This window comes from Natator depressus, chromosome 10 (genome assembly GCF_965152275.1).
Source record: "Natator depressus isolate rNatDep1 chromosome 10, rNatDep2.hap1, whole genome shotgun sequence".
Classification (NCBI taxonomy): Eukaryota; Metazoa; Chordata; order Testudines; family Cheloniidae; genus Natator; species Natator depressus.
Genome location: NC_134243.1, coordinates 37216844 through 37272500, shown reverse-complemented (window position 1 = coordinate 37272500; position 55657 = coordinate 37216844). Strand labels below are relative to the sequence as shown.

Sequence of the window (55657 nt, the reverse complement as noted above, 5' to 3'; positions counted from 1 at the left end):
TGTATAAAAACGCTTTCTACAAACCGACTTCTATAAATTCGACCTAATTTCGTACTGTAGACATAGCCTAAGTGTTATCCAGCATACCCAACAGACTGGATTTAATTCACGGTTACCTAGGAAAGCTACCCACTGGTGCCTTATATACAGTGCCCACCTGAGGGATGGATACCTCAGGAGACAGGTAAAGGGCTGTGGGACTTTTCACCTCAGGCTGGTCTGGTCTAGGGCAGTAGTTGCTGACATTCATCTTCTGAGGTGTGTCTGTGTGTCTCAGTCCAGTTCCTAATGGACAGCTGTCCACATCGCACAAACCACTGCAGTTGTCTGTCTCAACAGAGAGGCCAGTAACAGAATGGCCAGAGACTGAACCCTCCCACCTCACACACACACTCTTGGAGGGGGGCTCTCAAGGTCAGGGTTGAGGCACAGCAGTTGGGTGGTGGAGGAAGCTCTCACAACTGTTTCCTGTGTTGCAGCCTTCACATTCCAGCCTTGCTGATCTGGGACCATTCATGAGACCTAAATTCACTGACATTTTAAAGAAAAGCATAACAGAAACTATAGACTTCAGTGCAGCATTAGCAGATGGTAAGGTGTACTTTAATGATCTCTTAATACAGGACTCAGAGCAGTTGGTGCCTTCAACCTCTTTCCGTGCCATTATAAATCTAGAGACAAGGACTGGGACACAGGAGGTCTTCTGGGCTCTGTTTCTGGCTCTGTGACAATCTTGATCTTGGCCAAGTCAGCTAACCTCTCTGTTTCTCAATTTCACCATTTGCACAATGAGGATAATACCTACCAGCCAGGGATGCTACAAGGTCTAAGTCATTACATGTCTGCAAAGCGCTTGCAGACTCTCAGACACGGTTCTAGAGAAGGACAAAGTAACATCAACTTGAGCCACCTAGTCCACCCCCACTTGTTAGGTTTCTGGTCACAGTGAAAGCCTAATGGGATAAGCAGCAATAAATGGCTATCCGTTTCCAGCCTGTGCCACCACACAGATTTAGAAACCCCACACATACATTAACTTTCCCTTCCAACGAAACTATGGAGCCGTAACAGTGAGGTTATGTTTCTTAGCCAGAAATTAATTCACATACCTGCATGGTTTTGTCCTGGAGGGACAAATCTGTGTCTTCACATCCACTGGCTCCCATCTTCACCTTCTTGCTGACCTCAGCTTCCGCCATCTCCTTCTTACTATTTGATGGTTTCTTTTTCTTCTTCTTCTTCTTGAATGCTCCAGCTGCTGCTGTCTTCCCTGCCTTCACCTCATCTACAGAAGCAATCTCTGGTTTTGGGGTCTCAAAAATGAGAGCCTCTCTCCCTAATCCTCCACCCACACAGCCCACAACCTCAGGCATATTAGCCTCCAACAGGGTTGAATGCTTCATTGGTCCTGCAGATGCTAAGCCATCTGATGTCACATTTTCTGCTACACTCTCCGCTCTTTGGCCTGTAACAACAGACGGCATCATGGGGCCATCTTTATCTGGGATGACAAAATTGAAAGCAAACTTGGGCTCTTGTCCAGTGGTGGAAAAGTTCAACACTCCCCCAGAACTAGAAGATTTGAGTGAACTTACACTGATCGGCTTCTGTTCAGAGCCACCTACCCCCTGGGCCTCTTCCAAAGTTCCATTGGTTGCTTGTGGATCCATCTCAGGAAGTGCAAAGCTGAATTGGAAGCTATTATCAGATGGTGTGAACCAGTTTGTTGTTGACTCGGAGGTCTGTCCAGATCGCTTCCTATACACCATGCTCCCTGAAGCCTGCGCCTTCCCTTGCTGTATTTGCACTTTCCCAGGTTTCATGGCTAGAGAGAAGAGGAAGATTTGTGTTTCTATTACTTCTCTGATTTCTTACCAAGTTGGTGCCACATTAGAACAATTCACTTCTATAAGGGACACCCAACCCATGTGTATGCAGAATGCTATTGTATTTTGGTACCAGCAAGGGATTGTGGGCAAAATACTGTGGCAAATTGCCAGCACTACTATGATGGGACTCCCGCTCTCTCTTCTTGGGGGTGTGGGGGGGGTTCAGGGCACCGTTTCTTGCCCCTGAACTGGGGTATGAACTGCCCCACTAGCGTCCTAGAGGAGGGGAGTGGAAAGGGAGGGACCCGGGCCCGCCCCCTACTCCGGGTCCCAGCCCAGGGGCCCTAGGGATAGCGGTAAACCACTAGAACTAGCAGTTCCTTCCCCTGGGCTACTTCCCTCTCCTGCCCTTCAGCTCGTGGGGCTTCCTGCCCTCCCTCTGCACAAATCAGGTGTCCCTTTATCTAGCGTCTTGGTCTTCTTAGCCCACCACAGCACTTCTCCAAACTCTCCTCTGCTTCCCTCCAAACTGCTCTCTGCTCCAACACCAATCCACTCTGCTTCAACTCCTCCTCTTGTCTGACTGAAGCATGGAGTTTTTATCATGTGACTGGCTTCAGGTGCTTTAATTAATTTATAGCAAACTTTCTTCCCTCTACAGGGAATAAGGTTCCCTTCTAACACTCTCCTGCTGCCCTCTGGCCATGCTGTATCACATATCCCCCCTCCCCCCCCCTTTGCTCAACCATGGGGTTGGGCTACTTCAGACGAGAGGCAGTGCTGTCACGATAGGCCATCAGTATTGCCGTATTGGCTTCCGGCCCTATACTGTACCCGGAAATGGAAGGGCTGCAGGGATAGGAACAACCTAGTCACTCTTGCATTCTTCTCCTTGTTTCTGTGCATCCACTGGAGTGGGGCGTGGTCTGTTACGAGGGTAAACCGCCGCCCCAGTAGGTAGTAGCGGAGAGTCTCCATAGCCCATTTTACCGCCAGACATTCCCTTTTCAATGACGGCGTATGTTTGTTCCCTGGGGAGGAGTTTCCGGCTGAGATACAAGATCGGGTGTTCCTCTTCCCCTACCATCTGCGAAAGGACAACTCCTAGCCCTACCTCCGAGGCATCTGTTTGTAGGATGAATTCCTTCTCGAAGTCTGGGGCTATGAGTACTGGATGGCAGCAAAGGGCTGTCCTTAAATCTGCAAATGCTCCTTCTGCTGCATCAGTCCACTTTACTATCTTGGGGCCCCGAGCCTTTATGAAATCCGTCAATGCTCTTGTGGCAAAATGAGGGATGAATCTCGGATAGTATCCTACTACCCCTAGAAATGCTCTGACCTGCTTTTTGCGGACTGGTCGAGGCCAACCTTGTATTGCCTCCACTTTATTCCACTGGGGTTTCACCAAACCTCTCCCTACTACATACCCAAGGTATCTGGCCTCAGCTAGTCCTATCACGCGCTTGAGAGGGTTGGCAGTGAGGCCGGCCTTCCGCAGGGCGTCTAGCACCGCTTCTACTTTTCCTAGGTGCATTTCCCAGTCAGAGCTATGGATGACTAAGTCATCTAGATAGGCATACTTGGCATGGGGTCGCAGCAATTTGTCCATAAGTTGTTGGAATGTTGCAGGGGCCCCATGGAGTCCGAAAAGGAGGACAGTGTATTGGAACAGGTCATCGGGTGTAGAGAAGGCAGTCTTTTCCCTGGCATTCTCGGCCAGGGGAATTTGCCAATATCTTTTGGTCAGGTCCAGAGTGGTTAGGTACTGGGCCTTGCCTAACTGATCAACTAGCTCGTCAATGCGTGGTATCGGATAGGCATCGAATTGGGATACTTCATTCAACTTCCGGAAGTCATTGCAAAACCTCAGGGTGCCGTCAGGCTTGGGAACTAGGACAATAGGGCTGGACAACTCACTGTGGGATTCTTCAATAACCCTGAGTTCCAGCATCTTCTTTACTTCTGTCCTAATTTCTTCCCTTTTAGGTTCCAGTATCCAGTTCAGTCTTATCATCACCCTCACTCCGGGCCTGGGGACAATATGATGTTGGACCAGTGTCGTACGGGCTGGCTGTGTATAGAACACATCCCGGTTCCGTTGGATCATAACAATGACCTCTGTTCGTCGTTCTGGGGTTAACTCAGGAGATATCTTCACCTGCCCCTGTGGGTCGTCTGTCTGGGATGGAGCTCCCCGAATGACCAGGCACATCTCTCGGTCACGCCAGGGCTTCAGTAAGTTGATGTGGTAGATTTGCTCTGGCCTTCGGCGGTCTGGTTGTCTGACCTTATAGTCCACCTCCCCAATGGCTTCCACTATCTCATATGGTCCATGCCAGCTGGCAAGGAGTTTGCTTTCTGCTGTCGGCACTAGCACCATCACCCGTTCCCCCAACTGAAATCTCCGTAATTTCGCCCGACAGTTGTAGTATGTCTTTGGTCTGTCAGGATCTCCTTAGGGATGCCCACTCTGGCAAAAACCTGGAGTAGTTCTTTTGCTATTGCCTTGGATGTGGGGTTTCTTAAAGGAATGGCTTCTGGATACCATGTGGCGTAGTCAAGGATGACTAGTACGTTTCGGTGGCCCCATGCCGATCTTTCCAGTGGGCCCACTATGTCCATGGCTATCCTCTCGAAAGGGACTTCAATAATAGGCAAAGGTACTAATGGGGCCCGCAAGTGAGGTTGGGGGCTATGCAACTGGCATTCAGGGCAGGAGGTACAATAGCGCTGGACCTCTGCATGTAATCCTGGCCAATAAAACCTTCTTAGGACTCTATCCAGTGTCTTGTCTACTCCTAGATGTCCCCCAAATAGATGACTGTGATCTAACTCTAGTACTACCCTTGTGGGTTTCCATGCGACTAAGTTGTTCTACTTCTAACCCTCGTATTTGTGCTATCCCGTACAACAGATCGCGTTTGAGCACATAATACGGCCTTGGGCCTTTCCTTCCACAGGTACGCCATTTACTTCCACTACCTCCTCCCTCACATTTGCATATAGCGGGTCATTGACTTGGTCCTGCCCAAAATTCTCATGTGCGGTACCAATATGACCTAATTCCAGGGGGCCTGTTTCTACTCTGCCCCCTGGGTTGCCTCTACTTGGGCTAGGAACCGCCTCCAAGTCCTCACTGGCCTGAATTATCTCCTGGCCTCCTGAACAGGTTCGCCTACCAACAAGGGAGGTTTTCTGGTTCTCTGCTAGAATCCTGGTCCCCAATCTTTTATCTGCCCTCCTTTCCCGCCTAGACTTTTTGGGTTTTCCGGGGGATGAGAATAACTCTGGGACAAATTCGGCAAACATTGGGGTGAGGCTATCTGTAGGTGCCTCCGTCTCAACCCGGGGGTTGCTGCCCTCCCCTGGCTCTACTGGGGGGAGTAAGCTCTCAAACCCGGGGAAGTCCCTACCAATTAAGACAGGGTAGGGGAGCCTGGGGACCACCCCTGCAGTATTCCCCTGGATCTCAATCCGTACCAGGATTGTGGGGTAGAAATTTACGGTGCCATGAACGAACGTTACCCCTGTGTTTTTGGCCTGGGTTAGTTGGTCTTGCCCCACCAACTTCCCTGAGACCAGCATGACAACACTCCCGGAATCTATTAATGCTATGGTCTCAATACCATTCATTTTTACTGATCTTGTATACCCATGCGAGGTCATTGCGACCCCTACCAGGCCGATTAGGCCACATTGCTCCCCATGATCCTCAACATTACATTGCATAGACTCTTCCCTGTTGGGGCACTGGGCTGCTCTTTCAAAAGCCAAGAGGTATGCCTCCACATCATCCTCCTGTGTCATTTTCTGTAGGCACTGGCAGGCCCGTACGATCCGGGTCCCGTCGCAGTTGTGGTTCAGCTCCATAAGGGCCTTCATCTGGTTCACCAGCTCTTGCAGCAGGGCTCGGTCCTGGGCAGCCTGACTCATCAACAGACGATTAGTCTCCTGCTGCATTCGAGTCGCCTCCTGTTGGGCGGTTGCTTGGACCCGGGTAGCCTCCTGCTGGGTTGCGGTGGCTTGTATTAGGGCCTTGACCTTAGGGATGGCTAACCCTGGTTTAAGTCCCCAGCACATAGATCCCACTTCTCACACCACGTGCAGCAAATTGCCGGCACTACTATGATGGGTCTTGCGCTTTTCTCTTCTTGGGGGGGTGGGCCATCGGGGCACCATTTCTTACCCTTGAACTGGGGTATTAATTGCCCCACTAGCGTCCTAGAGGAGGGGAGTGGAAAGAGAGGGACCCGGGCCCGCCCTCTACTCCGGGTCCCAGCCCAGGGGCCCTAGGGATAGCAGTAAACCACTAGAACTAGCAGTTCCTTCCCCTGGGCTACTTCCCTCTCCTGCCCTTCAGCTTGTGGGGCTTCCTGCTCTCCCTCTGCACAAATCAGGTGTCCCTTTATCTAGCGTCTTGGTCTTCTTAGCCCACCGCAGCACTTCTCCAAACTCTCCTCTGCTTCCCTCCAAACTGCTCTCTGCTCCAATGCCAATCCACTCTGCTTCAACTCCTCCTCTTGTCTGACTGAAGCATGGAGTTTTATCATGTGACTGGCTTCAGGTGCTTTAATTGGCTTCAGGTGCTTTAATTAATTTATAGCAAACTTTCTTCCCTCTCCAGGGAAGAAGGCTCCCTTCTAGCCCTCTCCTGCTGCCTTCTGGCCTGGGCTTTCCTTGCTTTTTGCCCCTGCTTTAGTCCCCCCGCCCCCACGACCGGGCCAGACGCTTTTTCTTCGTTTTGTTTTGTTTTTGTTTTTTTTTTTGCTGCCGTTCGAGTGCTGGTCGGCTGCCAGCTTTCCTGCCAGCCCCCCAACGCCGCTATTGCTTCAGCTGCAACCCCCGGAGGAGAGGGGGAGGACTGCCGACCAGCTCCCCGGAGGAGGGGAGTGGACGGCCCCAGACCCAACCGTTTTGCTGTTCGTTTGTGGACCCGCGATTACTCGTCTTATCTTTGCTTGGTATTTTTGGAATGCTCCACAAAGAGCGGGAGAGAAGACAGCTGACAGAGACATCGCCCAGGGAAGCTACAAGTCATTGTGGAGGGGGCCGTAAGACTGAGTAACTTTTGAACTGTACTCTCGTGTGGGGGGAGTTTGTGTCTTAACTGCGTTTGTAGGGGCATAGGGGGTGTGGCACAGAGCTGCCCCCCGATCCATCGGTGCCCCCCCCACACTACTACAACTGTCACGGCCCCCCCCGCCGTCCGTCCCTGCTGGCACCCTGCCATCTGCCTCAACTGCTTGCTTTGAATTCCATCATCCGGACCAGACACAACAGCCGACCAAACGAGACTCTTTGGATAAACGCGCGTGGGTCCGCGTTCCCCCCCTCACCCCCGGACTGCCCACCCCACAGTTTGCCCCTACTACCTGACCCCAACTCCTGTTTCCTTCCCCTGTCCAGTCCGACCCATTTGGCCACCCCCTGCCTGCAGCCCAACAGGGAGAAGTGGTTAATCTGCTTCCCCCTCCCCCCTCCTCCTTCTGGTGTCTCCCCATCTCTCCCTACTCACGATGGCGGGGAATGAGAGGGGTGAGACCCCTCTAACAACCTCAGTTGCCCCTCCCCCACCTACCCCCCTGCCCAACCCCCAAGCCTCCCCCCCCGACCACTGCTGCCAAAACACCTGCCATCACCCCCACTGGGGCATCGGCAGCCGGAGGCACCGGGGTGACTATTGCCGCTGCTAAGCCCACCGCCCCCCCAGATTCTAGGAAAGCCCCCCCGGTTAGCCGGAAAGGCCAGGGTGCGAAGAAGGGGAAGGGCCCCACCACAACCACCAAGCCCTCCATAGCAGAGGCTGCCCCCACCGCTGTGGCCTCGTCATCGATCATGGCGTCCCTCCCCGCTGTTCCCTCCACCAGCTCTGCGAGCGTCCCTCCCCCGGACCCCAGGGTGTATGCCCGGGCGGTGGCAGCCCCCCCCCCCCCCGCCTGCCGCCTCGTCATCTCACCCACCCACCGCCCCCGCTACCATCAATAGCGGCTGAGGCCCCTTTCCCACCATGACCAGGAAGCATGGCGTCCGTTGCCTCCTGGTGCCCCCCTCGCCCCACGTGGAGACATACGTGCAGGCGTTGGCGAGGGTGGTAGGACCCACGGCCATTGTGGCGGCCTCCAAAATGTACGGGAAGGTTGTCTTTTTCTTAGCATTGGAGGCTGCCGCCCAGGAGGCGGTGGAGAAGGGCCTGGCGGTGGGGGGGGTATTTGTCCCCCTGGAGCCGCTAGAAGACCTGGGCGTCCGCCTAGTCCTGACCTCCGTCCCTCCTTTTCTACCCAATGCCGCCCTGTTACCTGCTCTCTCCACGCTGGGGAAACCTGCTTCCATCAGCAGCCCTCTCCCATTAGGCTGCAAGGACCCCACCCTCCGTCACGTCCTTTCGTTCCGCCGGCAAGTGCAGCTTTTACCGCCGCCGCCAGCGCGTGACGGAGAGGCGCTCGAGGGGTCCTTCCTAGTCCCCTACCAGGGAGCCCACTATCGGGTCTACTATTCCACATGAGAGGCCTGGTGCTACCTCTGCCGCTCAGCGGGGCATGTCCGAAGAGACTGCCCCTTGGCCCGGCGGGGAGGGGCACCCGAGACCCGGCAGGACATCGGCCCCGTCGTTGCCGACGTCCCTAGCCGCCCGACATCTGAAACCACCTCTCCTCCTGCTCGATCCACCGCTGCTCCTGCCCGGGCCCAAGAGACACCTCCCCTACAACGCTCAGACGAGCGAGGGAGCCCTGCCCTTGCTGTTAACAATCCAGCAGAGCCTATGGAGGAGGGTGCAGCAAAGATATTACCAGGCATAGGAGAGGGTCCGCCCCAAGGAGAACTGCCCCCCCCATGCTGCCTCACCGTTACCCCCCCAAGCCCCTGAACCATCGCCTCTGCCCCCCCAACATGACCCCTGCTAACCAGCCCCCCCACGATGCTACGGAGGGCTGGACCCTAGTCCAGGGAAAGCGAGGCAAGCGGAAGGCTCGAGCTCCGCTGCACCCATCCGATGCGGAAGCCCCCCGGAAGACCAGGAAGGGAGGCACTGACACTGAGCCTTCCGCTATGCCCACAAGCGAGATCCATCCGCCGGCGTCGGGAGGGGAAGACAAAATAGCACTGGAAGGTAAAATCTCCCCTCCACGAGAGACTCTGCCCTCCGAGACCCCTGAGGAAGCCCCTTCTGCCCGAATATCACCCGAACCCCCCACGAACCCTGAAGCGACCGTCGTAGCGGGCGCCAGAGGGGAGCCCCCCAAGGTGGCAGAAGACGACCTCTCCTCCATGTATGAGGAGATCGAGGCCCTAGGTTTGACCCCGGTCACCCAGGGAGAGAATGAGCTACTGCCGGCTGGCCTCGATCTGGGCAACCTTACCCCAGTCCCCCTTTCCCCATGCTCGCTCCCTCCCTCTAACCGCCTTTCCGGGCGAGCACCCTGCAGAAGGTGGTCCACCACCTGAGGCCATGGCTGCCAAATCCACCATAGAGCCTGCGCCTAGCATCACTGGGAGCCCCCTCCACACCCCCTTAACCCTCGAATCTGTTCGGAAGGCACCACCTCTCAGCTGCTTGCCTCCCGAAGCCCAGAGCCTCACCTCTGCCCCCGCCCCCACCCCCGCCCAATCCACCTCCTCCTGCAATGCTATTGCCACCCCTGGGGTTATTTCCTTCCCGTTTTTTGCGGATCCCCCCCAAGGAGCAGCCTTTGCATTTTCCTGCCGCGACCCATTAGGAGCTGCAATTTTCCCTCCGCCATCCTCTTCTACCCCAAGGCTTGAGATGGACCTAATAACTTTAGCCTGTCAGACGCCCCGTCGGTGGTCTCCACCCTGCCTGCCCGCCTCAGCGGACCACAAGGCTGCACCAAGAGCCCCACCAGGGAATAACCCGGAAATCGCAACCCCACCCCCCCATGAGCTGCGAAAAGCGTTGCGACAGTTTTTAGAAGATATCTGTGGCTCCCGCAACAGGGTACAGCTAGCTCTCCAGCTATGGGGGGACTTTGATCAAATCCTCCAGGCCACAAGGGCCCTTATAAAGGAGGGTAAAGGGAAAGGAAGGCACGGTGTCGCGGCCTACGGGTGGGCCCGCAGCTTCCGTGATGATTTACTCACTTATGGGATGGGTCACGGATTGTTGCGTGACCCGCTGGGGGCTGCGAATACCCCCACCAACAGGGAACGCCCACCCCCCCAGCCCTCCGCATGACACCCCTCATTATTGCAACCTTGAACACCAGGGGCTGTAGGATGGCTCTCCGCAGGTCCCAGGTGCTCTCTTACCTTCGGGAAGGGGGGTACTCTGTGGTTTTCCTGCAGGAGACCCATACGGATCCGACCGCCGAGGACAGCTGGCGGCTGGAGTGGGGCGACGGGGTCTACTTCAGCCACTTCACGATTTGACAAGCTGGAGCGGCGACCCTGTTCTCCCCCAACCTACGGCCCGAGGTGCTAGGGGTCACTGAGGCCATGCCGGGCCACCTGCTGCATCTCCAAGTCCGTATGGAGGGGCTCGTGGTCAACCTCGTTAACATCTATGCCCCAACGAGCCCGAAGTGGCCGCAATTCTATCAGCGGGTGTCCGACTTCCTCAGCACCCTAGATTCGCACGAGTGCTTAGTCCTGGGAGGGGACTTTAACACCACCCTCGAGGAACAGGGCTGCTCAGGGGCCGAGCTGAGCCCAGCTGCTGCGAACATTCTCCGAGAAATAGTCGAACATCACTCCCTAGCAGACGTCTGGCGTGACCACCACCCAGATGACACTTCCACGTTCACCTTTGTCCAGGTGGAAGCCCATTGGTCACACCACTCTCGGTTGGACTGTATTTATTTATCCCGTTCCCATCTTTCACAGGCCCACTCCTCCAACATTCGGCCGGCCCCATTTTCCGACCATCATCTAGCCACCATAACAGCCTCCCTCCATGCAGAGAGGCCGGGGCCGGCCTATTGGCACTTTAACAACAGCCTGTTGGAGGATGAGGGCTTTGTGACGTCCTTCTGGGAGTTTTGGCTGGCCTGGCGAGAGCAGCAGTGTGCCTTTCCCTCGGCGCGGCGATGGTGGGATCTAGGGAAGGTGCGCACCAAGCTCTTCTGCTGTGACTACACCTGGGGCACCAGCCGACGGAGAAATGCAGTGATAGAGCAGTTGGAACGGGAGGTCTTAGAGATGGAGAGGCGTTTGGCCGCCAGCCCCGAGGAGCCGTTCCTCTGCGGAGCGTGCCGGGAGAAGTGGGAGGAGCTCCGGGCCCTCGATGTCTTTGTTCGATCCCGCATCCACCTCCTTCGGGAGATGGATCGTGGCTCCCGTTTCTTCTATGCCCTGGAGAAAACGAGGGGGGCCAAGAAACACATCACCTGCCTTCTAGCAGAAGACAGCGCCCCCCTCACAGATCCGGTGGAGATGTGTGGGAGGGCCTGTGACTTCTACACAAGCCTTTTCTCCCCGGATCCGACCGATCCTGGCGCTTGCAGGGTGCTCTGGGAGGAACTCCCCACGGTCAGCGTGGGCGACCGAGACCAACTAGACCTGCCTCTCACCCTGGCCGAGTTCTCGGAAGCCCTCCGTCGCATGCCCACCAATAAATCTCCGGGCATGGACGGGCTGACCGTGGAGTTCTACCGCGCGTTCTGGGACATTCTTGGCCCAGACCTAGCCACTGTCTGGGCTGAGTCTTTGCAGGGCGGGGTCCTCCCTCTTTCGTGCAGGCGAGCGGTGCTCGCCTTGTTGCCGAAGAAGGAGGACCTCCCCGATTTACGAAATTGGCGTCCCATCTCGCTCCTTAGCACGGATTACAAAATCGTAGCGAAAGCTATCTCGCTGCGGCTAGGGTCCGTGATGGCGGACGTGATCCACCCAGACCAGACCTATACTGTCCCGGGTTGCAGCATTTTTGACAACCTATTTCTAGTCCGAGATCTCTTGGAACTCGGGCGTAGAGACGGTCTGTCGTTCGCCCTCTTGTCTCTTGATCAGGAGAAGGCGTTCGATAGAGTGGACCATGGGTACCTCCTGGGCACTCTGCAGACGTTTGGATTCAGACCTCAGTTTGTGAGTTTTCTCCAGGTGCTGTAAGCTTCCGCGGAGTGTCTGCTTAGGCTCAACTGGACCCTGACCGAACCGGTCAGCTTTGGGCGAGCAGTACGGCAGGGTGCCCCCTCTCGGGCCAGCTGTACGCTCTGGCGATCAAGCCCTTCTTCTGTCTCCTCCTCAGGAGGTTGACAGGGTTGGTGCTGCGGGAGCCAGAGCTGCGGCTGGTCCTGTCGGCGTACGCCGATGACGTGCTCCTCGTGGTCCAGGATCTGGGGGACTTGGCGCGGGTGGAGGCTTGCCAGGCCATCTATTCGGCAGCCTCCTTCACCCGAGTCAACTGGGTCAAGAGCTCTGGCTTGGCGGTGGGGGATTGGCGGCGGGTGAGCTCCCTCCCACCCGCGCTTCAGACCATCCGGTAGAGCGCAGGTCCACTGCTCTACCTAGGCGTTTACCTTTCTGCCACGCACCCTTCTCCGCCGGAGAACTGGCAAAATTTAGAAGGTGGGGTGATAGAGTGGCTCCGGAAATGGACGAGGCTACTCCGATGACTCTCCCTCCGAGGGAGAGCACTGGTGCTTAACCAACTGGTCCTGTCCACGCTCTGGTACTGGCTCAACACCCTGGTCCCGGCCCCGGGTTTCCTGACCGACCTCCGGACATCGATTCTAGAGTTCTTTTGGTCAGGAATGCACTGGGCCCCTGTTGGGGTTCTTCATCTACCCCTGAAGGAAGGAGGGCAGGGCCTGAAGTGTCTGCACACTCAGGTCCGTGTCTTCCACCTCCAGGCCCTGCAGAGGCTCCTTTATAGTACAGGTAGCTCGACGTGGAGCATATTGGCGCACGCCTTCCTGCACCGCTTCCAAGGGCTCCGATACGATCAGCAGCTTTTTTATCTTTGTCCAAGAGGTTTTCCGCGAGACCTCTCCGGGCTGCCGGTCTTCTACCAGGACCTCCTCCGGACCTGGAAACTGTTTTCAACGACCAGGTCCATGGCAGCCACCGTGGGAGCAGATCTCCTCGCGGAGCCCCTGCTACACAACCCCCAGCTCCGTGTGCAGGCAGCGGAGTCCCGCTCGGTGCGCCAGAGTTTGGTCCTGGCGGAAGTCACGAGAGTCGGAGACCTCCTGGACTACGACCGGGGAGACTGGCTGGATCCTGTGACGCTCGCTCGGCGCATGGGGCTTTCCAGACCTCGTACCCCCCAGCGCGTACTTCAGGAGATGAAGGCCACCTTGACGCCCGCTGCTCGGGCTTATCTCAACCGAGCCCTGCGCGAGGGCGCACCCCGCCCACCCTCTACCCCAGGCCCGCCAGACCTTTCAATTGGGCCCCTACCCCGTAGATCCCAACAAACCCCTCACCCTTTCACTGCGAGCCGGCTGCATGAACTGCAGCCAGTCAGCTTCCAAATCGCGCCACGGAAATATCTATACACACTCATGCTTCACACCCTTCACGCCCACACCCTGGTGTCCCGCCCTGATACAAAGTGGCGGGACCTTCTGCCACCTTTGGAGGGTGAGCAACCCTGGTGGGCCAGCCTGTATTCCACCTTGGTCCCGAGGCCTGTCGGGGACATTAGTTGGCGGCTCCTTCACGGAGCTGTGAGCATGGGCGTGTTTTTGACATGGTTCACCCCCATCCCGGATACTTGCCCTTTTTGCAACGTGAGGGAAACCCTGGAGCACGTATATTTAGAGTGTGCCACATTGCAGCCCCTTTTTCGGCTCCTCACGAATATTTTATTATGCTTTTGGCTACACTTTTCCCCTCACCTTTTTATCCACACCCTCCCCATCCATGGCCCCACAAAATCGCGAGATCTCCTGGTTAACCTCCTCCCAGCCCTAGCTAAAACAGCCATTTATAAAACCAGAGAGGGGAGGTTGGCTAATGAAGCGTCCTGCGATTGTAGGGCCGTTTTCCGATCCTCAGTACATTCACGTATCTGGGCGGAGTTCCTTTGGGCGGCGTCCACCGACTCCCCTGACACCTTCGAGGAGCGGTGGGCGCTGTCTGAGGTTCTCTGCTCGGTGACCCCGTCCGGTTCCCTCCATCTGACCCTTTGATTGAGGGGAAGAGCGAGAGACCCCAGCCCCAGCCGTTGCCGCTGTGGATACCATCATCACTGTCACCTAGGAGGGGTCCTATCACACGTGGTGTACGTCCCCCTCACCCCCAAACCGCCCACCCCGCAGCCGTGCCCATCTTGTCGGGCACTCTAAGGAGAGGAATAATTGGTGACACTGGGCGTGGCATTAGGTAACTCGAGGGGGTGGAAGACCATGAGTGTCGAGGAAGCCCCCCCGCTCTAGGCCCAGGCTAGCCTGAACACTTCTCCCTTCTGAAGGCTGCTGTGTTATACCTTGTGTTTGTTTTTGTTTTGTTGCATAGTTTTGCTTTATCCTTTTTGGTGATTCCTTGTAAGTGTTACACAAATAAAATTCTTTTCTGCTTCAAAAAAAAAAAAAAAAAAAAAAAAAAGCCACTCTCCTGCTCCCCTCTGGCCATGCTGTATCACAATACCCAGTGCAGCAGAACTAGCTGTCTCTCCATTTCCATATGGGACTGCCTGACATGCAGCGGGAATGGGGGACTCGGTCCTATTTATTCAGGCCTTGTGCACCACCACCCTCACCAATCTCACACACAGATCCACAATGGATTCTTGGAGGAATCCCATCTTCTGCTATTTCATCCTGCTCAGTGCCATGTTAGGCCTTACTCTAGCTGTCACTAATAGGGCTTCCAAAACTATGAACTTCTCCTTAACACTGGACCCCACACCATGGTGATGCCATGAAGTTCAAACAGATACAGCCTTTACTTCACCCTCAAAACCCCCTTCAGTCCTGGGATTACATGTGTTTAAAGGCCCTTCCACTTTAATGGCATCTGGCTGGCCCCTTAAAGAACAGGACGGGGGAAAGGAGGTTTATTCCTCATGGGAATGACTGGACGAGAAGCCTCAAGAAAGGCCATTTGCTAACACCTGGACACCACATCAGAGGGAACCAAATGGTTCTGTAGACTTTAGGGATGGCCCCAGCCTCACCTGCTTTCTCCGTCCTCTTCCGCTCCTCAGCCATCTTCAGTCGGTAATCCCCAAACACGCGGTTCATCACCTGCTGCTTCTTCACAAAGGCAGCCTTGTGGGAGCGCAGGATTTTGAGGATGTGCCGTGTCTCCTCTTCTGCACTCAAGAAACCGACCGACACAAAGACAAGAAACGGGATCACAGTGAGTCCTACGAATCATAGTCAGGAAGGGAAATGATGGTGATTTTTCCCTCGGCCAGGTACTCAGATAGGAGAAAAGTCTCAAAGCGGCAGTACTTACAGACGTGTCCTAATCACTATTCTTTGACTGCATGAGGACTGGAATGGCTACTGGTTAGGACACTGGGTATTTATACCACATACAGAATTAGTCCCTTATCAGTGGTCCAGAGATAACTATTTTCAGGATTTTTACAAATGGATGCAATACCATGTAATGCTTTTCCGGCGAGCACTCTTATGTGCTTATTATTATTGCATATACCTTTCTATTGTACCTGTCCCCATAGTATGTGGGCATCGACTACAGCAGGCGCTCTCAAACTTCACTGCATGGCGCCCCTCTTCTGACAACAAAAATTACTTCACAATCTCAGGAGGGGAACCAAAGCCTGAGCCTGCCCAAGCCCCACTGCCCCGGGTGGGGGGCCAAAGCTGAAGCTCAAGGGCTTCAGCCCCAGGCTGGGTGCCTGCAACCTGAGTCCTGCTGCCCAGGGCTGAAGCTCCGGGCCCCAGCAAGTCTAAGCCAGCCCTGGCAACCCCGTTCAAAGGGGGTTGTGACCCACTTTGGGGTCCCAAACCACAGTTTGAGAACTGCTGGATTACAGGATACTAGACTTGTATGACCAATAGCATATGAAGCAATGCTTTAATATATAAATGATCAAATCTCATGCTTCTGCATAAACCAATGGCTGCAGTGTTCAGGACAGAATTTTGTATCCTCATGTGCACCACAACAAAGACAGCCAAATGCCTTACAAGGGAAGTTTCACTTTCCTTTGAACCACTAAGCAGTGGTCACAGAGAGGCACGATACAGGGCCTGGTGGATCAACAGGTATGAAATCTTGAAACGTTCCGGAATACACCTGAAGCCAGTATTTCAATGTTTCTCTTTTAAGTGATTTCATCTTTTTCCAGCGACAATGCTTAAAAAAAATAAAGCTACAAGCATTTAACGGGTATGTCTATTGATACTATGCAGCAGCAGTCACTTGAGATTGTGGGATTATACCACAGATAAGTAACAGATACAGAATGTGATAGATCAACGCACCTAGGGGGATAAAACCACTGTCTGAGCTGCAAAGCAGTGTAGGAAGCCTGAAGTAGCTGAAGAATATGTAAGTGGAAGGGTACAACTAAGGGGAAGGGAGGAATGAGGCAAAGGGGCTAAAAGGAAAATGAGGAGAGAAGAAACAATGCATAAGGAAGGAGACAGTCCAGGTCACAGGAGTAAGGGCGGATAGGCAGATGGAGTTCAAAGTAGAACAGACGTAAAATAAGGCCAAAATGTTTAATTACATTTCACATTTAGAATGAATTCCAATTATAATTCAACAGACAGAGAAATCAGAAAGGCTTCTGGGTGAACTGAACCAGCATAGAGTTTTGATTTTAGCCAGAAATCTTGGGGGAGGCAGCATACCTTGTTTTGGGGTTGGGTTGAGATGAAGGAGGCCTGTTTCCAGCTGCAAAATACACCACTCCAACTCATCTTGGAATGTCCCTTGGGGAGCCTGGGATATTGGGAAGTGCACAGATGGGACAATGTTTATTTTTAATGTATGGACGTGTACATAAACCAACCCCACACCCTTGCATCTGACACCAAAAAAGGTTGTTCTAAAATTCCCTGGCTTGAGCTATGATAAGATGATCACAATGGTCCCTTCTGGCCTTAAATTCTATGAATGTTGCATATGCTGCAAAGCAATGAAGAATAAAAGTACAATGGGCCCGGTATTAATCCAGGCTCAGAGTGAGGGTGGTGGTGGTTATATGGTTAAATTGTTAAAAGCCTATTGAATGAGGCCCCTGTATCATAGAAATTAGTGACAGAAAAGATGTGTTCACTGTCTGTCATTCTGTCCATTTCTATGCCATCAGGATTTTCCCTATGGGATTTTTCTAGTTCGATGCCCTGTTTAATTTAAAAGGTCCTAAGTGATGGGTTCCCACCAATCCTCTTTGCAAAACAGTCTCCAGTCTAACAGATCTCTTGGTCAAGAAATTATCTCCCTTGTAAAAAGAAAAGGAGGACTTGTGGCACTTTAGAGACTAAAAAATTTATTTGAGCATAAGCTTTCATGAGCTACAGCTCACTCCGATGAAGTGAACTGTAGCTCACGAAAGCTTATGCTCAAATAAATTTGTTAGTCTCTAAGGTGCCACAAGTCCTCCTTTTCTTTTTGCGGATACAGACTAACATGGCTGCTACTCTGAAACCTATTTCCCTTGTATAACTTATACCCCATCCCCACCCAATCTCTCTTGGTTGCATTAAATAACTTGTATCTATGTTACAATGTAAAGAGCAAAGTATGTCAAACAAAATCAAACAGATAATTTAAATACATTTGAACATACATAATTAAATTACATTGAACAAACAGAGGACTCACTAAACCCAAAAGATTAAGGCCAAGATTTTCAAAACTGACTAATAATACTAATACTTCAACGGGGCCTGAATTCAAGAGGGCAGGTGCTCATCATTTTCAGAAAATCAGGCTTCTTTAAGGTGTCTCAAGTTGGGCTCCCAAAATCACTAGTCAGTTTTAAAAACTTTGGTCTGGATTCTTTTTCATTATTACTATAAAAGTGGTAGACCTTAGGACTGATTGTCTGCCAAGACTTCTTATATTCCTCAAGAATATACCATAGGTAAAATTAAAATGAAAATAGTTTGTGTATGTTTAAAGATGACAAGTTTAAAGACAAGTTAGAAATTATATTGGTCCCTTTTTAATTTTCTGAAATGTTTTAAATTAGGGTTTCATTTTGCAATCGCATGAAGTTGGGGATCAATACAAACTTTTCTACCTCAATGTAATACTGTTAGCAAAGTGCTGTACTCTGAACAGTATGTTCCATTGCATTTATCATTACAAAAATATGAAAGCTTAAAAAAAACCATTACAAGTATTAACAGATGGACATATGGTCAGCCTGTTGATATGTGGAGAATTGGGGGGAGCTTTAAGGAGGGGAAACAACGCATGGCAACCTCTGCACAGGGCAGCAGGAAGATGCCTTGAAAGATCAGGGCAGGTGGCAGTTTTAATTGTATCAATTAACTTGAGTGCAGAAGACAGAGAAGAGCACACTGAATTTTTACCTCTTCCATTAGGAAAGTTGGCCTTGTTGATGTTCAGCTCTGGAATCCTCCTACATCGCTCCTGTTACCTAGAAGCACAAGACAGTAAGTGAGCTTTTGCTTCCTTTATATCATAAGGAGGAATGAAGAAATCCAGAGGCAGCAGAAAGCAGTGATGGAAGCAGCCCTTGGCATACTTCAAAAGTAACATTTCAGGAGTGGGAAAGGAGTAAAACCATTCTACCTAACTGCTCATTTCAGAAAGCTCCCTATTGTGGGGAATTTCTAAGGGCGGGAGGAAAGAATGGGATCAAAACTAAGGTGGCTACTTTCAATTGGTGCTCCATCTCTGACAGACTCCAGCTTCTTCAGCAACCAATCACTTATGTCATTATGGGAGGCGGCAGTGTCAGTTGACGGGTTTGCACAGAATGCAAAGTGACTGTTTTTGTCTTTTAATGATCGGCTGCACACCTAATATGGCCAACCAGACTTTTAGCAGCTGGAGCTGCCAGTGTCCCTTTTTGACCGGACGTTCCGGTTGAAAACCGGACACCTGGCAACCCTATGCTCACAACTGAGGGTCAAGGCCCAACAGAATAAAAGATACTGCCAGTGGCTGTTGACCCAACCCATCATCATGATTGAATTATGTCTAGTGCAGTAATGTCTCCTACCAAACTCTAAGAGCTTGTATGTTTCTTTATTAATAGATCCCACTGGAACCATATCCACAAAACAACCACCAAGCCCTCCACAAATTCAGTACCCTACTTCTCCTCCCCAAATATTCATGCCCCATTCAACCTACTCAGGATAAGTCCAGGTCATAGATAAATTTTGTTCTGATAAAAAAAATCAGGGCTCTGTGGAGCAGGGGGAAGAGACTAGAGCTCCACAGCCAAGGAATCCTTACTGAAAGCACACAACCCCCCACTGCAATGGGGCTACAACTGAGTATTGCTCAAGTGTGCAAAGTGTTACACAGTAAAGGGTCAACAGCTCACAACCCAGTTGGCACAACTGGGTACACCCTTGGTCTGTTTAATGATGCAAGAGATGAACCAGTAACACTGTCAGGTTGGTGATGGCTGTCAAAACTATAACCTACTCCCTGCCAGCCTCAACCCCGTGAGCACCAGGACAGCCCCTCTCCCCAGCTCCGCATACACCCCGTGGGGGGAAGGGGCGGCTCGGCACCGGGAAAGCTCCCTCAGCTCTGTAGACAGACACTCCAGGGCAGGGCTCAGCACCGGGACAGCCCCCCGAGTTCTGTAGATAGATACGCTCCCCCGGGTAGGGGGGTGGGGGTGTCTCAGCACCGAGACAGCCCCCTCAGCTCTGCAGACAGACAGACAGACACACACGCCGGGGGTGGGGGGGGGAACTCGGCACCGAGACAGCCCCCCTCAGCTCTGCAGACAGACACACACACACACACCCCGGGGGGGACGGAGCTCGGCACCGGGACAGCCCCCGCAGCTCTGCAGACAGAGACGGGCGTCCCTGCACACAGACACCCCGAGGCCGGCTCTGCTCCTCACCTGTCGCTCTCGGGCGGGGCGGTCCGGCCCTAAACTCCTTCCGCCACCGCGCTCCTTTCCCGCAGGTTCCGCCCTGCGCTCTGGCCCGGCCGGCTGCACTCTGCGGGGATTCCCGAGCCGGGGCTGGGCCGGGCGCGGCCTGGAGGTGCGGGTTGGGGTGCGCTGGGGAAAATTGGGCTCCTAGGGGGTTACTTACCTGGCGTAAGTTGCAGGTGAGACGCGGGGTGTGTGGATGGGGCCGAGCCAGCGCCTGTGCTGGAGGCCAGCCAGGCAGGGCCTCCGTTGCGAGTGCCCGGGTAAAGGGCGGTGTCAAGCAAGAGGAGCGTTTTGTGCAGGGTGTGGGCTGGGACTTGCCCGCCACCCACCTGCACGTGCTTCAGCAGCTGGGTCCTATTGACCGAGGTGCGCTCCTTTGTCACCCCTCATTGCATGTATCTCCACTCGGTCCCTACAGCTGGGTAAGGGCACAACAGGCCACAGCTCCCTCCTGGGTGTTACTGGGCTCAAGGGGCTGTGGTATCTGAGCAGCTCCCCACAGGAAAGAGGCATCTCCCTTGTTCCCAGGAGAACTCATTTTAGATGTAGGGGGAAGGTGTGAGCATCTCTGCTTCTAGCTCTGCTCTTGGTGTACTGGGTGTATGTGTTAAACTGAAGCAGTAGTTTCTATACCCGAAGCACTGAGGAGAGAGAGAGAGATCTGGGGCAAGGCTGCTTGCCTTGGAGGATAGCAGCAGCAGCAGCATGGTCCTGGTGGCAGGGAACCTTGTCCCCACTCTGCTCCTGTAGTGGGGGCAGGAGGTGGGGAAAAATGGAAGTTCTCTAGGACTGATGCCCCTGCCCAGAATACAGCAGTCCCAACCCTGAGCTGTGTCTAGTGCTTCATGCCTGAAGAACCAAGGGAAAGACCAAACAGCACCAATCCACAGCATAGGAGCAGGCTGCCTCAGAACATACTACTCCTAAGAGGGATTCTGTCTCTCCCCTTATTACTAGACCAGTAATAGAGATCAGTGAAAAAACACAGAAGCAGTTTATTGCACACAGATGGACACCACAGCCCAAGTGCACAGCCTCATTTTCCCCTCAGCTGGCAGTAGTTGCTCCCTTCCTTCTGCAAAAAGCCTTCTGGAGCAGAAGGGTGAGCTGATTTTATTAGCACTGGACCAGGTGAGCACAATTATTAAAGGGAAATCTGTAATAAGAACATTGTATTGGGGATGGTGGGGGGATGAGAAAGTGAAGCAATAATATCTAATTTGAAGCTGGGCAGGCAAACATTAAGCCCCTAAGCCTGCATTTTGCAACTGCTTCAATAAAGAGTATCCCCAGGAGGGCACTGCAGCTACTCAGCTGTTAAAGTTAAGCACATTTAGGAGTGTTTGCAAGACTGAGGCCACTTCAACACTTACCAGTAGATCAGGGGGCTTCTGCAATCAATGCAAGAGGTGTCTATTTAGTGGGTCTAGTGAAGACCTGCTAAATTGATGGGAGAGCATGCTCTCCGGTGGACTTTGGTACTCCAGATCCCCGAGAAGCATAAGGGAAGTCAGTGGGAGAGCGTCTCCCATCAACACAGTGCAGTGTAGTTGCTGCGGTAAGTCGACCTAAGCTACATCAACTTACGTAACTGGAGTAGTGTAACTTAGGTCAACTTACCACGGTAGTATACAGTGACGTTCTGTACCTTGGGGGAACATCCAGCACCCTCATGTTCATCCTTATAATATGATTGTGTGGTATCTAATGCAAAGTTTGTCATGTCGGGTGCTTTGGAAGGCTCATGATGCACTGAGCATTGTTGTTATAGTGTTGTTATAGTAATGTTATAAGTTGTAATTTCATGTATATCGTTAATGGACTTAACCTCCATGAATTTATCCAGTTCTCCTTTAAACCCTGTTATAGTCCTAGCCTTCACAACCTCCTCAGGCAAGGAGTTCCACAGGTTGACTGTGTGCTGAGTGAGGAAGAACTTCCTTTTATTTGTTTTAAAGCTGCTGCCCATTCATTTCATTTGGTGGCCCCTAGTTCTTATATTATGGGAACAAGTAAATAACTTTTCCTTATTCACTTTCTCCACGCCACTCGTGATTTTATATACCTCTATCAGATCCCCCCTTAGTCTCCTCTTTTCCAAGCTGAAAAGTCCTAGCCTGTTTAATCTCTCCTCATATGGGACCTGTTCCAAACCCCTAATTATTTTAGTTGCCCTTTTCTGAACCTTTTCTAATGCCAGTATATCTTTTTTGAGATGAGGGGACCACATCTGTACACAGTATTCAAGATGTGGGCGTACCAGGGATTTATATAAGGGCAATAAGATATTCTCCATCTTATTCTCTGTCCCTTTTTTAATGACTCCTAACATCCCGTTTGCTTTTTTGACTGCCGCTGCACACTGCATAGACGTCTTCATTACCACCAAGCAACTGAAGCACTGATCAAAGGGAAAAGCCTGGGTGAAGGGCAACCAGCCAGCCTGTGGTGAGAAGCATCTAAGGTTGTAAGGGCATTGGAAGTGTTAAACTCAGCTTAGAATGTGTTTTGCTTTTATTTCATTTGACCAAATCCGACTTGTTATGCTTTGACATATAATCACTTAATATCTATCTTTGTAGTTAATAAATCTGTTTATTCTACCTGAAGTAGTGCGTTTGGTTTAAAGCCTGTCAGAGACTCCCCTTAGGATAACAAGCCTGATACATATCAATTTCTTTGTTAAATTGATGAACTCATATAAGCTTGCAGTGTCCAGCAGGCATAACTGGACACTGCAAGACTGAGGTTCCTAGGGTTATGTCTGGGACTGGAAATATCGACTAGTGTCATTCGGTTGCACAATCCAAGGAGCAGCTTACATACCAGAGGCTGTGTGAGAACAGCCCAGGAGTGGGGGTTCTCACAGCAGAGCAGGGTAAGGCTGGCTCCCAGAGTCAAGGATTGGAGTGACCTAGCAGATCACTGGTCTGGATAACACCAGAGGGGAATGTCACATATTCATAGTGTGATGGGGCAAAGCCAGATGGCTATAGTAAGGTAATGGGAGACATATTAGCCACAGGCTAAACAAATCCCTATTACCAGGATAAGCAAATGGCAGCTACTCCAGGTCAATTAAGATACCTTGGCTCAATTAACATCTTTCCAGAAGGCAGGAAGGACTAGGTTGATTAGGACACCTGAAGCCAATCAGGGGCTGGCTGAAACTAGTTAAAAGCCTCCCAGTTAGTCAGGTGGGTGTGTGTGTCAGGAGCTGTAGGAGGAAGCCATTCTGTTGGAGAGACTGAGCAGCACAAACCATATCAGGCACAAGGAAGGAGGCCCTGAGGTAAGGGTGAAGTGGATCTTGAGAAGTGGGGGCTGCTGTGGAGAAGTGGCCCAGGGAATTGTACATGTCCTGTTTCTAAAAAGTCAGCTACCATAGCTGATACTATTAGGGTTCTTGGGCTGGAGTCCGGAGTAGGGCAGGGGCCTGGGCTCCCCCTTTTGCCCCCCAATTAATCACTGAGACTGGGAGACAACAGAGACTGTACAAGGGAGGGTAGCTTCTCACCTCCCTTGCTGGCTTATGATGAATATGGCTCAGTAGGCTGTGACCCTTGCATCTAGAGAGAGAAGGGCTACATGGAGGGTCACAGTGAGCCTCTGAAGCTAGTGAATTCCGCCAGGAAACATGGGACCCATGGAGACAAGGACAGAGCTTTGTCACAACTGGTGTAAGGCATGAGATCATCATTCATAGCGTGGCGGAAGAAAGAGGTTAAAAAAAAGTGAACTGGGGTTTTGGATTTTTGTTTTGTTTGTTTGCTTTGTACCACAATAGAGGAGGTGGTAAGAGCTCTGGTATAAGCCATGGCAGCCCAGCAGGAGGCCACCCGGGTTCAGGCAGTGGCACAACAGGACTCTATGTGGCTACAGCAGGAAACCAATCAATTATTAATGGGTCCAGGTGACTCAAGATCGTGCCCTCTTGCAAGAGGTAATGGACCAGCTGAAGATCCTCACCACCCAGAGATCTTAGCACGATCGGGGTGACAGCAGCAGTGCGGGCCCAGAGGTTCAATGAGTGGAAATACCAGGAGAACAAACCCCTGAGGTTCCAGCTATTCGACCTCAGACACCTTGCTTGGAAGTAGTTACAGCCTGAGGCGTGCAACCCGGAGGAGATTTTGGAGACCCTGGTCATGGACCATTACATTCGAGGATGCCACCAGGTCTCCGCAAACGGGTAGGCCAGAATGATCCACCCACCTATGGTGAGATGATCATGCTGGTAGAAAGATGCATGACACCCAGGGAATTGACCCGACTACCCAAGGAAGGTTGGACAGCCAGACCCCTGGGGAGTCTGAGGTGGAAGAAGGGTGGGGGGCAAAAACCAGTGGGGACCCCAGAAGGAAGGGATTGGCCTAAGTGTGGGGAACCCTGGGACTAAAACTCTAACCCCCATGATAGGGGAGTGATTAAAAGTAATTATAGATGTTATGCATGTGGCGAGTGGGGACACATAGCAGCACAGTGTCCCAGCACTGAGGAGCCTATGCAATGTTACTTGGGGGATTGGGAAGTCCCGTGCTCCCTTATCCACCTTCCTTGCAGGCGTCACATTAGCACCACATAACTACACCAGGCTGGTCTTTCGGGGGGGCCTCTGCATCCTATGCTTCAGATGGGAAGAGCGGAGCTTGAGCCTTCTGCTTGCCCCGCTTACCCCTTACTAGAACCCAGCCCTTCATGGTATCATCTGCTGGCGGGGAGGGAAGATTCCCCCTGGGGCGGGTCCTCTCCCATGCCTGGCGATAATCCCGCTGCATCCTCCTCCATAGGCCCCGCCAGACTGCATGCAGCAGAGGCGGGGCTCTCCTGCTCATCTTTGTGTGCTGGGGGAAGTGCCCTTAGGGCCCAAGTGGGAGCAGTAGTGGGCTGGGAAGGAGGGGCGGCTCTAGGCAGCCAGCGATGACTTGGGTGGCACCCTGCTGGGGGTCCCCAACACTCCTTCGTGCCAGGCCAAGGGGAAGTCCCTCCAGACATGTCCCATCGCCTGGCAGAGGTAGCACTGGGCCTCCCCTGTAGAATAATGCACCTGGTAGCGGGCCCCCTCATAGGGGACCAGGAAGGACCCCTTGAGTGCCTCTCCGTCACGCACTGCCAGCGGCAGTTGAAGCTGCACCTGCCGGCAGAATGAGAGGATGTGATGGAGGGCGGGGTCTTTGCAGCCCAGCGGGAGAGGGCTGACCACGGAGATGGGTTTCCCAAGGGTAGAGAGGGTGGGTAGCAGGGAAGCATTGGGAAGAAAGGGAGGGACGGAGGTCAGGACCAGTAGGACGCCCAGGTCTTGCAGGGGGATGAACACACCTTCCACCGCCAGGCCCTTTTCTACCGCTTCCTAGACAGCAGCCTTTGATGCCAGGAAGAAGACTACCTTACCGTACATTTTGGAGGCCACCACGATGGCCGTGGGTCCCACCACCCTCATCAACACCTGCACGTAGGGTCTCCACGTGGGACGAGGCGGGCACCAGGAGGCAACAGACGCCGTGCTTTCTGGTCAAGGTGGGGAAGGGGCCCCGGCCACCAGAGATGGAAGTGGAGGCGGTGGCCGGGAGAGGTGACATAGCGGCAGGTGGGGGGGGGCGCGTTGCCGCCACCTGGGTGTACACCCTGGGGGCTGGGAGACGGGCACCCGCAGTGCTGGTGGAGAGAGCAACGGGGAGGGATGCCGCAGCCGGTGGCGGGGCCGCGGCAGAGGGGGCAGCCCCTACCATGGAGGGCCTTGTCTCTTTGGTGGGGCCCTTACCCTTTTTTCCCTGGCCTTTCCCACTAGGTGGGGGGACCCCCCCCCACAGAGTCTGAGGGGGCATGGGACGTGGCAGCAGTGGAGTCTACCCTGGTGCCCCCCGCTGCCGGTGCCCCAGAGGGGGTGGTAGCACGTGATTTGGCAATGGCAGTCGAGGTGGGAGCCACAGGGGACAACGGGGGGTGGGCAGGTGGAGGAGGGGCAGTGGGGGCTGCCTGAGGGTTCCCACTTACTTTGTCCCCTGCCATAATGAGCATGGATGGAGGACAGACACCGGAGAGGATGTAGGGAAATGAGGAAACAGGGCAACCACTCCTCCCTGCTAGGCTGCAGGCAGGGAGGAGGGTGTCAGAGGGGAGGGCTGGATGGGGGGGCTATCAAGAATTTGGGGGGCTCAGTCACCCACACAGGATGGGATTCCGACTCCTCTAGCTGCACTGGGGAGGAAGAGGTTATAATAGCATTGGGGAGTGCAGTGACATGGGTTCAAGCAAAACAGGAGGGGCATAAGCACATGGGAGGGGGCTTGGGTGCATGAAGCAAGGGGCTAATCAGGGCAGGGGAACCACAGGGGGGAGGAGGGGGAGGGGGGACACAACCAGGCTAGAGGTAGGACAAGGAAACCAGGGGCTAGCTTCAGAGGCTGGGGCGGGGCAAACAAAACTGCAGAGGGAAAAGGGCAGGGCAGGCAAACAAACTGAAGCTGCTGAGGGGGAAGCAAAGGGATGCAAGGGGAGAGGGGGAGACTGCTGCAGGGAAGGGGGGCACATGCACCCATGTGCGTTTGCAGAAAAAAAGTCAATGTTGCTGGCCACTGCTTCAGGCCCAAATGGTGGAAATGGGGCGTGGCAAGCCAAGCAAGCAGCTGAGTCCCAGAGGCAGGAGCTGAGGCAGAGAGTAAGCAGCCAGTGGCGATAGTGGAGGGGGCAGCGATGCTGGTGCGGGGGACACATAGATGGACCAAGGGGCAGGCTCCACCCCACACCCCCTGTATCCTCACAAACACAGTCAAGACCCCCACAAGAGCACAGTTTGAAAGTTATTCAGCCTGTAGAAGGCCCCCTCCACAGGGGTCTGCAGAGGCGCTGCATGCTCCCCCAGCAGCAGATGGTCCTCTTTTTCCTTATCCTCAAGACTCCAACAGCTCCTAGGCAGCAACAGCAGCTCCAGCAGGCAGTCTGGTGGCCAAGCAGGAAGGACCCCTCTCTGGTGGTTGTGGTGTCTACTGCAGCAGCAGCAATGGCTGGGGGTGGGGTCCCTCACTCCCCTCCTCTAGGGAGTGGGTCAGCAGCCCCCCCCCCCAAGGGGCTGCAACAGGAGCAGCAACAACTGGGGGGGCAGGGTGGTCCAGCAACCAGGTAGTAGAGAAGGGGGGACTATCTGGCCCAACCAGGGGAGTAGCTAGAGCAGGAGCAGCAGTCTCCCACCTCCCTCCAAGCCAGAGGGCTATAGGAAAGGAGTGGGAGACAGAGATAGTAGCTCCAGGATAAGCAAATGACAGCTGCTCCAGGTCAATTAAGATACCTGGGGCCAATTAAGAACTTTCCAGAAGGTAGGGAGAACAGCTATGTTGATTGGGGCACCTGAAGGCAATCGGGCTGGCTGAAACTAGTTAAAAGCCTCCCAGTTAGTCAGGTGGGTGTGTGTGTCAGGAGCTGTAGGAGGAAGCTATGTTAGAGAGACTGAGCAGCACAAACCATATCAGGCACAAGGAAGGAGGCCCTGAGGTAAGGGTAAAGTGGGGGCTGTTGTAGGGAAGTGGCCCAGGGAATTGTATGTGTCCTGTTTCTAAAGTCAGCTACCATAGCTGATACTATTAGGGTCCCTGGGCTGGAGCTGAGAGTAGAGAGGGTCCTGGGCTCCCCTTTTGTGCCTGCCCCTGATTAACCATTGAGACTGGGAGATAACGGAGACTATGTAAGGGAGGGTAGCTTCTCCTCACCTCCCTTGTTGGCTTATGATGAATATGGCTCAGTAGGCTGTGACCCTTGCATCTAGACAGAAGGGCTACGTGGAGGGTCACAGTGAGCCTCTGAGGCTCGTGAAATCCGCCAGGAAATATGGGACCCACGGAGACAAGGACAGAGCTTTGTCACAATAGCCTTAGGCTTACCTCCAAAAGCGGAGACTAGCTGATCCCTTTACTATTTATTTGCACCCATTCCCACTCCCACCCCCGCCCAAATAAAAAACCCACACAAAACCACAACCCTGTGTTAACTGAGAATTCAGCTTTCTCCAGTGGATTTCCTGGCCGAAAACACAACCCCTAAAAAAATCAAAGAAACTAAGTTTAAAACCGTCACTCCCCTCACCAAAAGTGCTCTCCAAACATTCAGTCACTGGAGCACACCAACTCCCCTGAACATATTCATTTTCAATTCAACCATCCCATATCAATACACACCAACAATTGACTGTGACACTCTGCACCCCATGTTCACCATAGTGTTATGATTGACATAATTATGATGCACCTTGTACAAAGTGTCATGTAAGGTAAGTTATGATTTGCTGAATGATTATCCTATTTGTATGCATGTATTATATTTTGTATCTGGAGTTATGAATATTGACTATGCATCTGTATTTCAAGTATGCTTGCTCTGCATAACACCCACAAAGCTTTACTTCTCGTCTGGCCAGCACATTGTGAAGGAACTATTCAAGTTGAATGGCCCATCAGAGAACACTTAACTCACAATGGACCATGGAAGAAGCCTATCTACACCTGATGGACCTTCCTCAGGAAGGTCCATCTAGTATATGGGTAATGGCCCCTGCTATGACTCAGTGAAGCATGCAAGGGCATGTGATACTGAACTCCATTTTGGTACTTGTATTTTTCCACAAACTGGGCTTGGAACTTGTCTTGGAACAAAGGGGTTCCTGCCCTATGGAAGAAACTATAAAAGGGGGAAGTGACATCACCAAGAAGCCTCACCCTCCACCCAAGATACATAGATATTAAGGTCAGAAGGGACCATTATGATCATCTAGTCCGACCTCCTGCACAACGCAGGCCACAGAATCTCACCCACCCACTCCTGTGAAAAACTTCTCACCTATGTCTGAGCTATTGAAGTCCTCAAATCGTGGCTTAAAGACTTCAAGGAGCAGAGAATCCTTCAGCAAGTGACCCGTGCCCCATGCTACAGAGGAAGGCGAAAAAGCTCCAGGGCCTCTTCCAATCTTCCCTGGAGGAAAATTCCTTCCTGACCCCAAATATGGTGATCAGCTAAATCCTGAGCATATGGGCAAGATTCACCAGCCAGATACCCAGAAAAGAATTCTCTGTAGTAACTCAAATCCCACCCCATCTAACATCCCATCACAGGCCATTGGGCATATTTGCCAAAATCATGTGATTCCATCATATCATCTCTTCCATAAACTTAGAGTCTAATCTTAAAGCCAGATAGGTCTTTTGCCCCCACTGCTTCCCTTGGAAGGCTATTCCAAAACTTCACTCCTCTGATGGTTAGGAACCTTCATCTAATTTCAAGTCTAAACTTGAAAAAGAACACCTGGAAACACCTTTGAAACAAAGATTGAACTAGGGGGAACTGCTGGTCCCAGGCTGGAAGAGAGGATTCCTGCCTGCACATAAAACATCTATAAACTGCTTGTACTGTAAGGTGGAATCTCCATCCTTAGAGGTTTTGACAAAGCCCTGGCTGGGATGATTTTAGTTGGTGTTGGTCCTGCTTTGAGCAGAGGGTTGGACTAGATGACCTCGTGAGGTCTCTTCCAACCCTAATCTTCTATGATTCTATCTAACAGGGTGAGATATTGTTTTGATTCAAATCCTGTGTAATGTATATGATTACTTAAACAAAATACAACCTTCTTTGATCTGTTATCACTTATAATTAATCTATTTTATATTTTACCTAAAAACAGTGTGGTGTGAGTGAAGTGTTTGGGGGAAAATCTCAGCTCAGTTAACAAAAGTTTGTACATATTCCTTTCCACTGAGGGAAGGGCAGACTGGATAATTGTAATCTTTACTAGTCAGGCTTTTTTGGACCAGCGCAGGATGCCAGGGTCCTGGCCTGGGGGTATTTTGGCTGGAGCCAAAATTACTATTGTTAGTTCATGTAGTGGCTGGCCAGAACATTCATGAACACAGCTGGGTGTGACCCCTGCCTGTGGATGTTTGTGTGAGGGCAAACTTGGAGGGCTTTGCAGCTTATTACAACGGCACTCTGAGAGGGAACCCAGATCGGTAAAATAAAGGGCTCAGCAGTACCCCAGTTCCAGGTTGCACTGGGGGGTGGGGTGGGGAGAGGAACTGTCACAGTGACCACCACACAGCAACTGACAGTCTAAACACTGGCCTGTTAACATGCCATTTCAGTCTACAACACACTATGTATGTACATAAAAGGGTGGGTATGGGGGAGTTTCAATCATACATGCATATAGTATTGTTAATTCTCTGCATTGGATAACTGATCCACCTCATTCTTAAAGTCAGACTATATTTATACTGCAGTTTGAGCACTTGAATCTATAACCTTTATTCAATTAAAGTAAAACATTCTCAAAATTAGTCTATCAAACTTCTTTGTCCTGACATTTCCTCCAATTTTATACAGAGGCCCCATGGCAGTCAGAAGTGCCACTGGTGAGGGGTGGAACCCCAGAGTGCTGCACATGCTCGCACACTTGACATCTCCTTCAAATGTTGCAGCCTGGGAGGGCAGAGTATCCGCTGATCTAGGCAGCAGATGTTAGAAATTCTCTGAGGAGACCAGTGATGCCAGCAGGGGTTACATCTACAATGAGGCCTCATTCAGATGTTTTTTCCAGTGAACTTATAAAAAGGTATGGCAAAGAAGAACAAATCTAACTAAAACCCACCAGATTTAGGGTTTCTTTATGAACTTGAAACTTGTTAAGATGCCCCACAGGTTTTTAAGTCCCATCATTGAGATGATTTAGGTCAATCCAACAGACACTGTCTCCTCTACCTATGAGGGGGCGTTTCAGATACATTTTTCTTGGTGGTAAGTTCATAATCAAGATCAGGTTTAGAATGGAAACTCTCTCAGCCTCCTATAGAGAGGCAGAAAGCTAACTGACACATCAAGTGAAGGTAATTATGAGAATGAGCAGATAAGCAGCCATCTAATCCCATGCAGAGCTTCTAGTGAGGATATAAACCCTGAGAGAACCCCGCACCTCAAGATGGAATGGTGTCCAGTTACATCACTGCCATTTTGGATACATTCCCTACAGCAAAAGCATCTCTCCTCATCACTGACACGTAGGGCTTGTCTACTTACATTTTATAGCACTCTAACTTGCTGGCTCAGGGGCGTGAAAAATCACCCCCTGAGCGCAGCAAGTCTGAGCGCTTTAAAGCGCTAGTGTAGATGTGCTCCCAGCGCTCTGAGCTAATCCCCTCGTGGAGGTGGATTACCAGGAGTGCTGGGCAAGCTCTCTCCAAGCACTCATGCATGACCACACTCGCACTTCAAAGTGCTGCCGCGGGAGCGTTCCCGTGGGAGCGCTTTGAAGTTTCCAGTGCAGCCATGCCCAAAGAAACTAACAGACCAGCAAGCTGTGTGGAGTCCTCAGGAAGCTCTCCAGCCATATTAGTTTAATACATATGGGAATATATCCTAGAGCCTGTAAGACCCACTTTGCACGTGTATATAGTTCAAGACCAACATTGCTTTCTGTTGCAGAATGAAGTCCATGCACCCAGCAGACAAACTCGCTGCCAAAGCAGCAAGATAGCATGAGGAGCCAGCAGCTCCTGCTTTTCTTGAGTTTGTACACAGCCCTGAGGATTCAGCCCAGGAGGAAAGTTGGCAGTGTGGGTCTCACCCCAGGGAGCAACACAAGGCACTAGGGCTGCCCACAGCCTGAGCAAGGCGGTGAGTACTGTGCTTCTGGGTACAGGAAATCAAGGGTGCGACATGAACTCACGGCCCTTGGCTGACAGTGCCAGGTGGAGAAGTTGCCCCCTCCACAGGCTCCCAGACAGATTGCAGGCTGTCACCAGAGCTGCTTCAAGGCCACTGGGATTTCTTTAGAAAATGGGCAGATTAACATTAGGAAGTCAACATACTGGTACTAAGAGGCCCTATGGTGAGAGACAAAAGGGCACAGCCAGAGGCCTACTCTGGGAAGTTAAGTTAGTGTTGTGTGTCTGCAGTGATATGCACACAGGCCTATGTGGTCACATATAGACACAGAACAGCGCATGGAGCAGCTACCCTTTCCTCTACAGCAGGGCTCAAATGCAGTGCTCTGGAGAGGACAAGGAGACAGACAGGCACCTTGTCCTTCAGGTAGCTCCATCATAGAGTGATCCCAGCAGCAGAGCTCCACCCACTCTTTTACCTCTTGTCTAGCAGAGAGCTGATGAACTCATTGCAGGCAGGGCTGGCAACTGAAAGCAAGGGCTGCTCTGGGACATGCAGCTCTTTGGTACTTTCAAGGGTGACCCAGGAGGAAGAAACACCAAGGTCTTAAAGCATTCTTTGAGAGGGAGAGGACAATGTGGCTGCCAGTGACCGCTGAGCATGGCACTTGGGGGAGCTGGTAGTTGGCACCAGGGTTGCAGGAGTGCTGCCAGTCCCAGGTGAGTCTCTGGTTTCATATAGTGAAGGTGTCTTGACTCCAGACCCGTTCACCTGCGATGTACGTGGCTCGCACATGTAGGCTGTTGTCCAGCAGCAGGAAATCTGCAGCAGACAGAAGAAGCAGGAATCAGAGGCAGCAGGAGTGGTGTTTGATCTGTTGGGGTTGCCATGGGAAAGGACTGTAAGGGTTACATTTCCTGCTCATGGAGGAGACATTCCAATATCCATGGGAGACTGCAGAGGATTTACAGTAAGGCACGTACCCCAACAGTGGTAGAACTGCCCCTACCCAGGCTGGCTTCTCCACCATTCTGGGGGTGGCAGTTGCATCTTGAGTCTGTACAGGGAGAGCGACCTCCCCTGGTTTACAGATGCCACAGGGATGAAACAGAATGAGAGGAATGGATTCAAATAGAGACAATAGGAATCAAAGGAGCCATTTCCCAATCCAAGTGCCAAGGCCAAGCTTGAGAGGGCATCATGTTACTGAGCCTCAGACAGCAGATCCCAGCCCCAACCTGTATCAGTAGGAAGCACTGGAGGGAATGGTGTAGCAGTCCCAATGGTAAGGGAGCTCATAGGTGTCTCAGCCTCAGCGCCTTCTAGGAGCCACCCCCCTGGGGAATGGTGATGGTGGGCTGGGGAGCTCACAGCTACTCCAGCCCTGGCCTCAGCCACCAGAAGACACCGTGGAGAATGGTGAACTGACGCATCAACCTGCCATCATGCTGATACCTGCATCGTTGTCATAGTTCAGCGTCCCCTTTTGGTGCTCAATTCCCAGGAGCTGGGCAGGGTGGAGGGATGCTGCCTCCAGGGCTGTCTCCACAGTGCATCCTTCGGGGAAGAACAGTGCCTTGTTACGGCAGTTAACAAGCATCCTCTTTCAGGACCCCCCACTACTTACCACAGCGGGCAGCCCTTCAGACAAGGTAGGGCTGCTGGAGCAAGGTGCCAGCTGAATCAGGGTCCTGCCAAGATACCGACAGCCATCTCTGTGGGAAACGGAACAGCGGGGGGCTGTTGGCTGCTACCCAGCCACACACTGAAATCCGACACACGCTGGGTCTGCTGTGACTACTAGGCCCATAACATTTACCCCCGTTGTAAGCTCAAATGTACAAAGCATGTGAAAGCTCATAAGACAAAATGCTAAACAACTTTTGCCTACTTGGAAATTAACCATGAACAGTAGGTTGAGTTTCCAATAAATGAATTATAAACAAGTGCAAGAGTACCAGACAAAGAAGCTAGGTTAGTCCAAACGGAGACCTGATGGTATGACTCAAGGACTGTGTTGAAATCATCCTTGGTAAAAACAGAAAATGTGGAACCAGAAGTTAATGGACCAAAATTGGTGTGAGGGATATTGGGTCTAGTTGGTAGAGAAAATTAATGTGGGGGATGAACTATGCCACCAACATTTCCCCTTTTGGGACTTCCTCAAACAAAAGACTTTGAAAAAAAAAACAACATCTCTTCTCCCATCCCCCCCAACCTTGTCTCATCTCATCTTCCCTCACCCCAAGATGGAAGGAGCAGAGCAGACTGAAAGACTTTCTTCCAGGCAGAATGCCAGCTGGCCTTGCTCTCAGTTAAAGAATTTTATTTTCACCTTAGTTCTGAAAATCATCACAGCATTATGACACCCAGTCTTTAGCCCACCAGTGGGGATACCTGATTGCCAGCATTGCAGAGATGCACAAGATCCTGTTTTGTCTCCCTTCCTTTCATGTTGTTCCTCCCACTGACCCCCTTCCTGTCCTATTTCTTATTCTCTTGGCTTTCTAGCATCCTGAAATCAGCTGCACTGCAACAGCACAGTGAGATGAGCTGACCAGAGCCTTGCCCCATCTAAGGAGAAAAGACCCAACCAGAGGACATCCCTGATGGGAAAGTGAACCAGGATCCAAGCAACTGGGGCCATGGTCAACCTGCCAGCCAAAGCATCCATTTGAGACTGACCAACCAGCCAGTATTCTAAAGACATCAACAAAAGTCTTTGATGTTGCACACCATATGATTTTACGGAAATATGCTTATGAGTGTGAATATAATGCAACTGGAATATGCTTTATGTAAAAGGTCTCTTGTAAGATATTACAAAGCTTATCTACTGAGTCTGTTCATCCTATTAGTATTTATGTATCATTTTTGTATCTAAAACTAGAAACGATGTTAACTCTGAGGTCCTATTGTAATTATGCAAAGTGTGGGACATTAATGGTGGTTTAGAATCTTGATGGCACCCGTTGCCTAGGACAATGGGCTGTAGATGGCTTATTTACCTGCAAGCCTACTTGTGGACATGAGGGGCCAGCCTATGGGTAATGAAGAATGAGGTCTTACCATGTCACCTGATACTGAAATCCATCTTAAACCTGGTGCTCTTCCACTTAGAAGGAGGGGTAGGAACCCAGAGAGACAAAGGATTCCTGCCTTGGGCCAAAGCTATAAAAGGGGATGAAACAGAACAAAGGGGGCTGCAGTCATGAGAAATCCCCCAGCTACCACCTGAGCTGGAACAAGGACTGTATGGGGAAAAGGATTAGGCCCAGACTAAGAAGGAGTCAAGTCTGTGAAAGAAGCTTATTGGAACATCTCTGAGGGTGAGATTTTATCTAATCAGTTTCTTGATATATTAGGCTTAGACTTGTGTGTTTTGTTTTATTTTGCTTGTAACTTACTTTGTTCTGTCTATGACTTATCATAGAATATCAGGGTTTGAAGGGACCTCAGGAGGTCATCTAGTCCAACCCCCTGCTCAAAGCAGGACCGATCCCCAATTAAATCATCCCAGCCAGGGCTTTGTCAAGCCTGACCTTAAAAACTTCTAAGGAAGGAGATTCCACCACCTCCCTAGGTAACGCATTCCAGTGTTTCACCACCCTCCTAGTGAAAAAGTTTTTCCTAATATCCAACCTAAATCTTCCCCACTGCAACTTGAGACCATTACTCCTTGTTCTGTCACCTGCTACCACTGAGAACAGTCTAGAGCCATCCTCTTTGGAACCCCCTTTCAGGTAGTTGAAAGCAGCTATCAAATCCCCCCTCATTCTTCTCTTCCACAGACTAAACATCCCCAGTTCCCTCAGCCTCTCCTCATAGGTCATGTGTTTCAGTCCCCTAATCATTTTTGTTGCCCTCTGCTGGACTCTTTCCAATTTTTCCACATCCTTCTTGTAGTGTGGAGCCCAAAACTGGACACAGTACTCCAGATGAGGCCTCACCAGTGTCGAATAGAGGGGAATGATCACGTCCTTTGATCTGCTGGCAATACCCCTACTTATACATCCCAAAATGCCATTGGCCTTTTTGGCAACAAGGGTCACACTGTTGACTCATATCCAGCTTCTCATCCACTGTAACCCCTTGGTCCTTTTCTGCAGAACTGCTGCCAAGCCATTCAGTCCCTAGTCTGTAGCGGTGCATTGGATTCTTCTGTCCTAAGTGCAGGACTCTGCACTTGTCCTTGTTGAACCTCATCAGATTTCTTTTGGCCCAATCCTCTAGGTCCCTCTGTATCCTATCCCTACCCTCCAGCGTATCTACCTCTCCTCCCAGTTTAGTGGCACCACTTATACTTAATAAAATCACTTTTATTAACCCAGAGTAAGTAATTAATACCTGGGTTGAGCAAACAGCTGTGCATCTCTCTCTCTGTGTTATAGAGGGCGGACAGTTTAGGAGTTTACCCTGTATAAGCTTTATACAGAGTATAACAGATTTATTTGGGGTTTGGATCCATTGGGAGCTGGGTGTCTGGGTACTAGAGCCAGGAGCACTTTTTAAGCCGTTTTCAGTTAAGTCTGCAGCTTTGGGGCTTGAGGTTCAGACCCTGGGTCTGTGTTGGAGCAGACTGGTGTGTCTGGCTCAACAAGGCCGGGTTCCGGAGGCTCAAACTGGCAGAGAAAATGGTCTCAGAGGTGGTCTCAGCATATCAGGTGACAGTCCTAAAGGAGTCTCTGTGAGCGAACCTGCCACAGCCATATGTTCCCCACCTTTTCTGTCCTATCTCACCTCCGCCTCATGTGGGTCTGTCTGTCAGACACAGGAGAAATGAATACCCTTTCCAGATCAGGACTGAATGTAAATTTAACCCTTTCCTTTTACTTAAAGAAAGGTTGTTCTGAAAATGAGACTAATTTTTCTCCAAAAGGAGAGCGACTTTAAAGGGTTTGATTAAGCTTGTTTTGTGTAATCACTCAGTTTTAATATAAATGCTTGTTTTTATTTCTTGTTCTTTCTTGTTCCTGATAAATAAACTTTCAGCTTTAGAATGAGTGCTTTTGTACGTTTGCCAAGAAATCTAATACACCAAGACCCTGGTTGACAGACCCTGGGCCTCTTTACATCACTCATTTTATGTTGGACAGTGGAACACTATCTGTTCTGACCCTTGAAGTTAATACGACAGGCCCCAACTTAGCCTGGTAACCCCCTTTGCTCCCTGAAAAGGAGGGTGGAGGAGTGAACAATCATACAGAGAGATGGACACTTTGCTGAACCACTGAGGACACAAACGTGTATGAGCAAGAGCAACTCAGACACAACTTTTTAATAGTTACTTTTGGATGGTGCTTGCAGGGAAAGGCCCAGAGGGGTTGCAGGAGAGGGATAAGCAGTTGCGGTGTGGCTGGAGGGAGGAATCAGAAGTTGTGGACAAGATTATTCACCTTTGGTTCCTTTGTACCTGTGACTACAGAGGAGCTCGCTCGTCCTCATTGCAGTACGAGTAAAGCCTAATCTCTCCCTGGCTGGCACCCAGTGTGGCTCTGCTGACTTGAGGGCTTGGAAAGAATGCCACAGCCAGCCTTGTCTGGGGAGAGGATCTCCCTCCTATGCTCTCTGGATATGTGTAGAGCCCTTTAGCCCTAGAAGAGGTGATAACAGCAGGGGGTCCTGTACTCCATCCCAGAGCCTGCAAGCAGAGCAGTAAGTGAGTTGGGCTCACCTGTGGCTTCCATGAAGTGCCGAACACAGGAGTCCATGGTTGCTACACTGCCACTCAGCGTCTTTGTCCCTGAGCAGGAGAAAAGACAGGAAACTGAGCAGATCCACCTGCCATCTAACAGCAACGGTCCTCGTGGGGTTACAATCCTATTCCACAAGTGGAATGAATCTGAGGGCTCTCAGCCTCAGCTCCAGAGAAGCCATAGCAGATTTTGGCAATAGGCTGGGGTTGCAGGGGGTGCGACAGGGCAGGACTGAGGAGTATGGTGGGAAGGAGGTTCTGGACTGGAAATCACAGGTTGTTAGAGGTGCATGGCCAGCTCCTGCTCACCCCATGCCTGACTCTGCCCTGTGCTCCTGGCACCTCACTTTCATGGGCACCACAACCCTAGGGGAGGGTTTGGCTTTAATGGGGATGAAGTAGCTGCTATTGTCCCACATAGTGCAAGGAGACCTCCCATAATGGCAGAGCATGTGCCTCATACCAGTGCCCTCTGCCACGTCAGATGTGGCACCATTTGCTCATATTTCCTCCCCAGCCTTTCCCTTCGCAAGGTACCTCACCACTAGGGGGTCAGGATTTCAATCAGCCAACAGCGAGTGAGACACAGCCAAAGGGCACTCCCTTCTGGGCCAGGCAACAGCGAGCTCCCTCATGGCACTGCCAGCCTTTGCTAGCTCAGCACATGCAGGGCTCACACTTGCTCTGCAGCCAGTGGAGCCATCTGGAAGGCCCAGGTATCTGCCTTAAACACACGTGGCCCTAGGTGGGGGCTGAAGGTGACAGGGCTGCATATGGAGTGCTCACCTGCAATGTATGTGTTCAGCCCGTCCACCTCGACCACCTGCTGGCCCAGGGTGTGCCTTCCCGGGGCCAGCCCCATTCCAGCAATGGCGTCCGTCACCAGCACCAGGCCTAAGGGAGACAAGAAGGGCCTACATTAGCTCTAGCCTGCAGCCAAGCTTTGCAGGAGGTTTCTCTCCAGTTCTTTGGCACAAGTCCCAGGCATTTCATTCTGCTGGGAGTGGTAATGGCACCAGTCAGAATGTCTGTGACCCAGCAAGGAAGACTCTCCCGAGAGCACTGTACCTTCTGGGTGCAGGGCTGACTGTAGCTTAGGAAAGTGGGGAGGGAAAGAAGATGGAGAAGCAGGGAGACGACAGACTGTTTCACAAGACAAGCACATAGTTTTGGGCAGGTCACACAGAGGTTTGGGCTGAAGGACCAGGCTGTGAGCTGGGTAATTCGGAGCCACAAAGAACATGTAAGTGCAGTAGGGGGTGGGGAGTGACACTGGACTCTACTCGTAAGGGGCCATCAACACACAGGATTCCCTTCCTGCAGCACTGGAGAAGGGTGCAGGGGTGCCCTGGTGCCTGAAGTCCCCTGGTTATCCACAGAACAGGTAGAGCATGGGTCACTCTTCACCTCCCATTGGGCTACCAATTGGCCTCCCCCAAGCTGGGAGGCCGCATCCTCAGGGCAAGAACTTGGGACATTCTCTGGGCATCTCTCCTGAGATGGTCAACAAGGGGGCAGTTAACCCCACTCTCTATGACGGCGTGCTATGCAGACACCTATTCTTTGAAAACTGGAGGGAGCCCCAACAGCATGGGCCATACCTCAGAGAGACTCCGGGAGCCTGCTCCTCCCAACACTCCTGACCACAGAACAGCCTTTGGGCAGCTACAGCAACTGCTCACATTGGAAACAATAGCAACGAATCATAGTTTTTCAGCTTCTTTTAGCAGGAACAAGGAGGAACCACCAGCACCATGTGATCAGCAAATGAGGCACAGGCCATACTGGTATGAAACCAGTAACCTAGAGGTGAAAGCTCCCACTATCCAGAGCCAGCCAGGTCCCTGACACACACCATTCTTAAGTGGAAGTAATCCCATCTGGTACCATTTGAAGAGGATGCTGCATGTCAGCTGGGAGAAAAGCAATCCACATGAGCACAGCATTTGGGTTCAGAGGTCTTGTGCTGTCCAGACCAAGGGGATCCCCAGTGATTCACCTTTGGGGTGCGCTCGATGAGCAATTCTCAGAGCCGCAGGGTTGGTGTGGATCCCATCTGATATCATGCCATAGAACACCCTCCGCCTGGCAGGAATCTGGTCACTCGTCAGCAGCCCCACGATCCCAGGGTCGCGATGGTGGAACTGTGCAAAGGGATGAGAAAACAGGTGTGATGACTGCCATGAAGAAACCCACAGGCTGCCAGTGCCAAGTAGGGTGACCAGATGTCCCAATTTTATAGGGACAGTCCTGAAATTTAGGGCTTTGTCTTATATAGGCACCTACTGCCCCCCTAACTCCTGTCCTGATTTTTCACACTTGCTGTCTGGTCACCCTGGTGCCCCGGCTAGGGGGTGCTGCCATGGGGTGGCGGGATAGCTCAGTGGTTTGAGCATTGGCCTGCTAAACCCAGGGTTGTGAGTTCAATCCTTGAGGGGGCCATTTAGGGATCTGGGGCAAAAATTGGGGACTGGTCCAGCTTTGAGCAGGGGGTTGGACTAGATGACCTCCTGAGGTTCCTTCCAACCCTGGTATTCTATGAGGGCAGCAGCTGGACGTAGTGACAATGAATAGGCATGCATGGTGATATAACCCACTCAGGGTGGCACTTTATCCCCCACTAGTGATGGCTGGCCCATGTAAAAAAGTTTGATGAGCCTGCTACAGCCTTAGCTCACAGAGCTGGGTCTTCAGCTCAGGCAATAGGGGCTTGTGCATTTAGACTCAGAGTCACATCCCCCTGCTGACAACCCACCCAGATGTGTGGTAGAGAATAAATGTTCATGGAGGAGAAGACAAGCCAGAGCGAGCCACAGGTCCCCTCGGTTACTTACAGGTAACATGGCATTGAACAGATGGGTGATAAAAGTAGCACCATGCCGGACAGCTTCCTCTGCCTGAGACAGATTAGCCACAGAATGTCCTGCGAATAAAGAGCACCAGGTGACTTCTCTTGCTATTTCCCCCTTTACTCTCTCCATTTACTCCAATAACACCAAGGGGCAAGTGTGCTCAGTCCACAAATCACTAGAAGTTTGCTGGAAATCCATCTATTATCCAGTCATGCTACACTCCAGTTCTGACAGCCTCATTCAGAACCCAGCTGGAGCATGGAAGTTCCAGTTCCAGTGGTTGAGATTAATTTGGATCCCTACTGCAGCGTACCAGGCACGTAGAGTGCTTGGCTTCCAAGGACTTCAGCAGAAAGACAAGATGGGTGAGGTAATATCTTTTACTGGACCAACTTCTGTTGGTGAGAGAGACAAGCTTTCGAACTTACAAGGAGCTCTTCTTCAGGTTGCGAGGGTGCTGATAAGATGAGACTGCGGGGCTTTGTTACAGTGATGGAATGAGCTTGTTTTTCCCAATGAAGATGAGAACCGTAGTCCTTTCCAGGGGCCTTGAATCCTGCTGGAGGCAGAAATTTGCCCTTCTGGATTTTTCTTTTATACTGCTTGTAGGGCAGTGAATGCTATGGCCGATTATATACAGATTTACTGGCTCTGTGGATGAGGGGAAAGCGGTGGACATGTTGTTCCTTGACTTTAGCAAAGCTTTTGACACGGTCTCCCACAGTATTCTTGACAGCAAGTTAAAGAAGTATGGGCTGGATGAATGGACTATAAAGTCGATAGAAAGTTGGCTAGATTGTCGGGCCCAATGGGTAGTGATCAATGGCTCCATGTCTAGTTGGCAGCCGGTATCAAGTGGAGTGCCCCAAGGGTCGGTCCTCGGGCCGGTTTTGTTCAATATCTTCATAAATGATCTGGAGGATGGTGTGGATTGCACCCTTAGCAAGTTTGCAGATGACACTAAACTGGGAGGAGAGGTAGATACGCTGGAGGGTAGGGATAGGATACAGAGGTCCCTAGACAAATTAGGGGATCGGGCCAAAAGAAATCTGATGAGGTTCAACAAGGACAAGTGCAGAGTCCTGCACTTAGGACGGAAGAATCCCATGCACCGCTACAGACTAGGAACCGAGTGGCTAGCCAGCAGTTCGGCAGAAAAGGACCTAGGGGTTACAGCGGATGAAAAGCTGGATATGAGTCAACAGTGTGCCCTTGTTGCCAAGAAAGCCAATGGCATTTTGGGATGTATATGTAGGGACATTGCCAGCAGATTGAGGGACGTGATCGTTCCCCTCTATTCGACATTGGTGAGGCCTCATCTGGAGTACTGTGTCCAGTTTTGGGCCCCACACAGAAGAAGGATGTGGAAAAATTGGAGAGAGTCCAGCGGAGGGCAATATTCTATGATTCTATGATTTCATAGAATATCAGGGTTGGAAGTGACTTCAGGAGGTCATCTAGTCCAATCCTCTGCTCAAAGCAGGACCAACCCCAACTAAATCATCCCAGCCAAGACTTTGTCAAGCTGGGCCTTAAAAACCTCTAAGGATGGATATTCTACCACCTCCCTAGGTAACCCATTCCAGTGCTTCACCACCCTCCTAGTGAAATAGTGTTCCCTAATAGCCAACCTAGACCTCCCCCACTGCAACTTGAGACCATTGCTTCTTGTTCTGTCATCTGCCACCACTGAGAACAGCCTAGCTCCATCCTCTTTCGAACCCCCCTTCAGATAGTTGAACACTGCTATCAAATCCCCCCTCACTCTTCTCTTCTGCAGACTAAATAACACCAGTTCCGTCACCCTCTCCTCATAAGTCATGTGCCCCAGCCCCCAATCATTTTCGTTGCCCTCCGCTGGACTCTCTCCAGTTTGTCCACATCCTTTCTGTAGTGGGGGGGGACCAAAACTGGACGCAATACTCCAGGTGTGGCCTCATCAGTGCCAAATAGAGGGGAATAATCACTTCCCTCAATCTGCTGGCAATGCTCCTGCTAATACAGCCCAATATGCTGTTGGCCTTCTTGGCAATGAGGGCACACTGCTGACTCATATCCAGCTTCTCGTCCACTGTGATCCCCAGGTCCTTTTCTGCAGAACTGCTGCCTAGCCAGTCGGTCCCCAACCCGTAGCAGTGCATGGGATTCTTCCTTCCTAAGTGCAGGACTCTGCACTTGTCCTTGTTGAACCTCATCAGAAGACCCAATCCTCCAATTTGTTTAGGTCACTCTGGACCCTATCCCTACCCTCCAGCATGTCTACCTGTCCTCCCAGCTTAGTGTCATCTGCAAACTTGCTGAGGGTGCAATTAACCCCATCATCCAGATAATTGGTAAAGATGTTGAACAAAACCAGCCACAGGACTGATCCCTGGGGCACTCTGCTTGATACCAGCTGCCAACTAGACATTGAGCTGTTAATCACTACCCAGACAATCTAGCCAGCTTTCTATCCACCTTATAGTCCATTCATCCAATCCATACTTCTTTAACTTGCTGGCAAGAATACTGTGGGAGACCGTATCAAAAGCTTTGCTAAAGTCAAGATACATCACATCCACTGCTTTCCCCGTATCTACAGAGCCAGTTATCTCATCATAGAAGGCAATCAGGTTGGTCAGACATGACTTGCCCTTGGCGAATCCATGCTGACTGTTCCTGATCACCTTCCTCTCCTCCAAGTGCTTCAAAATGGATTCCTTGAGGAGCTGCTCCATGATTTTGCCAGGGACTGAAGTGAGGCTGACCCGTCTGTAGTTCCTTGGGTTCTCTTTTTTCAGTTTTTTAAATATGGGCACTATATTTGCCTTTTTCCAATTGTCCGGAACCTCCCCCGATCGCCACGAATTTTCAAAGATAATGGCCAATGGCTCTGCAATCACATCTCCCAACTCCCTTAGCACCCTTGGATGCATTAGATCTGGACCCATGGACTTGTGCATGTTCAGCTTTTCTAAATAGTCCTTAATCTGTTCTTTCACCACTGAGGGCTGCTCACTTCCTCCCCATACTGTGCTGCCCAGTGCAGCAGTCTGGAAGCAGACCTTGTCTGTGAAGACGGAGGCAAAAAAAAAGCATTGAGTACTTCAGCTTTTTGCACATCATCTGTCACTAGGTTGCCTCCCCCATTCAGTAAGGATCCTACACTTTCCCTGACTTTGCTGCATAAACCCTTCTTTTGCATGGTTCATCAATTTCAGCCCAAAGAGGAACAATGGGGGTGGGGGGGAGGGGTTAAGCTTTTCTATCCTTGATCTCAGCCCCAAAGGAGAGCTTGTGAGGAGACCATGAGCAAAATCCAGCCAGTGCTAAGTTATCAGTGTGTGTGTACGGGGGGGAGGGGGGGGAATTCTCCGCACACACGGCTTCCACTTTAAAAAAAAGAAAGGACTGTGCTAAATTTTCCAGAGATTAGTGATGCCTCCATTTTTGGGTGTGTAACTTGAAACACAGTAAAGGCCCTAGTTTTCAGAGGGCAGGTATTTAAGGTGGCTACAGCTGGACACTTAAGACTTTTTGTGCAAGGAGAATTCAAACAGGTTAACTTTAGAAGTTGAACCTTTGCATGTGGTTGGCCCTCACTGAGGTCTTAGCTAAGTTTAAGACAAGAAAAGGTCAGGATCATATTCTTCCCTCAAATACAGATGACCCACCCACCCACCCCACTCCTCCATTTTGCTGGAGTCAGAGTTGCTCACTCTTATCAAAGTGGAATTTGGCCCTTATTTACAAGCACTTTGAAACACTAAGACACGCACACCGTCAGATGTGCCCACCCAGTTTAGAGCCATGTTACACAGATGAGTTTTTGTACTTCTGTTTCACTGCAGGGCTCCAGAGCTTTGAAGGACATTGACTCTGCACAGTTGTGGACATGAGGAGTGGAAGCAGAAAGGTTTTCCTTTGAGGTTGGAAAACAGACACAGAGGAAAATCCAATGCAGATAACTTGCACTAATGCACGATTACGGTTACTATTCAAATACTACATCAGGAAATGCAGATGTTAGGGTTCTCATAGCCATGTTGGCTTGAACACACAGCTTGCACTTTGCACTACAGACAATGGGCCTGATTTGCTAGGGTAACTCCATTAACCTCAATGCACCTGCACTGGCATGAGACCAGTGTGACAGAGCAGAGGATCAGGCCTAGGACGAGCAATGTGAGCAAACAGATTGGGCCTCTAAGGGACTGCCCAGACCCACCCACACAGCCTTCCAGGCCCTAGCCAGCAGACACCCTTACCCAGCGAGACACAGATGCCCCGTCTGGTAAGTTCCTGGATCACCTCACTGCTCCTCTTCATCTCAGGGGCCAGGGTGACGATCCGGACACAGTCCAGGTACCTGTAGGTGGCAAGCAGGTCCTGGAAAGCTCCCGAATCGAAGGTGCTGAGGTAGTGCTCTGGGTGTGCCCCCTTCTTCTCCTTGCTTATGAAAGGCCCCTCCAGATGGGCTCCTGCCCACCAGGGAGGGAAAAAATATCCACAACTGTTTCCCTTTCTTACCCCGGGGGTGAGGACACCCCCACCTCAGCCCAGCCAATCCCCTCTCCCGGCCAGCCCCACCTTGGAATTTGCCAGTCCCCCTCCCTCTGCAAGCTGGCTCCGAGAATGAAAAAACAGGCAGCTGCAGTGTAAGAGAAAGTCAAGGCTCCTTCGCATCTCCCTGTAACTGTTATCCTGCTCTATCCCCTACCCCAGACTCCTTCCCCTCGCCATCCACTCTTGTCTGGCTTTGCTTGACCTCACCAGTGCTGGCACCTATAATCTTTATTGCCCCAGCCCACACCTCCCCACAGCCCCTTCCTGCTGCCTGTTTCCCACTCTCCTCTCCTCAACGAGCTTGCCCCAAATGCCAGCAGCTCAATTTTAAGTAGCAAAGCAAGGTCCCTGAGGTGCAGCCTTCCCCGAGGTGCCTCACCCCCAGTTGTCAGGCCGAGATCTCCCCACTCCTCAGAATAATGAAGGCCCTTGGGCTGCTCTCGTCAACATGGCAAGAGAGATGGCATCGCTGCCATCATGGGCAGTCTGCCCACTCACAGTGACCCACTGCCACACACTGCCCCATTCCAGCAGGGCCAACATGTTGGATGCAGAGCCCAGCGGAGAGGAGTGCAGTAGCAAGTACCATGGGGTGGAACTGAGGGAGGAACATGGCAGTCAGCGTACGGAGATCTTCGGGAGTCATGGCTAGGCTGCACCTGGCCTTGCACAGGGTAAAAATCTCAACCCCACCCCCACTGCCCTGTGGCACAACACTCCCAGCCACAGTGAATGCTTTCCACAGCAGTTGCTTCTCCTCCCTCCACAGAGGAGTGAGACCAAGAGGACAGGACCATGCTGTTCACTTACCCAGGATACCAGCCCCATGAGGCCCTCCATTTCTTACGCTGATCTGAGGAAGAACCTAGAAGGATGGGGATGTGTTAGAAGCCTCACGGACACAGTACCCTGCCTGCATTAAGGCATTATGCTAGGGGCCCATGAGTGCCAAAGGGAACTATTTCACCCACTCAGCCCCAGGACAGTGAGAGAGAGGTAACTACCCCAGCTGGAATCGTAAAAACTAGGCCCAGGGTTAAATGTGCTTTTCTGCTGGGCATGGCCTGGGCAGTTCTCATAGCGGTGGGGCAGATTGAAGCACTGGACTTAAGCAGAAAGGGTTAATCTCTGCTGGAGGGGGACACTACTTCAGAACCCACCTTCTTGTGGGCCCATGTACCCCAGCCCCGGTTCTCAAAAGCACCCAAAACAGATCACTGTGGATGACTTGCAATTCACTGTGCTCTGAGAAAAAGCACGTCCCAAGCCCTGTATAACTTGTCTCATGGGACCCTGGGAATATTGCAGCGTCAGCTGCCTAAATGTGCAGACAAGTCATCTGGGTTTAGAACCCAGCTCCTCACACTCCCTCCCCTTCCCAACAGGCCACTGACATCACAGAGCCCACACATTCCACTTCTGTGGTGAAGCCCCCAAGGCTTAGCCACCTGATCCAATGGTGCCAGCTCCACTGCCCTGAATGTTTTGGTGCCCTGTGGGGTTCCCCTTACCTTGTGATAGACGGATGGCGGGGAGGTCACCAGGGTTGGGCAGAAAGAGGTCACGCCATGGGAGAGAATCTTCTGACTCACCAGAGAGATCCCTGATTGGACGTCATCCGTGGCCAAGGAGAAATCCACCCCAAAGCCCCCTGCACCATAAAGGAAACAAGGACAGCTGTGCACTCGGGAATGCCAAGTGGTGACATGGCAATTGGCTCTAGAAACCAGGGAGGCCAGCTCTGGAGGCAGGACTGTAAATAGTGCCTAATATAACATGCAATTGAAGATTAGCTTTGAGAATAAAGGTCGTGCTACAAGCCAGCAGGGTGGGGGGGATTTTGGGTTCCACAGACTATTTAGAAAAGCTGGACAAGCACAAGTCCATGGGGCCGGATGCGCTGCATCCGAGAGTGCTGAAGGAGTTGGCGGATGTGATTGCAGAGCCATTGGCCATTATCTTTGAAAACTCATGGCGATCATGGGAGGTCCCGGATGACTGGAAAAAGGCTAATGTAGTGCCCATCTTTAAAAAAGGGAAGGAGGAGGATCCGGGGAGCTACAGGCCAGTCAGCCTCACCTCAGTCCCTGGAAAAATCTTGGAGCAGGTCCTCAAGAAATCAATTCTGAAGCACTTAAAGGAGAGGAAAGTGATCAGGAACAGTCAGCATGGATTCACCAAAGGCAAGTCATGCCTGACCAAACTGATTGCCTTCTATGATGAGATAAGTGGCTCTGAAGATGAGGGGAAAGCAGTGGTCGCGTTTTCCTTGACTTTAGCAAAGCTTTTGACACGGTCTCCCACAGTATTCTTGACAGCAAGTTAAAGAAGTATGGGCTGGATGAATGGACTATAAGGTCGACAGAAAACTGGCTAAATTGTCAGGCTCAATGGGTAGTGATCAATGGCTCCATGTCTAGTTGGCAGCCGGTATCAAGTGGAGTGCCCCAAGGGTCGGTCCTGGGTCCGGTTTTGTTCAATATCTTCATTAATGATCTGGAGGATGGTGTGGATTGCACCCTCAGCAAGATTGCAGATGACGCTAAACTAGGAGGAGAGGTAGATACGCTGGAGGGTAGGGATAGGATACAGACGGACCTAGACAAATTAGAGGATTGTGCCAAAAGAAATCTGATGAGGTTCAACAAGGACAAATGCAGAGTCCTGAACTTAGGATAGAAGAATCCCATGCACCGTTACAGACTAGGGACCAAATGGCTAGGCAGCAGTTCTGCAGAAAAGGAGCTAGAGGTTACAGTGGACGAGAAGCTGGATATGAGTCAACAGTGTGCCATTGTTGCCAAGAAGGCCAACATTTAACATTTTACATTTTGGGCTGTATAAGCAGGGGCATTGCCAGCAGATCGAGGGACATGATCATTCCCCTCTATTCGACATTGGTGAGGCCTCATCTGGAGTACTGTATCCTGGTTTGGGCCCCACACTACAAGAAGGATGTGAAAAAGTTGGAAAGCGTCCAGCGGAGGGCAACAAAAATGATTAGGGGACTGGAACACATGACTTATGAGGAGAGGCTGAGGGAACTGGGATTGTTTAGTCTGCAGAAGAGAAGAATGAGGGGGGATTTAATAGCTGCTTTCAACTACCTGATAGGGGGTTCCAAAGAGGATGGATCTAGACTGTTCTCAGTGGCAGCAGATGACAGAACGAGGAGTAATGGTCTCAAGTTGCAGTGGGGGAGGTTTAGGTTGGATACTAGGAAAAACATTTTCACTAGGAGGGTGATGAAGCACTTGAACGTGTTACCTAGGGAGGTGGTGGAATCTCCTTCCTTTGAGGTTTTTAAGATCAGGCTTGACAAAGCCCTGGTTGGGATGATTTAGTTGGGGATTGGTCCTGCTTTGAGCAGGGGGTTGGACTAGATGACCTCCTGAGATCCCTTCCAACCCTGATATTCTATGATTCTAAGCCAATATAAAAGGAGATGTGGAGTACCCGATTCCACTAGCTGTCCTGGTCACTAATCCGCAATGGCAAGCAGGCAAACCCACCAGAAGGGGCCTGACCCATCTATTTCATTCCCCCACACTGCCCCCTAATCTTTCTTAGGTACTTACCTGGCCTCCATTCCCACAGTATATGAGCACCTCATGAGCTATAATTCATTCATCCTTACACACACCTGGGAAGCAGGTTAAGACTCTGATCCCATTGAACTGAAGCACAGAGAGGCCCAAGATAATGCAAGAAATCAGTGGTGGAGCAGGGACTTAACTCATGTCTCCCAGGTCCTTGGCTAGTGCCCTAACCACTGGACCATCCTTCCTCTCTGATCCTTTATGCCACACTACACATCATCCTTCAGATCCCTCCTCAAAACCCAGCCCATCTCCACAATTCTCCCACTGGCGACCCACCCGGCTTTTTTACCTCCTAACTTAAAACTCTGTAGTGTACACATGGACTGTCAACAAAAGTTATGCTGCTTTAAACAGACTGCTACTGCCTGCCCAAACTATGCTCCTTGTGTTGGAGGAGCACATCCACACTAGCAGCTCTTGCATTGACACAGAGAGCACTGATGGTAGCTATCCCACTGTGCAACTGGCCATGGGGTGCTTTGGGAAAGGTTTGCAATGCCTCATGGGACAAGTATAGCATCACATGATGCAGGTTTCTCAATCCTGTGTTCCATGGGCATCCTACTAGATTGTCAGCCACTTTTCAACTGAAGTGTGTGCATGGGGGAGGAGGGAGAGTGTGAGAGACAGGGAGCGTTTGGTGAGAGGACAGGGAAGGAGAGACAGAAAGAATGTGTGTTGGGGAAGAGTGTGTCCGCATGCTCTCTCTTAAGTTCAGACAGCAGGCTGAGCAATCATTCCTGGAAGAGGGGACCCCACCCCCGCTCCCCATCAGCCCCCGGCTCTGCACAGCAGTCTCCCTCCCTCTTCCTCCCGATAGCAGCAGCCTGCTCTGCCTGCCTGTGGTTCTGGGATTCCCTCCGTATTCTCCCACAGCAGCTCTGTGAGCTCTCCAGGCTGAGGAATGTCAAAGCTTCAGAGCTTTGAAAGTGGAGAGGCACATGCCTGTAGGGCAGCCGAGTTCAAAACAGTGAGCAGAGCGGTCACAATGGGCATCGTGGGGTACTGGAGGAGGCCAATTATGTCGACATAATGAATGGCAGCATCTACACTGAGTGTTTGCCACTTTAACTTTGCTGCAAAAAGCTTTATGCCTCTCATTGAGGTGGTTTTATTTTATTGGCAAAACAGCAGAGTTTTGCACCAAAAGTAGCTTTGTAGTGTGTACACCTCCATTGTTTTGTTGGCAAAAGCTGCTTTTTGCCGACAAAATTGCACAGTGTAGACAAGGTCTTAAAATAGAGAGCCAGCCACAGACTGCTAAACTAGAAGCTAGCAAACCTTATCTGCTGACGCAGCTGACGTCCCAAAAAAGTCTGTTTTCAGGAAACAGGCGCACTGTGAGTCAGAGTTCAAAGGGCAGGAGGGGACACGTTTGTGTTGGAACTCATCGGTCTGTTTCTAAATGGCACACGTGGAGCCTGTTTCTCACTCAGATCTGCTCTAGATCAGTTGGAATGCCTTACCATTAATCTGCACATCAATGAATCCGGGGGCGATGATGCTGTCCTTACAATTCAGCTGAATATCAGCAAATCCCTTCTCATCAAAGAACAGCTTCTCTGGGTTAAGGATCTTCCCTTCTCGCACCCACAGATCCTCCCTGACGGAAGAACCACACAGAATAAAAGATGAACAATTCCTCCCAGCAGCAGGGGAGAGGCCTGGACTGCTTTCCACACTATTCAGTCCCCCTTTACCTATTAGGAAACCCAGCGCATAGACCACCCCAACATGGGGGCTGGTGGTTAACCCACCATGTGCTGTTATGGTCAGCAGGTGGAAGAACCAAATCAACACCAGGCACTCCCGCCCCAGGGAACTGCATGTGTCACCTCTAGGAAGTTTCCCACATGCCCTTCCAGTGAAACTGTATAGGCATTGTTCATGTTGTGGTGGCAGGCATCCTTCCTCTCTCCCTGCAGAGGGAGGATGTAGGAAGAGGTTAGCATGGATCAAATGATTCTAGCAAGAGTCTATGCCTGTTCTGATTGTTACCTAGGTGGCAACCTAACACATAGTTGAGACCTCTCGGTCTCTGCTACAGGGAACAACTGCAGCTTTACAAAACAGAGGGAAGTTGGGATATTGTCAGAACCAGCAGCCCTGTGGTTAGTGCTCTTTGCTGCCACGCAAGAGATCTGCATAGGTTCAACTCCCAGGCCTGGTTTTTCCAAAGAGCAGCACTCTGGGGTCCAATATCTTCTATACCTCGCATTCCACGGCATTGGAGGAGCACATTTTGGTATGCAGGCAGCCATCCCAGGGCAAACAGCCCTATCTGCTCACCTTTGCAGCTGGTGACTCCTCAAAATCCGGCAGTTAGTGAACTGGAAGATTGGAGCATCCGAGACAGACTTATTAGACGGCATTGTCGGGCCTTTGAGAAAACACCTGAAACAGGGAAGGGGAATGATGTAGACGATGGGATACTTCCAGTAACCCTCATAGAAGGACAGACAGAAGAATGAGAAAGGAAGGGTGGTTTGCGCACAGGGCTGAGACTCAGGAGACCTGGGGCAGGCTGGTGGAAAATGGGAGAAAGGAGGTGCTGCTTTACAAAGAAAAAAGCAGAGTGAGAATACAGTAGACAGAGGTCAGCCAGATGGGGCAGGGATCATCAGTGAGTTCAGACAGTGCCTAGTGCAATGGGATCCTAACCTTGATTGGGACCTGAGTGTGCTACTATATCACAAATAAATAATTGTGGGGCAAAAATGGAGATAATGTGTTGGAGATGGAAGTAGAAAAAAAAGGGGGGAGGGAAAAGCAAGAAGATAGACAACTTAATTTAGTGAATATCATTTATTTGTGCTCTTTTGTTTTACTGTACTTCCAGGACCATGATTCTCCAAGCTGCTCCACGGACCCTTAAACCTGCAAGGAGCTCTTATGAAGTCAATGAGGCTGAGGGGCATGGATCAGCGTTCATGTCACGCTCCCCATCAGTACCCGGCCCAGGTCAGGGAAGCTAATGATCCAACCAGTGGAACAAATTCAGCGATGAATCCTGGTCACATGCCACCTGAGGCACATTGCACATATGCTAACAAGAATGAGGCTCCAAGGAGTGGTTCACCCATATGGAACAGTGGATGGGACAGCTACTCGGAGCCCTTAGGCTGCAGTTGCTTACCATGCTGGATTCGAGAGAGAAGTATTTGGAGGAAGACAGAAAATAACCTGATCTCTGTCAAACTGCACACAAAATGCTCTGATAGGTGGGGGTCTGGTTGCTCCAGGGCTCCTTATTTAGAGCATTTCCCCACTGAAAGGTTTCAGGTGTTTGCAACTCCACCAGGACCTTCACAGCTGCAGCTTGGCTCCACTTATCTAGCAGCACAGGAGGATAGGGGGATGGGGAGGCAATAAGAGGAGGAATCTTTAGGTCACCAACACACACATTTTGTTTCACATGAGTCTCTGTTTAGAAGCACCCCAAAATCCTGAAGTCCTGCTGACAAACAATTGATCCAGGCTAGTCTTAAAACACCCTTCGCTAGTCTTAAAACACCCTTCAATAGTCACACCAAGTTAGAGAGACAAGGAGACCTTAAAGACAAACAGATTTATTAGGGACTGTCCGGTTTGGCCAATGAACATGGCAGAGGGGCATTGCTGGCACATGATGGCATATACAATATTAGCAGACATGCAGGTGAATGAGCCTCTGATGGTGTGGTTGATGTGGTTGGGTCCTCTGATGGTGTCACTAGAGTAGATATGGGGACAGAGTAGGCAACGAGGTTTGCTACAGGGATTGGTTCCTGGGTTACTGTTTCTGTGGTGTGGTGCGTAGTTGATGGTATTTGCTTCAGGTTGGGGGGCTGTCTGTAAGTGAGAACTGGCCTGCCTCCCAAGGTCTGGGAGAGTGAGGAATCGTTTTCCAGGATAGGTTGTAGATCGTTAATGATGTGCTGGAGAGGTTATAGCTGGGGACTGTATGTGATGGCCAGGGGTGTTCTGTTATTTTCCTTGTTGAGCCTGTCCTGCAGTAGGTGATTTATGGGTACCCATCTCGCTCTGTCAATCTGTTTCCTCACTTCCCCAGGTGGGTATTGTAGTTTTAAGAATGCTTGATAAAGATCTTGTAGGCATTTGTCTCTGTCTGAGAGATTGGAGCAAATTCAGTTGTAAACTAGGGCTTGGCTGTAGACAATGGATCGTGTGATGTGTCCTGGATGGAAGCTGGAGGCATGTAGATAAGTATAGCCGTCAGTAGGTTTCTGGTATAGGGTGGTGTTTATGTGACCATCACTTATTTGCACTGTAGAGTCCAGGAAGTGGACTGGTCCAGACAGAGGTTGATGGTGGGGTGGAAATTGTTGAAATCCAGGTGGAATTCTTCAAGTGCCTCCTTCCCATCCCTCCAGCTTCCATCCAGGACACATCACACAATCCAGACCACAACAGACCTTTTACTAACATGTTACTACCCCAAGGGATGCCAGAAATAATTAAGTAAGATGCTCCAATTTACGATTCTGTGAACAGGACATAAAAGCTGACAATGTAACCAAACTGCCCCAAACGCTATGATTTTGAAACACAACATGGTACCACAGGAAAGTCAAGCACAGAGAGTGGAGACAATGAATAGAAGTCATTTGATTTCTTTTCAACTAACCTCAATTCCTGGGAAGATCAATTTGAGCTCTTCAACCTTTTCAGCTTGTGATACTGCTCCTCTCACTCAGCATCCCACACTGACTTTGGAGGAGGACTGCATTGACAGTCTGCTGGTACCTGTGGAAGAAACTGTTAAGTATAACACAGTGGAAATGAAAGCAGAGAGTCTCTGAGTATCCCACTCCTTGACAGACAGTTAGACCAGACTCCTACTTTAGTAACTGAATAAATTATATTGTATTATGGTACAGTCAAGAGGCCCTCGAAGGCATCAGGGCCACTTTGGGCTAGCACTGACAACACAGAATGAAAAGATAGTCCCTGCCCCTTTATTCTCTCCTTCCCCACTCTCCATATTTTTGGGTCCCCCAGGTAGTTTCAGTGGCATTGCAGCAGCTCTTCTTTTCAGAGCTACCTCGCTAGGCAGATGAGAGGGGTTATGCAGTCCAGTGCAAGTCCCACTATTGCTGTCCTACTGGGAAAAAAAATCCACCCCCATATCCAGGTACTGAGAGGGAGACCGTGTCCCTGCAAGGAGCCAGCACAGCGAGAAGGCAGCAGCAGACAGAGTTGGGGGCAGGCACAGAGAGGGTACTGTGGAAGGAGCTCAGGCCATGCTCCCTCGCTGGCACCCCAACGCTCTGGTAGAGTATTGAGGAGGCAGCATTAGCAGAAAACGGGATGGCTGGTGCAGCTCAGCTGAGCTCAAGTCTATCTCCCGGCTCCCTAAGGCCCGTCAGCGCCGGGCAGAGGGGGCAGGAAGCTGGAGGGGGAGAATGGAGGTCCTTAAGACAGCTTAGCCCGGGCCCGGGTTCTGCGGGTTCCGACCGGGGCGGCGGCAGCTCAGCCCGGGCCCGGTTCTGCGGGTTCTGACCGGGCTGAGGGTGTGGGGGCAGCCCAGCCATGCTACTCCCGGCGCGGGTGCAAGGTCCCCACCTTACCCCTGCGGCTCTGCCCGCTCCTGCTACAGCAGCGGCTCCCCAACGTCCGGTCAGGTGAGTCTGCTCAGCTGATCGGGAAGCGAAGGGAAGGTGGGGTTACCCTGAGCACGTGATCGGCTGCCCGGGGCTGCCATCATGGGAAGGGCGAAGTAAAGGAGGGTAGTCAGCTGCTGCCGCCCTCTTAGGGAGGTCGTAAAGCCAAAGGGCTCAGATAGGGAGCTCGACCCTGGGAGCAGGTTTGGCGGGTGAGTTGCTGGGGGGATGTTTGGGGGACGAGTGGGGCGGGTGGGGAGCGAGGCAGGTTTGGGGGCGGGTCAGTGGGGGGGTAGCTTGCAGGATGGGTAGCTAGGGGCAGGTTTGGAGGGCAGCTTAGCGGGTGAGTTGTGAGATGTCACTGGGGGTGATTTGTGATGGGCTGCCGGTAGGGTTCTGCCAGGCGGAGCCAGAGATCCTTAGGGTGGCTAGACCCAGAGGGTTTTGAGGTTACGGGAGATGTGGGGGAGGGAACTTGGATCCATTTGACTCTTTTCTGAGTTTGTGAGCTGGGGTGAGCTCTGCTGCCATGAGAGGAGGTTGTGTTGCTAGTTACAATAATGCAATGTGAAGCAGGGTATCAAAGTCACATAATTGAAATCAAGCTGCCAGCATGTTGTAATGCAATGCTCCGCTTTTACAACCATCTTTATTCACTTTTTTCAGCTTAGTAGACTAGAATAGGGACAAGCTACCTTTGCCTTTACAAATGCATGTTACCAGGATCTGGAATGGTCCCCTGTCCTCATCTCAAAGTGCTTTGCAAGTAGTCCCTGGTGAGATAGGTATTTTTGTTCCATCAATATAATGATTGGCCAAAAGTCACACAACAAGTCAGTAGGCTTTAATTTTGTACCTCCTCAGAGATCCGTGCTACAGCGCCAGTCAGTTCACAAATGTAAATACATTATTTGGAATGGCTGCAATCAGTTCTGTGAAAATTCTCCTCTACCGACCCTTCTATGGCTGCTCAGCTCCTGTGGCGATCAGGCCATGGATATGGGGAGCATTGAATTTGTTTGGTAATTTTGTATTTCCAGAGAGCCGGGGCTATGTGGGGTGGCTATCAGGAGGGGATTTCGCCTGAGGTTGCATGGGCTGTTCGGAGGAATTTCTTTTTAAAAGCTTTTTTGATAGGGGATTACTAGAGCATTACACACTTCATTACTTCTGTAGGCTGAGCACATTGCATTCCTCCATCCCACCCCACCAGCCTCCTCTATTTCAGGGAACCACCTCCACTCCCTCTCCCACGCAAGGGGCTCTCTGTGACCCCCTTCCTCCATACCATTGTCTTTGACTCCCCCGCTCCTTACTATGCCAGGGGCTCAGTATGTTCCCCAGTCCTTCCTCTCCCCATACAGGGGTCCCCCATTCTCCACCCCCACCCCATGTGCCAGGGGTGTGTGTCTCTTTCATACCTTTCTTCCCCTGCGGATCGGAAGGGACGGGCAGATGGTTGGTGCCATCTCTCTTTCTCTTTGCCTCCCCCACTACGGAGCAGGCTTGGGGGGAGGCAGCACGCTTGGATGGAGGAAGGAATGAAGGCTCCTTTACATCTCTCTCCCTCTGGCTCCCCTGCCAGCTGAGCATCCAGCTCTTAGCTAGCTCTCCACAGGCAGAGCCAAGAGCAACTTTTTAAGTGAAAACAGCTTTTCCAGTTATGACATTACACCACACCCCAAATTCTTCATAGAAATATTGTTCTGATATGAATATGGCATGACTAAGATATGTTTTATGCAAGAGGAGTCATGTGAGGTATCATTGAAAAGGTTGTGATCTACTGAATGTGTTTATCCAATTTGTATGCATGTATCATTTTTGTATCTGAAGCTAGGAATATTGAACATGTATCAGTATTTCAAATGTGCTACTCTGGGTAACACCCATAACTAGCCCTTCAGGTACAAC

The 55657-nt window shown here is 51.2% G+C and overlaps 2 protein-coding genes across 14 annotated transcripts in view; both read right to left on the bottom strand.

The window, feature by feature from the left end:
• C10H8orf33 (chromosome 10 C8orf33 homolog) overlaps window positions 1-20219 on the bottom strand; it is a 90670-nt gene extending 70451 nt beyond the window's left edge. For 7 of the 9 annotated variants that reach the window (XM_074965762.1, XM_074965758.1, XM_074965764.1 and 4 more), the window contains exons 1-5: window positions 19771-19859; window positions 18248-18315; window positions 16556-16646; window positions 14902-15039; window positions 1110-1825 (exon numbers count right to left, since the gene is read on the bottom strand). In XM_074965762.1, the coding sequence (XP_074821863.1) occupies window positions 1110-1825; window positions 14902-15039; window positions 16556-16646; window positions 18248-18256 (954 nt within the window). In that variant the 5' untranslated portion in view covers window positions 18257-18315; window positions 19771-19859. Of the gene's footprint in view, window positions 1-1109; window positions 1826-14901; window positions 15040-16555; window positions 16647-18247; window positions 18316-19665; window positions 19747-19770; window positions 19860-19966 lie in introns of those variants that run through there. The other 2 variants (XM_074965760.1, XM_074965761.1) reach the window with 2 other exon arrangements.
• Window positions 20220-30088: 9869 nt separating this feature from the next.
• AMDHD2 (amidohydrolase domain containing 2) lies at window positions 30089-53795 on the bottom strand. 5 transcript variants are annotated; one of them, XM_074965755.1, is made up of 14 exons: window positions 53711-53795; window positions 52768-52886; window positions 51277-51473; window positions 50430-50534; window positions 49607-49743; window positions 46050-46189; window positions 45349-45403; window positions 44241-44453; window positions 39976-40064; window positions 39141-39285; window positions 37928-38035; window positions 37121-37189; window positions 32902-33003; window positions 30089-32268 (listed from the first exon to the last, which is right to left on the bottom strand). In XM_074965755.1, the coding sequence occupies exons 4-14, from the start codon at window positions 50510-50512 to the stop codon at window positions 32180-32182; spliced, it is 1230 nt and encodes a 409-aa protein (XP_074821856.1). In that variant the 5' UTR covers window positions 50513-50534; window positions 51277-51473; window positions 52768-52886; window positions 53711-53795; the 3' UTR covers window positions 30089-32179. The 5 variants fall into 5 exon arrangements, 4 of the variants coding, with proteins under 4 accessions (XP_074821856.1, XP_074821854.1, XP_074821855.1 ...); XM_074965753.1 differs by lacking the exon at window positions 51277-51473; XM_074965754.1 differs by lacking the exon at window positions 51277-51473 and having other exon boundaries at window positions 53706-53791.
• Window positions 53796-55657: the final 1862 nt, after the last annotated feature.

What these genes read in the sequence shown, in the direction of transcription:
- AMDHD2 (XM_074965755.1), bottom strand. Translation starts at nt 50,512, where the DNA reads ATGCCGTCTAATAAGTCTGTCTCGGATGCTCCAATCTTCCAGTTCACT. An exon ending in CGCCATCCGTCTATCACAAG is followed by an intron (nt 45,404 to 46,049) that starts GTAAGGGGAACC and finishes CCATCCTTCTAG; the next exon opens with GTTCTTCCTCAGATCAGCGT. An exon ending in GAACTATGACAACGATGCAG is followed by an intron (nt 32,269 to 32,901) that starts GTATCAGCATGA and finishes TGTCTGCTGCAG; the next exon opens with ATTTCCTGCTGCTGGACAAC.